Here is a 65,634-nt window from a genome sequence, read left to right as displayed (position 1 = left end):
AATTTCTATGGAACCCACAAAAGAACCCAAATTGCCAAAGCAATCCTGAGGGGGGAAAAAAAAACAAAGCTGGAGGCATAATGCCCAGACTTCAGACTATACTACAAAGCTAGAACAATCAAAACAGCATGATATTGGCATAAAAACAGACACACAGATCATTGGAACAGAATGGAGAGCCCATAAATATATCCATGCATTTACAGTCAATTAATCTATGATAAAGGGGGCAAGAATATACAGTGGAGAAAAGACAGTTTCTTGAATAAGTCATGCTGGGAAAACTGGACAGCTACATGTAAAACAATGAGATTAGAATATTTCCTCACACCATATACAAAAATAAGCTCAAAATGGTTTAAAGTCCTAAATTTAAGATGTGAAACCATAAAACTCCTAGAAGAGAGCATAGGTGGAACATTCTTTGACATACATTGTAGCAAACTTTTCTTGGATCAGTCTCCTAAGGCATAAGAAATAAAAGCAAAAACAAACAAATAGGTTGTGTTTGGATTCCTTTTTCTTTTTTTGGTGTGTATAAATTGTAGATTTTCAGTTTGCAGTTACCATGAGATTTTGATATAGCAGTCTATATATATACAAGATTATTTTAAGTTGCTGGTCTTTTAATTTCAAATGAATTTCTAATATTCTGCATTTGTACCCTCCTCTTCTCACAATTGCTAGGTTTGATATCATATTTGTGTGTGGATGATTTCCTACCTTTACTGTATGGTTGCTTTTACTGGTGAGCTTTCACATTTGTAATTTTTTTGTTTCTAGTTGTGGGCTTTTCTTTTCTGCCTAGAGAAGTTTCCTTAGCGTTTGTTGTAAAGCTGGTTTGGTGGTGAATTCTCTTAGCTTTTGCTTGTCTTTAAAGCTTTTGATTTCTCTGTTGAACCTGAACAAGAGCCTTGCTGGGTAGAGTATTCTTGGTTGTAGGTTTTTCCGTTTCATCACTTTAAATATATTGTGCCACTCCCTTCTGGTCTACAGAGTTTCTGCTGAAAAATCAGCTGATAACGTTATGGGGATTTCCTTTTATGTTATTTGTTGCTTTTCCCTTGTTGCTTTTAATATTTTCTCTTTGTCTTTTTTTTTTAATATTTTGATTGGCATTTAAAAATTTTATTCATTTATTTATTTATTTTTTGGCTGCACTGGGTCTTTGTTGCTGTGTGTGGGCTTTCTCTAGTTGCAGTGAGCAGAGGCTACTCTTTGCTGCGGTGTGTGGGCTTCTTATTGCAGTGGCTTCTCTTGTTGTGGAGCATGGGCTATAGGCGTGCAAGTTTCAGTAGTTGTGGCATTCAGGCTCAGTAGTTATGGCTTGTGGGCTCTAGAGCGCAAGCTCAGTAGCTGTGGTGCATGGGCTTAGTTGCTCTGCGGCATTGTGGGATTTTCTTGGACCGGGATCGAACCCATGTCCCCTTCATTGGCAGGCAGACTCTTAACCACTGCACCACCAGGGAAGTCCTTTCTCTTTGTCTTTAATTTTTGTCAGTTTGATTACTTTGTGTCTCACCGTGTTCCTCCTTGGGTTTATCCTGTATGGGACTCTCTGCACTTCCTGGACTTGAGTGACTGTTTCCTTTCCCATGTTAGGGAGGTTTTCAGCTATTTTCTCTTTGAATATTTTCTCAGGCCCTTTCTCTCTCTCTTCTCCTTCTGGAACCCTTATAATGCGAATGTTGGTGCGTTTAATATTGTCCCAGAGGTCTGTTAAACGGTCCTCATTTCTTTTTATTCTGTTTTCTTTATTCTGTTCCACAGCAGTCATTTCTACCATTCTGTCTTCCAGCTCACTTATCCGTTCTTCTTCCTCATTTATTCTGCTTTTAATTCCTTTTACTGTATTTTTTCATTTTAATTATTATATTGTTCATCTCTGTTTGTTCTTTATATGTTCTAGCTCGTTGTTAAACATTTCTTGTATTTTCTTGGTCCATGACTCCATTCTTTTTCTGAGATCTTTGATCATTTACTATTATTACTCTGAATTATTTTTCAGGTAGATTGCCTATTTCTACTTCACTTACTTGTTCATTTGGGGTTTTATCTTGTTCCTTTATCTGGAACATATTCCTCTGCCATCTCATTTTGTCTAACCTTCTGTGATTGTGGTTTCCATTTCGGAGGTTATAGCTCCTCTTGCTTCTGGTATCTGTCCCCTTATGGGTGGAGCTGGGTCTTATCCCTCTGGTGGGCAGGGCTGTGTCAAGGGGTGTGTATAGAGATGGCTGTGGACTCAGGAAGATTTTAGGCAGCCTGTCTGCTGAAGAGTGGGGCTCTTTTCCCACCCTATTGGTTGTTTGGCCTGAAGTGTCCCAGCACTGGAGCCTACAGGCTATTGGGTGGGGCCAGGTCTTAGTGTCAAAATCGTGGCCCCCAGGAGAGCTCACGCCAAAGTGTACTCCCTGGTACCTCCACCACCAGTGTCCTTGTCCCCACAGTGAGCCATAGCTGCCCCTGCCTCCCCAGGAGACCCTCCAAGAGCAGCAGGTGGGTCTGGCCCAGGCTTCTATGAAGTCACTGCTTTTTCTCTGGGTCCCAGTGCACACAAGTCCTTGTGTGCACACTCCAAGCATGGAGTTTCTGTTTCCCCCAGTCCTGTGGAGTTCCTGTGATCAAGCCCCACTTGCCTTCAAAGCCCAATGCTCAGGATTCTCCTCCTCCTTCCAATGCCAGACACCCAGGCTGGGGAGCCTGATGTGGGGCTCAGAACTCTTACTCCTGTGGGAGAACCTCTGCAATACAATTATTTTCCAGTTTGTGCGTTGCCCACCCAGCAGGTATGGGATTTGATTTTATTGCAAATGGGCCTCTCCTACTGTCTCGTTGTAGCTTCTTCTTTGTCTTTGGATGTAGAACATCTTTTCTGGCAGGTTCCAGTCATTTTTATTGGTGGTTGTTCAGCAGTTAGTTGTGATTTTGTTGTTTTCATGGAAGGAGGTGAGCTCAAGTCCTTTTACTCCAACATCTTACATTAAAAGAAAACTTGACAAATACATGTTGAACAAAAAGCAAATGCTCTCAAAGGAAAGTTTTTTACTCCAACAAAATAAAATTCAATTCATCAATCCAAAAAAGCCAAGAACAAACAAACAAATGTGACCCAACTAAACTTAAAAGCTTTTGCATGGCAAAGAAAACTACTGACTGAACGAAAAGACAACCTAAGGAATGGGAGAAAATATTTGCAAATGATATGACTAACAAGGGGTTAATATCCAAATATGTAAACAGCTCATACAACTCAGTATCAACAAAACAATAATCCAATCAGAAAATCTGCAGAAGACTTGAATAGACATTTTTTTCCAAAGAAGACATACGGATGGATAACAGGCACATGAAAAGATGCTCAACATTGCTAATTATTAGCGAAATACAAATCAAAATCACAATTAGGTATCACCTCAGACCTTTCAGAATGGCTGTCATCAAAAAGTCTACAAACAACAAATGTTGGAGAGGATGTGGAGAAAAGGGAACACTTGTACACTTGGTGGAATGTAAATTGGTGCTGCCACTATGGAAGAGATTCCTTAAAAAACTAAAAATAGAACTACCATATGATCCAGCAATCCCACTCCTAGGTATATATCCAGAAAAAATTAAAACACTAATTTGAAAAGATACATGCTTCCCAATGTTCAGACTAGCACTATGTACAATAGCTAAGACATGGAAGCAGTCTAAGTGCCCATCAACAGATGACTGGATAAGAGGTGGTATGTGTGTGTGTGTGTGTGTGTGTGTGTGTGTGTGTGTGTGTGTGTGTGTGTGTCTGTATATATATGTGTATATATATATATACATATATATATATGTAATGCAATATTACTCAGCCATAAAAAAGAATGAAATACTGCCATTTGCAGCAATGTGGATGGACCTAGAGAATATTATGCTTAGTGAAATAAGTTAGATAGAGAAGAGAAATACTACATGATATCACTTATATGTGGAATCTAAAAACTAATAAAATGAATATATATACAAAATAGAAACAGACTCACAGATATAGAAAACAAACTGTGGTGACCAAAGTGGGGAGGAAGCAGGGAGGGACAAATTAGGGATGTGGGATTAACAAATACAAATTATTATATATAAAATAGATAAGCAACAAGGTTATACTTGGGAGTTATACCCATTATCTTGTAATAATCTATAATGGAATAGCACAGGGAATTATACTCATTATCTTATAACAACCTATTCTGGAATATAATCTGCAAAAATATTGAATCACTATGCTGTACATCTGAAACTAACACAATATTATAAATCAACTATACTTCAATAAAAGGGGGAATTTGGTAGTACTTATATATTTCTTGATGAAAAAAAAAAACCCCAGTAAAACCACTATAAATGTGGCATAGCTCATAGCATTGTAAGGATATTTTATTTCATTTCCTATACAAGAAACCTCCTTTAAGGAATAAAGTAAAAAAGAAAACCACCATCTGGATTTTCCTATAGGTTTGTGGTGATTATTAGTGCAAGAAAATGTAAAAATACCTGGAAAGAATCCCTGTATGTTACATGTCATCAAGTGAAATGTTTGAAAATAGTGACTCAGGGCATGGAAAATCTATTTCCTTAATTAAAAACAATTATTTTAATTAGTGTAAAGTCATATGTGAAAGTTCTAAAAATTATTTATAATTCATAACATACTGAACATACTCATTAAGATACCTAATTCTTTAAGTCTTATAAGGAATGAGGCCATTTCCTTTAGCTGTAGGTCATTATTCATAGACAAGTAGGCAAAATAACAACAGAGAATATTTGTCCAGAGTATATAGTATTTTTATGTTCTACAAAAAAAAATTTTATGTTCAATATTCAAATATTTTCTGATTTTAATAAAATACATTTTTATAACTGAACTCCTTCCAATATTAAAGATAGCTCAGTACTTTTTGTACTTAAAGGGTGAGATATAGGCCTTCTGGATAAATCATTACATTTTGGTCTAATTTTCCCCATACACTTATTATACCTCTTAGACAAACTAAGCTTAGCTGTACCCCAACTGACAATAAGATTTAAATCTTCTGGAAGCAAAGTATTTGGTCTCGTGTTGTCCTCTCTTACTTTATTACCAAGAGTCTTCTTTGAATTGTGGTTAACACGTTTACAGTCTTTGTTTATCTTCTGGCTTTGACTGGCATGGTGTTTTTTACTGATACATGGCTTTTCCGCTCCAGTTGGATATATAATATTCTTGTGATCAATAGAAGGAAAAAACGTTTGAGATGATATTTTTCCAAAGGATCCAGTGGGTAAATCTTGGAGATAGCTGGGGAAATGTTGGCTAATTTTATATTCATAGATTGATTTTCTTGAATTTGAATCATCTACTTTGACAGAATACAGATCATCTATTGTTATATTCTGATAAGTATCTATTGGACTTTGAGGTGCATTCAACTTTTCAGAATTACGCTGAGGTATGATAGGTAAAATTCCAAGTCCATTTTGTTTTAATACTAATCCAGTACCAGGAATAAAAAGTTCTGGTTCTTCCTGTTTTGACAGATGAATGATGTTTGTGTTTGAAACAGATTGATGTGCATGTCCATTCACTGCTCTATCTTTCCAGATTAAAGGGTTATATATAACTTGTCCATCAACAGGGCATGAATTGCACTTGTGGAGTAACCAACTGTCAATACATTTCCTATGAAACTTAAAAAAAAGTTATAAGTTAATCAGAGATATATTATCTTGTTTATAATGTATATTATCTATGTAAAATTTCCCCACTTTCATTATTGTGTTACTTTTAACACTGTTTCATAATATTGGAAGGTAATAAAATTCATCAAGTTTTATGGAAATATTTTGAAGTTCTCTTAAAAATGTAATTGGTTAGAGACTGATCTTCATTTTCCACATTAAAATGAAAAGCCTTCTATGGATGTCATTTTTTCAATTTCATTAAAAACTCACTACTTATTCAAGCCATTAATTTCACTGTTGCTTTCTAATGAATGAAAATTATTAATAAAAACGTCATAGCCAACTAGAGTTGAAAATTGATATGATGATGGTAAGACATAATGTGACAAATCACCTTCTAGGGAAGAAAACAAATTATCAGTCATTATAAGTAAGGGTGACTCTAAAGCTATAAAAGTTTATTTATTAAAACAACTTTATCTCAGAAAAAACCTGGTTACCACTACATAGTGATTCAGCAACTTTAGACTGATTCCAGTAAGTTCATTTGAAATAATAATAAACTATGTCAAATTAAGCATTTCTGTTTCATCTAAAAAATCATAAAAATAACATTAAAAAGTTAGTATTCTATAAGCCTTTTCCTTTTACAGGTAACTAAAGTAGATAAAAGAATCTAACTTAAAGTGCCATTTTATCTTTCCTCAATAGTTTATACAGAAATGAATCCTAATTAATAGGAATCCATCCTTGGGGGGCAGAGCTGCCTTCTCAATAGTCTCTGCTCTAGCTTTCTGCACACACTGTTCAATTTGAACATCTCTGCTCATAATTCAACTAAAAAGTAAAAGGAGAGACTTAAATTGCCACTTCATTTGTGAAAACTGGCCCTACAGGGAAAGTCAAACTAAAATGATGTGACTTCTACCTTGTGAGTACATGGTAGCAATCTTGTATGCTGACCAGGACAAAATGCCTTCAAACAAAGTCGACACTGGTAGCCTGGAGCAAGCAGCTTACTATTTTTTGTGATCAGTAAGAGAGGCAGTGACCTTACCACGTGTTTTGGTGTGTAAACTTGGCTAAATGAGAATAAACAGAGAGACATGAATGGTCATATGTGATCGTAGATAAGGAAGTAATCAATAGTACAGGTAATAACCTCCAAATAAGTAATGCAAATGAACCCAGTGCTTTCTAGAACTGAAGATAATAAATCTCGTACATTATAAAGTTACAAAATCTATTGTATTGATCTTGAACAAGATGGATCCAACTTCAACATCAACTTCATAAGGAACAAAATTTAATTTAGTCATTTCAAATAAAAATACTAACCTGAATTTTTTTGATTTGCACTTTTTAACATCAGTGAAACCAGAACATAATTTTGAGAACAATATACTCAAATTATTTGCACTTTTTAACATCAATGAACCATATACTCAAATTATTTGCACTTTTTAGCATCAATGAAACCAGAACATAATTTTGAGAACCATATACTCAAATTATTTCAGACTGAGCCAACACACAGGCTTGTGTTTAGAAAAATACAACCCAATTTACTCTGTCATCTGGTAGGAAGTAAGATGTGTGGTAAACCATATTAAATATTCCAGCTACTATTATAAACTGGTAGGTCATAATCTATGAGGAGACTTATTTCACTTGGGGTATATGCTTATTACTTCTGTATTGTTAGACCATGTTAATGAACTCTAAAGATACAAACCCCATTTTTGTACCAAAAGTACCAACAAACATAACTAAGATTACACAATGTAAATTTGATGCCACTAGCAACTGATAAAACACGTAAAACAAATATTTAAAAACAAAATCTTGGTTAAAAGGTTAGATGCATTCCTATTATTCAAAAGTCATTCAGAATAAAGTTCAAATATATTCTTTAGACAACTTTATACTTCTCATTACTCTTCAGATAAACTGTCATAATGCTACAAAAATTGCTTTTACCAAGGTCATTTAATTGTCAACTAAAAAAAATCTGCGTGTTTCTATTATTTCAGGTTGTTAATCACTTTTTAAAAAAAATCTTGAAACTCTCTCCTTTTATTTATTCCATTTTCTCTGCCTAGAATGTCCTTCTACCCCTAATATTCTCTTGTCTCCCCCTACAATATCTCCTAAACAATTAGTTATACAATTTATCATTCTAATAGGTTGAAGTGTGATACCCAGCCAGGGCCAAGGGAAATGGAGATGGAGAGCCTTTGTATAGGCTCCTTTCATACCCACAAAGCATTTTATGCTCCACAAGAGTTGTGGTCTCTGAAGTGTGTGGAGCATCCACAGGGCATGGGCTAGATATCCACTGGGTTGGATAGAAATCTATCTATCTATCTACTATATATATGTGGGATAGAAATACATATATACACACATATGTATGTATAAACAAGCACAATTTTTGTTTGGTTAATTCATTGAAATGGTCCTTTAAAAAATATTTCAATTTTATCCCATCCTATTAAAATGAGCTTTGTATATATTTTATAGTGTACCTAATATGTTAATTATACACGGTGCGTTTAATTTTCTTTAATTGATACGAAGTATGGCAAAAGGTCTGGACGACTGTCCACTAGTCAGGGTTTTGAAATACAACCAATCCCCTTAGCACTCTCCTTCCCTGGGGGTGGAATAGAGGGCAATAAGGAAAGAAAGACTTCCTTCCCATAGAGGTCATTTACTTCAAAGCAAATCTCAAAGCTCCCTGTATTTTTTCTTTACATAACATGTATCAGTTTTAATTTTACATTTATTTAGATGATCACTTAATTGATGAGGAAACTAGATATCCTTAATACCTAGTACAATCTCTGGTAGAATTAATAATAATAATAGACAGCATTATTTGAATATTTACTGTGTGTATTAATTCATCTCATATGCACAACATTACTATGAGACTGGTTTTATAATTATCCCCATTTTAAAGATAAAAATGTGGCAAGGAGATGTGAAGTAACTAGCCCAAAAGTTGCATAGCCAACTTATGGTTGTACTAGGATTGGATTTAAGCATTCTGACTCCAGAGGCTTGCTCTTCACTTGAATACTATGTCACCTAGTATATATCATAAGTACTCAATACATATTTATTGAATAAAGAAATGAATAAAACTTATCTGAACTGAAAAATTGTTTAAATATCCTAAGAAATATAAATTTCACTGAGAATCTCACCCTTGCTTTTCTTGAAAATGTGGCATCTTTTCTATCTCATCTTTAATATCTATATATTTTACAGTTTCATCTGATCTTTTTTCCAACGATCTCCATTTTTGATTTCTCTTCTGTAATAGGTAAAAGGTGAATGTTACTTTGTAAATTGTGGAAGCTTTTATCTTGTGCATTAAATCAGTAGGCTGTGTATCAATAACATAATAATGTAAATAAAGACTAATCATTTTAAAAGATAGCTTTTTAACACATTAAAGAATTTGCAAATTATTAGTGAGTCTAATATACTGTTGCACAGCTACTATAACAGTTACTTTTTAAGGTAAAAATATTTATCTATTAATCAATAATGGTAATTGTGGATGTTTTATCTTGTGTAGTAAATAGAAGGTAGCATTATTATTCAACATCAGGAGATACTTATTTACTTGTTAGATTCAAATGATAGCAATAAAATTCCATGATGTAAGAAATTTTAAAACTGTAAATGGTTGTCAGTAGCATTATAAGTCATTTTGTAGTGTTGAGATCTTTTTTTAAAATGAATTTTCAAGCTTGATGGCTGTAATTTCTGTCCTTAAGATTTATGTATGATATCATTACATATTTGTTATTGTGTTGGATTTTATAAATTACCAATGTAAGAATTGATTGCTTATAAATCCTTATGAAAAAGAGTTCTCCAAAAATTATGGTCTTTGGTTTTTATTCAAACACAGTCAGCTCTATTCCAGAGAGTTACCTATTCTTAGATTTTACTTAGATTTACAATAGGAAAATACAAACACTATATGAAATTCAAGATGGATACTGTACCTCACGAAATGTAAATGAGTGAGAAAGATGGCAGCAGCTATCAAAACAATTCTGGCATAAGTGATATTCTATACATTTGGTACACCTAAAAATGCAAAACACCAAAACATACAAGAAAAAATCCAATTATTTTGATTGTTTTTGGTGAAAAATTCTGGCCAAGATTTCCTGGGAACTATGCAGATATGACAAGGCCCATCTTAAATCTCACCCCATATTAGCTTCCTGTTGCTACTGAAACAAATTACAACAAATTTAGCAGCTTAAACAACACTTTATTATCTTACGGTTTTGTACGTCAGAAGTCTGACATGGGTCTCAATGGGTTTAAAATCAAGGGGTCCACAGAATGGCATTTCTTTTTGGAGGCTATAGAGATCTGTTTCTTTGCCCTTTCTTCTAGAGGCTGCCCACATTCCTTAGCTTAGCTTGTGGCACTTTCCTCCATCTTCAAAGCAAGCAATGCAGCATCTCTCTGTGCCTTTCTTCCATATTCACATATCCCTTTGACTCTCTTCTTTGCTGCCCTCTCCCACTTTTAAGAACTCTTGTGATTATACACTGAGCCCAGGCAATCCAAGATAACCTCCTCATTTCAAGGTCAGGTGATTAGCAACCTGAATTTCATATGCAACCTTAATCCCCCTACAACATGTAACCTAAAATACAGGTTCTGGGCATGGGGATGTGGATATATTTGGGAGGGCATTATTTTGCCTACCACATATCCCTACCATGATGTCTTCCTGGAATGCTTTATCTTTCATTTGTCTCTTTTTCTAAGTTCCTTTAGGATGTACAGCCTATTGGACATTCTATCATTTGATTACCCGGTGTTTTCCTATTATTTCATGAATGCTAGAGTTATACTTAGCAGAATACTTCTTGAAAACAGGAATTGCACTATATTCCTTCTCTGTCCTCACAAAATAGAAAAAGGTATATGTATAAAAAGTTTGCAATAAAAATCATTGATATACTAAAAAACTTAATTTTCCACAAAGCTCAATCTAAACATGTATCACTTATAAAAATTTTGCCACAAGCAGAGAATTTTAATTTACTTTCAGCAATATTCACCAAAAATAACATTTCAAGCAAAGTTATTTTCTTACTCAAGTTATCAAAGAATTAGAAGACTATTTCTAAGAGAACTCTGGGAAAATATATCCTTCAGACATCTTAGAAGCAGCAAGTATTAATTTATTCATTATTATTGTTTATACAAACAGGGAAGATTCTTAATAATTAACATCAACCAATCAAAGCAATGGTGCAGTTTATTCAATACATCAAATTGTGCTGGGCTTCAAAAAGTTAAGTATCTCTATATTTTAATATATATATATATGATAGTTTTGGAATTAACTTCTTAAAAGGTAAGTAGCTATATTATGAAACTTTAATGAAGAGGAACTGAAAAACTTTCTAGTTTACCTTATCTCCTACTCAAACCATTACTAAAACTACCAGAAATAGTTTTTTCAGGCTAACGGCTGAAATGCTAGCATTTGAGGGAGTGGCAGGAGATATGGATGTGAATAATTGTGAGCCAAATGCGTAGAGAAGTTATTCTGAAAGGAGAGTGCAGAGCAGCAGGCAGGAAGCAGAACAGTGGAGAATGCCTGTATTGAGGGGTAGTAGGAAGAATCACCCTTGGGGACAGAAAGCAGTCAGAGGGACAGAGGAGAGCACTGTCATTAACAAAATACTTAAAACCAAGATTTGAGATAATTTACCAAAGCCAACCACGCATTAACAATTTGAGGAATACATCACTATAAAAACTGAAAATTTTACACCGTGGCTTTCACCTATCCTTGTCATCCCCAGCTGTTCCTCCCAACCCACCTTTCCACACGTTACCTTAGCCCCTTATTGTTCTTACCCACCCCTTTTGAAAAAATTCAGATTGCCCCAAAAATGGCTGCTAATGCCAAATATCAAGTCTTTCCTTTTTCTAGAACTCTCTTTAACCAACATTCCTGAAACTAGCTGAACACCTCCTGCTAAACTTTATAAAAATTCTGCCCTTCTTCCTCAAGTGAGCTTTCTCAGGCTTGCTGTTTTCAATAAAGACTTTTGCTAATGGTGCTCTAGTTGATTTACTTCTATGTGACACATTGAGAAAACAAAGGACTAAAACAGTTTAAAGGAGAAAGGTATCATTCACCTTTGGGGGTGATTAAAAACAGTTTTATGGTTTTATGAGAGGGTTTTAAAAATATTAATTAGACTCATCATAATGTAATTCCAGGAAGACTGAAAAGTAAACTGATGCATTTTAGAAAAAATTTTAACAAAGACTGAAGCAAAATATTTTCTTCTTAACATACAGTTAAGATTTCAATTAAGAAAGCACAATATCCCAAGCATAGCAATTAATTGATGTTTTATTGTGGAATTGTGGGAAAGTTTGAGAAATACACAAAAAGTAATGAAAATTTCTTTCTCTAATAAGTATCTTGTTGTTGTTAAGGTATAAGATGTGAAAGAAAACAAAACACGCATCATTGCAGTTTGGAGTTGGGGAACTCAAGTTCAGTTGATCTAGTCAATATCCCTCTGGCTCAGTCCTAGGAGTTTTTGGCAATGACCTCATTGGTGGTTCAAAGAAAGTTACAGGGGGTGAGAGGTCTATCTAGCAGGGCTCTGAGCTTGGAAACTCATTTAGGCCAAACTACCAAGCCTGTGTTCAGAGCTTCCAAGAAAGGATGCTACTTCAGACTCTCAATCTAGACTGGAATACAAAGCCAATACTCTGTGTGAGTAAAGAAAATAAAACTACTGAAATTCTTAAGGTACTGGGCTGACACAGATCACTAGTCTGAAAATCCTAAATACGTAGCCATCTTTAAGGCTAACACACTATATAAAGGAGGAAAAGAAGAAGGCTAAATGACTAGTACTCTAATGTTCAAAGTTTCCTAAAATTAAAAAAAAAGTTAGACTACAAATTTATAATATTACTGATTGATACTTACTTATAACACTTCCCCTCAACTGGAAACTGTCGACAGTTATTACAGGGAATTCCAAGGTGTTTGTCTAGTCGCTCTTTCTCAGCTGTAGCCACAAGTTTGCTAGAGTTTTTGAATTCCTCTAAAATAAGTTTTAATGGTGCAAAGTCTTTCCTACACAAGGGACATTTCAACATGGAAGTGTGTGATACCTTATCCTGATAATTAGCTAAGATCTTCATGCATTTTATATGAACACTATTGCCACAGCCAAACCTGTTAGAAATAAAATCCAAGTTTACCATTTGTGTACAGCAAAGTTATACATATATATATATATATATAAAATGTTTTCTGTGCTACCATCTTTATTTCCTATAAAAATAGATTCTGAACTGATTATCCAGATATAGCTTGATTACACACATAAACACTATTTTATCTATCTAATCTAATCTATCATATTTAATTTAGTACATCAGAATTCCAAACAAAATCTTTCCCATTTCAATGAAATGATGGTAAAAGATTTTGCATCATTATAATATTTTTCATTTTTAAAGTGAGAATGCATATAGTCTTAACAAAAAGGAAAAGTATAACAATAATTATTATTTTTAAATAAAAAGCATCACTGAGAGCAGGGGTGTCACCTTATTTTTCTAGAAATCACACAATATGAATGTGGTTGTATCCAATAAATATCTGCTGAGAGAAATAATATTTTGGGAAATAGTAACTTTAAAATATGCAAAAGAAGCAGCTATGTGAAAAAAATACAATGTGGATGAAAATTTTGGTAAATAATCAGGAAAAAAAAAGAACTGAAAAGTTCAATACCAAATGGTTGCCCAAATTTTCCAAGTCCAAATTTACAGTGCCTTTGAAGCATAGTTAAGTACAATACTCTCAATAAACATTTATGTATAAGTGATATTTTGAATTATTTAGTTTTAAAGATAAAATTTAGAAAAGCTGAAGAGAATTTTTATCATTTTAAAATAAAATAATCTTCACTTTCAGAAAAACTGTTTGTAACTACTCTAAGCCGTGGCATTTATTCATGTGTATAAAACAGAAACATGAAAATTATCTACTTTAATAACTTAAAGTGAAAAAGTAAATAAAGTGGAGTTATTTTTTAACTTTCACCCTTTAAAATGTAGCCCAGAAATATTTAGAGTTAGAACAGGACCTCTCACAACATGTTAGGAAATAAAAGGTGGCCAATTAAGTATAATTGTTTAAATATGTATTATTTTTCTATCAACGTTTCATAACATATTACAAATATATTAAATTAGAATTTTTTCCTAAGTTTCTAGAATCCAAAGAAAAATCATGTCACCTGCAAAAGGTGACAGGAACCTTTTTCTCTAAAAGTACTTCTTGACAAATAGAGCATATATCATCTGAACTAATTTCCTTCTGTTTAATGTAACCATCTTCTTCAATTTGTGCATTTTCATTGTTCCTTCCTTGTTGGGGAGTTTGAACTCGATGTATCCCTCGAAGCAAGTCGCTGATTTCTCTTTCCACAAGACCTAATTGCAAAGCAGCTAATGATAAATTCCAAAGTATTAAAATTCAGTGGCAAATTGGAGACAAAGAAACAACTTAGGCAGAAAATTAGCATTTTTTTCCCGAATATCAGAAAGTTTGGTTGAATTATTACACTGACATTTACCACTTATCGTATTCCTTTCAGAGCCAAAAGGTCAGAAAAGAGTCATTTATAAAAAGAATAGAAGTTATCTCTTGTTTTCCTGTTACTGAAAAGAGTCAGTGTAACCAGTGCATTATAAAGGTTTCAGATTAATTATAAGACAGTGTTCCTCCTTGGATTGGTGCTATAATCATCTCTTACATTTTGATCTGTTCTCTTGTTCATAAACAAATACTTATCATCATACAGGAGTATTAAAAGAAATGGGCATAAATACAGAAAGGAGAAGAGAGATTCGAGTGGTTAGTGTAATTAACATTTGTTAGATGAATAAATTAGTAAATAGATAATGAGAGAGCAAGACACAGTTGTGCCTATTTTCCTTAGTTTTACGTCTCTACAAGTGTCTCGGTAGCCACATTCTTCATAGATTTGGTCAGTATTCCTCAGGACAATCTGTTAGGAACTATATTGCCTATACATTTGGGATACACAGTCTTTGAATTCTGAATTTTCTCCATCCTGCTGTCCTTCTAAGAAATGGTGTACTAAGTGCATATAGTTTTGATCCAGGCATCTTAGATTCCCTTTTTCTCTGGCCCATTCCCATGCCCCTCCTCTTTCCCTCTTCTTAACATAATTTAAATGCCAGGTGTTATTGGTCCCCTTAAGTTCTATTCATTTTATATATTCTTTAATACATAGAGATTAAAAAATCATTTGTAAGATAATGAAAAGCTCCATTTCCCCTAAAAAGATTACCAAATAAACATTAACAATACTGAAAACATCACAGTTACATTTCAATACAGAAATCTCTGTTCCTTGTCTGAGGTGGCATGGCACGTGGAATGTGGGAGGATATCATACTTTAATTAACCATTACTTTGGAGGATGAGGGCTATTTGTCACAGAGACACAGCAAAATCTGCTCCCTAAAAAAATGAGGAGGAAAATGAAGAACAAAAGATTGTGCTTTGGGGGATAAAGATTCTCTAGAGCAGCAGAAATACTGAAACATAAAATTTCATAAGAGGAGTTGGCTACAAACTGTTCTTTGTGGTATAACATGAATTGGAGAATAAAAGGGAGAAACAAACTCTTCTGAAATTAATTTGGAAAAATTAATGTATGAGACTATAAAAGAATATTCTTTCATAAAGGAGAGCAAGACAGCTAACCTTATCAGATATCATAATGTATTATAAAAAAACAAAACTCACTATAAAAATTATGAAACAAGGATGAAAAGCACTATTTAATAGCTGTTATTGAGATCACTAGGTAGAAATATGGAGAAAATTTAATTACTTCAAACCAAATACCAACCTCCAATTTATATCAATACAACTACACATGGATGCTATAAAGAAGAATAAAAATAAAATAGAAAAGCTAGCAGAAAAAAAGAATCTCTAAAATACTATGGAAGATAGACAACTTTCAAAGTATCAAAACAATACATATAAAAAGTAAAAATGGTCAGATTTAGCAACACACAAAAATCCATATACATATATATAAAAAAATTTAATGAAACCATATAAAAAAGAATTATGACATTAGAAAAACATTTGCAAAGAGGGGTAATCCCTATATTTAGGAAGAGTGTGTAGTTTTATCCCAATAAATAAATAGCCGAAGTTTAATTTACACATGTAGTACAAATATTAAAGTCAACAGATGTTCAATTTCATTAATATCAAAAGAAAATGAGTTAAAATCAAAATGAGGTGCAGACACAGAATAAATCTAAATAAAAGGTAATAAATAAATAGAATGTTACATCTTGTTTGCCTTATGTTATTTTCTCTTTTTATTTGAAAAAGTTACTTAATTTACTAGGAATGAATAGATTACTATGAACTTTGTATCTGTTATTTTTTCCCACTTTGTGTGACTTAGTCTTTTTTTCTAATATTATAGAAATATTATTAGCTTTTCAAAATATTTCCATGTATCTTTATTTTCTTTGGAGACTTAAATATGCTGTTAATGTCTTCCATTTTATGCTTAAGTAATATGGTTAAATATGCCTAAAACATGAATCCAAAAAGCAAAGCTAAAATTGCTGAAATCATAAATCAGCAAAAGTATTGCTATAAAGCAATACCTATGGGTGACAGACATAAAAATATTAATACTTAAAAAAAGGAAAAAAAACTCGAACTCACAGATACAGAGAACAGATTGATGGTTGCCAGATGTTGGGCCAGGGGACGGCTAGGAGGTAGGAGAAATGGCTGAAGGTGGTCAAAAGGAACAGACTTCCACTTATAAAATAAGTAAGTCATGGGGACATAATGTACAGTATGGTGACTATAGTTAATAGCACTCTGCTGCATATTTGAAGGTTGCTAAAAGAATAAATCTTAAAAATTCTCATCTCAAGAAAAAAAAATTGTAACTATGTGTGGTAGTGGATGTTAACTGGATTAATTGTGTTGATCATTTTGCAATATATACTTACACTGAATCATTATGTTGTACACCCAAAACTAATATAATGTTATATGTCAATTATATCTCAGTAAAAAAATAATAGTTTTACTGCAAGATCCAGTTAATGAGACTTCAGGCTACAGAAATAATTGAGAGGAGAAAAAGTTTCATTTACAAAGAATATAACAGGTAGTCAGAAGTAAATTAAATGCCTCAAATGGAAGAATGTTAAATAAATTATGATATACCATACACTAACATGGTATATCATAGTTTATTTAACATTCACTGATGACTTGAATGAGAGAGACTACATAGCACTGAAATAAAGTAACAGTGTGTGACAAAAGCAGAACACAGAATTCCTACAGACTATTAGGTATACATAAATACAAGGTCAAAAAAGAAAATAGAAAATAAAAAGTTTATTATATCTTTGTGGTGGGGATTTTAAAAATTTTCCTAAAATGCAGTTTTTATTTTATCCATAAATATTTAATTGAGAAAAGGACAAGATGGCATTTACTAGACATTGTATTTAGGAAAAAACATTAGGTAATAAAGCTAGGTTTTACTGGGAAGCATTTGTTGGGTGATGGAAAATAATATTCAGTGTTCAAAAACTGATATCTTTATAAAAAATTCCTATGTAATCATCTTTATAGGTCTTCAAAAATAAAAGAGAGTCTCAGGTTTCTTGTATGCAACACTAGGGCACAAATAATTGTTTCCAGATTTGTTTTAGAAAAGAATCTATGAATGATGTTCAAAATGCTTCTGCTTCAATACCTTCTTCTCCACACTTATGTACACACTTTACATAATATTATTGAATAATTGTTTATAGCTTTCTTTGAATTACTTTATTTTCAAACTTTCATTTAAATGATAAATTTCAACATTATTGAGACTTATACTTTCTTTGAATATTTGTGCACAAAGGATTTTCTCAATGTTGAGTAGCTAAAACGTCTTTTAAATATGAGGTATAAAAAATATTTTATTTTAGTAGGAAATATAATTTTTCAAAATTACTATATAGGATCAAATTTAAACAAAGAATTTCCTACTAAATTTCCTAATAAAATAGGGATATTTATAATAAGAATAAGATGTGGTTTCTGCCTTCAAGAGCACAAAGGATAATATGATATAAAGTATTAGATTGATCCATATGAAATTGCTATTTTTGTAGATGAAAAAATATTGGCAATTCATATGATTCAATTTATTAAAAAAATCACCTAGTAGAATTCCTGACTAATATGCAGTACAATAAATATTTGTTGAATGTAATTGGGTAGAGCTGCACTGTTCAATATGGTAACCATCAGCCATATGTGGCTGCTGAGCACCTGAAATGTGGATAGTGTGACTGAAAATTGAATTTTAAATTTTGTCTTATTTAAATTTAAATGGAAAACAGATAATCTATAGTTTCTGGAAAATTTACGTTTATAACAATTTGGGTATTATATGAATTTATTTTTCAACTGAATATTTTACGATGTCTAAATGCAGATCAAGCATTTCCAATGAAAATATAGTGTCTGAGGTGAGATGCATTGTAAATGTAAAATACACACTAGATTTTGAAGGCAGTATGAAAAAACATTAAAATATCATAATTTTTATATTGATTACATGCTGACATGATATTTTGATGTATTGGGTTAAATTAAAATATGTTATTAAAACTAATTTTCCTGTTTATTTTTACTTTCTATAATATGTTAGCAGAAAATTACATATGTGGTTCACATTATATTTCTGTTGGGTAGCCCTAGTATAGAAGCTTGTGAAAATGATATGGAAAATAGTGTAGATAATAACTAAGACTTTGAAGAGATATGACCATTTAACTTCAGGTGTATACAATGGAGAAATAGAGAAGAAAACAATATCCATGAACTCATCCAACCTAATTATTGTGTATGAAGGGATTGGGAGAGAGGATGAAGTACAGAGTAGGTGACATTTCAGAAAGAACCTTTTGTCTACAATGTGAAGGAGAAAGCAACAAAGTGCAGATGCTGGAAATGGAGGCTACAAAGAACAGTACTAAGGGCTGATGAAGGTTGAACAAAGGTAAGAATGAGGATGGGGAAGAAAAATCACTGTTGAGAAGTAGGTAGGATGTAACATAAACAGGATTTGTTTATGAGAGAAGAGGATGAGAAAGGAAAAAGCCAAGGTTTCTAGCTTTGGAGACTAAAGTAAAAGGAAAGCCAATATGTGAGATAGGGAATACAACAGGAGAGCACATATCGGGGGGAATTTACTATTCCAAATGCCTGCGGGACCTCCAAAATTGTGGTGCTCAGAAGGCAGCTGGAAATACTGGTCTGCTGATGAGATGTGGAAATCACTGTTACAGAGGTAACAGGTGGAGACAGAAAATATGAGATGTTTCTAAGAAAATGGGTAGAGAGAAGAATACAAAAGAAAAATCCCTATGAAACACTAATATTAATTTATTATCTAGTAGGACTTTTAAATGTCAACTGTGCTTGTACTTATATAATAGTTGCCTAAACAGAACCAATAACCTGAATTGAATTGAAAAAAAATTGAAGACTGATTATCACTTTAATTCTTTATGAATATTATAAACATTTATTAATAAATGTTAAATGCCTTTGCAGTTCTTAGATGAATCTAGTATAGGTTAAATAAATCTTTGCAGGAAACATTTCCATAATGATAGCATCTTTATTATAAAATGTATAAATCGAAATAACCTGTGATAGAATTATTTTTCTTTCTCTTTTATTTTTGAGGACTCTAGAATTTAATTTTAAATTAAATTTCAAATTGAAAATTATAAAAAATGTCATATGCCTGACTTTAAACTCAATGTAGGTACTGACATAAAAACTATTTAACTGTAAAATACATATATTTTTTGCATTAAAAACTTGTCAGTAAACATTTTTAAATGAAATTATATATCATGTCAACTATTTCTGGGACCTGAAAAATTACATTTGTCATTTTTCTCATAATTAAAATAAATTTAGATACAGAAACTACTGTAAATTCTTGCTTAGAATTCATAAGGGAAAGTTTTTCTACTGAAAACCTGGCCATTATTTCACCTCATTTTTTATTAAGTGCTTTTTAATGTGAAATGGCATATAAAGTTACATTTTTTTGGTAAATAGGAAGAAAAATGTTCCAACTGTCTTAAATGTAACAAACTGTGTTACAGTTTTCAGACTGTCTGGACAATAATTGTCTAAATTTAGAATATGTCTAAATAAACAATTATTAAATTCGTTAGCTTCAAAGTAGTAAAAACACGCAAATGCAACTTACATTCATGATTCCTTGGAAGCCTGAATTTTTTCAACAAGACCCTAATATTCAGAAGTAGAAAAACAAAATAAAACATTTATTTCTGACATAATCTCAAAAGGTATTATTAATTTTAGAATAGGAATGGCATTACAGAATTTATATTGCTGAAAGTATTAGGTATAAACTTAAAATTCTCATCAGTTTTCTGTTACAAGAGTCGTTAAATTTTTGTTTTAAAATAAGCATATGTGCAAAAAGTATGATACATGGAAACCAAAGACATTTGCAGTAAAGAGATTTGTCGGAGAGAGTCCATTTATTTCTTTATGACATAGAGTAGCTCACAAAGAGAGGTTAGTGAGGGAATCTAAGTATTCACAGCACTCTTTTTAAACTTCCCTGGAAGTTTCTTACTCCTGGACATGGAGGAATTTTCTGGATAGAGTAACAAATGACTGTTTTCCTATACATACCACTTTAACGTATGACAGAAAAATACTTTCAAATATCACCAATTAAAATGGAATATGACTTTTTTTTAAAAAGTGGGAAATATATATTAAATTCTTACTTAAATATATTAAATATACTTTAGTATGTTAAATACTTGGATTATATTTCCATTAAGTTTATGGTAAATATACTGTAAAAAATAAGTTACATTACATAAACATCAGAACAGAATGCCCTTGCTCTGAGGAAGCTGGCATAAAATAAAAATGGAAAAAACCTATTTTATGTATAATAATAAAACCAAATTGCAAATTCTGAAGGGACCATATTTTATATTTTTATGCTAACTAGAGCAAATAACTTGTGTTAGTAGATGCTCAATAAAAACTGATCAAGACAACGAAAAACTTGGTAAATAAAAGCATTAAAAAGAACAGCTATATGTATATATACTGTTTTCTAACCTATAAAGAAAAGCATTAGAAATATGATACACACTTTTCTTAATTTCTTGTTTGATTTTTTTCTCTTAAAATATTAATTACAAACTTTCTATAATAATATAATTAGTGATTTGTTGGTATAAGTATAGTAGGTAAACAAATGAGTTGATGTGGGTTTAAATTACATGGAAGGAATTTTTTTGTTTTTCATTTCTGGGATCACCTACAAACAGGATCTGACTCTAGAGGAAAAATTTTAGATTTGACAGAAGTAATCTTCAGCAGAGTTCTATTTTAATCTTAAAAGATTCAGAGTCAAATGCTTATTGAAAAGGAAAATAGTAAAATTTAAAAATATCATAATGAACCATGCAATTATCATCAGTGGTGTGAACAGGGGAGATTTTTTGTTTTATTGTTACATTTCACCTTTGTACATAATGAAAATCTAAACATTGACTTTTTTCTTATTAAAAACAATAACATTCCAAACATATAGAGGTGGTAGTATGCTTTCCTCACTTTAATTTTTAAACCTCACTTAATTTTTAAACCTCACTTAATTTTGGGGATGAAATAAAATATCCAAAACGATATTGACAAGCTACAACCATTTTACCTTTAAGTTCTCCCAACACCAAATTTCTTTAATCTTGCAGTACTCAAGCCATGAAAAAGGCAAAACATGTAATATGCCAAGATGTTCCTTTGTGGAAGATCTTCATTATAATGTCACTTACCAGCATATATGCTTACAAAGTTCCCCTCCTTTCAGAAATATGGAACAATTACAAACATGAGGATTTCCTAGAGAAACCTTCAAAAGAAAAATGGAAAAATGCATACTTAAAAAAAAGTTCCAGTCAGTTTTTAGAGTTATAGAGTAAAATTAATAGATAACTGGATTAAAAGAGATTTCAAGAGATATTTTAGTTTAGGTGACTCCAAAAGGTTGAACATAGTCTACTGGAACATCTTAATTCTTGACACAAGTCTAATTTTTCACTTCCTTATTCTTTGCCTTGTTCAACAAATTGCATTGTCAGCTAAGACTGTTTTTAAGAGACCTACATTCAGGCAAGTGAAAAGAAATCTAATTTTAAAAACTTGAAAAAAAATCTATAAATTTTTAACTGAAAGGAAATTCTACTTTGCAATAGAGCTAAAGACCCTTTGTAAAGTAGTTCTTCTGGGGTTTTTGTTTTGTGCGTTTCAATTGGTGAGTTTACTTTATTTAATTTTATTCAAGAAAACGAATTTTATTCACCAAGTCTATACTGGTTTAAACTATTTATTAAATGCCCTAAGGGTTATAAAGTGAAAAAAGGACGTCTGACATAAGCAGCATGACACTAAATTAAAAATTTTCAAGTCAACTCCAGGGAGGTAGAGTGGTGGCTGACTTTTGAGTGGTGAGAGTAGGATATACGAATATGAAATATCTGTGGTCTTTCAGCAAAATTAAAAAGAATTTTTATTCATTAAGACATTTCCAAGGAATCACCATTTAAGCCATACTTCAAAAGGGTCTTGTTATAGCTTCAGACTGACTAAAAAGTAAAGAAAACCTGATTTTATTTATTTAGCAAATATATACGGCTTGTAAACAGATTGTACAATTTTCATTTCGTTTGAATTACAGGGTTAGTGACTGCTAACGGATCTGAGAACGCACGTAAATGCAAACCATATATTCAGATAAAATGTCTCCCGTTTTTAAGTCCAGAGATCAAAGGCCATAATCTTAGGAGAGTTGGATGCACTTTGGAGTCCTAACCCCCAATAATGGAACTTTTCTAACAAATACTGTTTCAATCTGCAGTGTGCACATATTTAGAGTCTGGAACACTCGCGGGTGGGGTTCGGCAGCAAGTGGCTACATACAAGGTGGGCCTGGGGGTACCGCGCGGGTCGGCCTGGCAGGGAGCCAAGGCGGGTTTGGGGGGGTAGTTACTCGGAAATCCCTGTTTTCCGGCTCTTCCTCTCTCAGTAGAAAGGAGGTGGGGCCCATCTCTCGTAGGAGGTAGATGCTGCTGCTCAGCGCCTGGTCTTGTTGCCAGTTGAGGCGGTCGCTAAAGTGTCTTCGCCTTTCAGAGGCCTTACAGCCTCCGCGAAGCATCTTGTCTGGGTAGGGGCGAAGGCAGCCCCTCCGCTTTCTGAGTCGCCCGCCGGTCTCCATGACAACCGCGTGCCCGCCGGTTGCCTTGGAGACGGCGGTTGAGTCGCAGTGTCCCAGAGTGCCTTGCGCGGAGGTTTGTTTCCGCAGCTCGCCCCCGCCTCCACTCCTTCCTGAAGCGACAATCCTGACTGTAGAGTGTTTCTAATACCCAACTGGCTGATTTAAAAGCTGGTGGCCAAAGTCGTCGCTGTCAAATCTCTCGCGTTCCTTCTGCTGGTTCCTCGCAGGCGGGGGCTTGTGAATTCTGTGTTAGGATAGTCGCACAACCCCCCGGTTACAGTTTGGGCTCTGGATGCTGAAATGATCCTGTGATGATTCATCATTTTTATCCGAAAGCCCAGAGTGACTGTTGACATTCAACAGTGTTCCAAAAACATTTTCCGATTGCATACTAGGTGCATAATCTGAATGAAGCGCTGGGGGAAGATCAATGATGTGGAAGACAGGATTTTAACCTGGGAAGTTAGACTCTTAAGTAGGGATGTGTGTGTTGGTGGGGGGATGGTCTTTAAACGAGGGGAGCATCTTTAAGTTGCATGTTTGTGTAGGGATGGGTGTTTGGGGTGGGGTGCGGAATCCATTGCCTCTATGCCCTCTAAATTTACAAATCCCAATTTAAGGAATAAGCTGTGCAATGTTGACTCAATAGTTCAAATTGTCTATGAGCTTTGTTACTACGTTCTAGGGGGAGAGCTGTAATACAGTATGAGTCAAGTAAAGAAGCCATATTACTGGAATATCTCTTTCAGAAATTGAAATCAGGAAATAGCCAGTTGGTGGCGAAAATATAAAGCTGGGGGATATTTGTCCCATTTTATCATGGGAGGAACTCACAACTAGATTATGTCAAGCGCAGGAAGGAGAAAATGGCCAAAGGCCCCAGTATGAAAGAAGATGATGGAAATGGCAGCTTTCACATGTGAGACATCTGGATAAACAGCATCTAATCCTAGGTCTAAGATTTTAACTTAACTAAATTTTATCTCTACTCTCCTATTTTTACTAATAACAACTAATGTACGTACTACCATACTGCCACTTTACCATCAATTTAATGGTGCTAGATGTTAAACTTTATGCATTAAGAAAAAACTTCATATTGAAACCAAAAGAACTTATAAATTGAATTAACTTAGTTTATTTATTAATACTTATAATTTAAAAAACTCCAAATAAATGACAATCTACACTTTCTAAATGAGAAGGTGAGTAAGGTTTCAGAGTGAAGCCACTTTATTCAACCACCATTTCCCTCTTTCTCCATATACACACATACATACATAATATATCTCCATATATATTACATATATTATGTATATAGTTATTTAAGAATTACCTTGAAGGGAACTTTAAGAAACAAACAATAGCAAATAATTGTTCAAATTATTTTTGTAAATAAGTAAATTGTTTTACTTATTATAATTAGGTAATAATACTTGATACACGTGTAACTGGTAAACAGCATTCTCAAAAGATCGCATCTTTAAGACACAATTGTCATTATGTCAACTGAATATAGGTTCATAAATTCTATTTTGGGGAATGATAAAAGTAACAGTATTCATACTTTTATGGAAATTAAAAAGAGAAAGCACAGGTTGCTAGACAGAACTTTAGCTATAAGACATTTGTTTTTGTATCTCTGTTAAGACTTTAAAAACATTTTTTTAGCCAGGTGACTATCCCATATGTTTGCTTCATCTCTTAAGAGTGTGTGACAGGGGTAATATTTTGCAAATATTTAAGGGAATTGTTCCCCTCCAAGTTCTATTTTGAAGCATAATGCCCTCGGAAAGAGGGAAGTGGTTAGTGCTAGAAAGTCATTGATAAGCTTTGAATTACATGAACTAAGTTTTAGGCCCTTTAGCAATACAATTTGGTTATAAAGGCAGGAATTAAAAATTATTATAGCTACAGATTAAGATATAAAAAACTGGGCTTAGAGTATTAGGCCTGGGAATTATATGAAAGAGAATGCCCTGAGGGGTTGGGAAGAAGAGTAACAGAAGTCAGTGGAAAAAGTCAGCTGCCACTCTCAACATGGGTGGGTATGTGTGTGTTGGGGTAAGAGTGGGAGTAGGTGGAGGGATGGATTGAAACTATGAGCTGGGTTTGGGAAGACTGAGAACATCTAGGGGGTGTGTGTGTGTATGTGTGTGTGTGTGTGTGTGTGTGTGTGAGGAGGAGGAGGAGGAGGAGGAGGAGGAGGAGTAGTAGTAGTAGTATGCTTACTTCTGAAATAGTGTTAGGGAGGTACAGGCTAGTAGGAAACTTGAGTTTCTAGTTTAGTGCCCTAAAACACGATAAGCAATATGCAGAGGTGCCAGTGGAAGACAGGTAAATGAACTGGAGGTAATGCCCTGGTTCTCAAGGGGTAAAGATATATAATGAATATAGGAATTTGTGTTTACCCCTAGAGAATGGTCACAAAAGAAGGGCAGAATACTAGTGGATACAAAGAGGGTGCAGAACTCAATGACTTCAAGACTGGAAGCAAATAGAACCAAGGACTCTAGTGGGAGGAACCAACATGATACCTTCCATTAAAAAAAAAATCCAATAGGTCCAGAACAACTCAGTGATTACTAACAGGTGATCAACAGTGGCCACACTGCAGAAGTGACCAGCAAGAATCCAGGGGACATTGTATGGATTCAAGGTCTCCATCTTTCATCATCAGACACAAGGTTACATAAGCTTCACTTTCCTCAAACACTCATATACATTTGTGGAGAGAAATAGGTGATGGGTAGAAAACTGAAATGCTAAACATTTTATCCTTAATAGTGACCAAAGTAGCCTTAACATTCCTCTCACCTTGACTAAACTTCAGACAGATTTCTTCTGGACTTTAAGTCCCTGACCTCCCTTTTCTTAGAGCATTTCCTTTAGAAAACTTTCAATTGTAAATTCTTTCACTGCCCCTTTGAGATGCAGATTTTCTCACAGAATCTTGCCAGTTTTACAACCTAGTAATATCTTTCTCAAGAACCTGCTAGCCATCCCTTTGAAATAGAATCAAAAAAGATACTGTTCCTATCTCCCAGTTTTTGTGGCAGCGTGGAGCCTAACTTTGATAATCACCAAATAGCAAACATAAATGGTCTAATCGCAGTGACCAATCTTATCCTTAAGGTCCTCCAGTACTTTCCAACTAGCTCACCAAAGGATTCAAAACTCCCACCTTTTGTTCCAGTATAGTTGAGCTCAATCTCTCTCCCCTGCTGTAATGTCTTGAATAGACTTCTTTGCCTGTTTACTCTGCCAGTGCAATTTTTCTTTGGCAATATATACCATTTATCTAAAAAGACTTTATTAAATCAGACTAAATGAGTTTATGAAGTTATGCTTCCCCCCCCCCCCGTTAGGGGAGTAGTGGCTAGCAAGTGATTGGATCATTTATAGAGAGAACATACTTCAATATTTTGCACATCCAAGTCTAATATAAATTTGTAACCAACTATGAGTGTGATTGATACTATTAAGATGCAAAACTGAGTAGTTAATGTCAGATCCTTTTCAATCTGAAGAGCTTATGAAAATAATAAAAAAATAAAAAAGGTTTCAACCTCTGATATTAAAGTGAACTAGAGAGGGCTGAGATAGGCAGAGTTTTAAGAATGACCCCAATGACCTTTGTCCTTGCATAATTCCCTCTCTTGTGAATATGTCATGTTATATGGCAAAAGAGATTTTGCACATGTAATTAAGGTTACTAATCAGTTGACTGGGTTAATAAAAAGGAGATAATTTGGGTCATCCTAATCTAATCTCACAAATCCTTTAAAAGCAGAATTTTCTTTGTCTGGTGGCAGAAGGAGAGGCCAGGATTAAAACATGATTCTCTTGTTGGCCTTGAAGATGGAGGGGCCCATGTGATAAAGCAGTGGTGATGGTGGTGGTGGTGGGGGCTCTGGAAGAAAACAGCAACCTCTGACTAACAGCCAGAAAGGAAATGGTGACCTTAGACTTATAGCAACAAAGAACTGGGTTTTGCCAGCAAGCTTAATGAGGTTGAAATCAGATTCTTCCCCAGAGCTTCCAGATAAGACTACAGCCTAGCTGATACCTTGATTTTGGCCTTGTAATATCCTGAGCAGAGAACGTAGTCAGGCCTGCCTCAACTTCTGACCTATAGACCTGTAAACTAATAAATGGGTGGCCACTAAGTTTGTGGTCATTTTTAACACAGTAATAGAAAATGAACTGGCAAATTTCAACAAACTACCAGGATATATATGGATGGAAGGTACTGACTGGTGAAAAGGGGGATAAGTGAAGGTATGAACATGGAACAGTTTACTCCTTGTTATCTGCCAGCGTTGGGTTTGACAATAGAATCACTCTGGCTGATTCTAAGTATAAAGAAATTTATTATAGCATATAAGTTAGCTTACAGAATATTTAGAAAGGCCACAGAATCAAGGTATGATCCCACTCTAAAGTGAGGCACTCAGGAAAACTGTTCACTCCATGAGATTTTTCCTTTGGAAATCCCTCCCAGACACTCTAGAAGTTAAGGATTAGATATCAGTATTTCCACTATTATTGCTACAGAAAAACCAAAGGACTTTTTAACTGTGATTGCTAGTTGGGCTGGGTGGTCTCAAAAGCTTCTCTTCTGCCTTTCAAGTCTTGGCAGAAGCTAGTCATGTCTTTACAATCTAGAGGCCAAAAGAAAAAAAAAATCTCAGAAATATGGAAAGGGGGTATTAACAAATTGGAGAGCTACCAGAATGGGTAAGAGGAGAGAGATAAAAATGGTTTAGCCAGTCAAAAGTAACACTCAGAGAATAAGAAAGAGCTTTTCAGTATTAAAAATGATTGTCAAATAAAAAGTTCAATAGAAGTTTTGAAAGATGAAGTCAATAATCCAGAATATAAAGCAGAAAGGAAGCAAGATGATAAATATTAAAAAGAAAGAAAGAAAGAGGATTAATGTAAGATGGACAAATTCAGACTATTAAGATTTCCAAAGGGCAGAATGAAGGTGAGGAAATTATCAAAGATTTACTAAAAGGTATTTCCTAAAACAAAGGGGGAGAACTTACCTTCAAATGGAAAGACCTTATCAAGTGCTGAGTAAAGATGAATGAATAATGATTTATATCATACCTAGATATTTGGCTAATAAATTTCAGAACATTGAAGAGAATGAGAAAAACCTAACTGTTTACACTATGGGAAAAATAGGTACAAAAAGGCAAAAATTAGATAAGCATCCAATTTTTCATTTACATCAGGGGATGCTAAAAGACTGGGAGGAGTTCTGAGGGAAAATGACACCAACACTAGAATTTTATATCTAGCTAAGTTATCAAAAAAATATAAGGACACATAGGATTTAGAAAGCTTATCTCCCATGCATGATTAATGAATAAGGCACTAGAGGATGTCTACCAGATAAACCAGGGTTGTTTAAATTTGTATTTATGTATTATTATTTTTTATTGTTTAATTTTATGCTTAAATGGTTTCTATTAATCAACACCTGTCCTTTTATATCCCAGCTTATTGTGTGATTCACCAATTACTCGGTACAATAAACCCTCTTGCCTTAATTAGCTTGAGTGAGTCTCTGCTTTTTTGTTACCAAATGAGGTAACTTTTTTGTACGTAAAATGAGGCTCTTCATTAACTTAGTGGTTGTCGAGATATAGAAGAAAGAATGGGTCTCAAGCATAGAATCAAAATGCCTTAGAAACCAATGAGATATGGATGATAGCAAGAGGGAAGAGTCAAAGATGAGTCTCAAACCCTTGGGAGAGATAACACAGAAGAAAGAGTTGATCAGAAAGTTGAACAGAAAGATCTTGAGTCCAGATTTAAACATGTCAAGTACAGGTTTAAACATGTTAAGATTGTAGTGCCTGTGGGACATTCAATGAAGATGCATATTAAAAAGTTGGATACATTAGTTTGGACTCATCTTAATGCAATATTCTTTTTTCCCCCAGAAATAAGACTTAATTGTCATGAAACATTTTTATGTTGAATTATTTATAACTAAGGATTTTGACAATGATTTGATCTGCAAATTGACATAGTAAGAGTACATCAAACTAATATAGTAACATACCATTATTAATTAAGCTTTCATTCTTTTAAAATAATCATATTATTTTAATACATACTATTTGACCTTCTGTACTTTGAGCACAGAATTGTAATTCATAAAACTTGAATATTTTATTCACTTGATAGTATCCTTCTTACTATAAGTCAATAAATTGTAACGCTTTTTTATACAGGAGTCCTTTGTGAAATTTTTTGTTAGTGTGAGCTAGTTGCCAAAGGACTGACCAATTCTGAGCCACCAATAAAATTATGTTTCTAGAGGCACAAACTTGAGGAATCAGTCATGAGCTTATGATGCCTCCAAGGTGATTCAGGTGTGGACGTGGACAGCTGGACTCTGTAAATATCATCTTTAGTTCTGTTGCACTGAAACACGTATAAACTGATATCTGTAATATATTTTGGTTTCCCTTCTCAGGGCCCTAAGTGGCAAAAAAAAAAAAAAAAAAAAAAAAAAAAAATCTACTAGCTGAATAGAATGCAAGGTTGCTGCTTGATAAATGAAACATATGACTCTCACTAAGCTACCTTCCAAAACCCCAGTGACGTTATAGTAAAGGAATGTTTTAAAAGGAATGAACCCACAAGTACAAAAGGATGAGAGTGGACACAGCAGCAACATAATTTTGGAAAATGGTAGCTGCCATAGCCAGCTGGTGATAGCTGTGTATTGAACCTGTGTTGCAAAAGGTGAGAACCAGTCCAGTTTACCTTGAAGAATTCCAAAAGAGCCTAAGGATTAATGGGATCAACTACCCCTGGCAGTTGGAAGATGCAGTGGGATGATATTCTAAAATAAGAAAAATTGATTAAAAGCTGCTTAGGAAGGAGTTATATCCCCAGTTCCCCTTCCTTATTCTGAACATTCAGACAACTTCCTCCACCCAGGTAAATCAGCTGAGGTTTATTCTCTGCAGGAGGTAAAACAGAAGAGATCTACATTGGGGGACCCCAAGAATAATCAAGGGTGGTAGTATCATACTGAAAAGAGAGGTATTAAGTAAGCATATATGTATTAGAGGATGAATCCCAGCCCATTACTCTACCCACAACTAGATCACTGTTGTCAGATATTTACTTTCCAAGAAGAAGGAAGGAAGAGTCTTCTCTAGGGAAACTTCCCCAAGATGAAAGACCTAAACATTGACCACAGGGGCTCCCCAGTGACAATGACATGGCCCAGCCAGATCACTTGCAGTGCTGATTACAGTCAGCAAAAAGCCCCACCGGCACACTCAGAGTTTCAAACTGGGATTTTCCATCACCCATTCTTAAATATGAGCTGGTAACTAAGGATTAGAAACCTAAGGGAGACCTTTAACATAAGAGATAGAGATCAAATAGCTAAAAGCAAAAAACTTTGAGAAAGAAACCGAGACTCAGCAGGGAGAAGAAAACATGAAAAGTTTTGCATCATCTTTTCAGAGAGATAAGTCTATCAAAACCTTAAAAAAAAGAACAAAATGCTATCATGAAGAAAATTGAAGAAAACAAAAAAATAGCTTTTAGCAATTTAAAATATGACACAAGAAAGCACAAGAGGATTGTAAGAACTGAGGAAATTTACCCCCCAGAGAAAACAAACATAACAAAGCAACAACAACAACAACTCCCAACTAACCACCACCGCCACCACCAAAAAACGGAAGAGAATTTAAGTGAGAAAATAATACTGTAAGACAGTACAAGAGATGTAATACCTCATAAATAGAAATTCCAGAAAAAGACCAAAGAAAAGAAAGAAGAAAACATTAAACAAACGATACAAAATATTTGCTGGAACTGAAAGGCATGAATTAACTGATTGAAAAGGGCTTATAAAGTGTAAAAGCACATCTGTTGAGGTGGGTGTATAGGTTGGGCATTGAATCACCCTAAGGGGGCACCCTATATACATAAGTGGAGTTGTGCAATGCTGATATGTATGCTGCATATGGTGGCCCTGATGCCTAGTACCAAGGCCCATGAATGTAAAATTTCATAATCATGGAATCAGAGAGAAGATTTTACACTGTGTGTGTGTGTGTGTGTGTGTGTGTGTGTGTGTGAGAGAGAGAGAGAGAGAGAGAGAGAGAGGAAGGACTGAGAGAGAGAGAGCGCATCTGACTAAATGATCTGGAATCAGAATTTTACTTTTCATCAACACTGAAACTATAAGACATGGACTTCAAAATTCTAAAGAAAAGTCATTTCAAACCTAGAGATCTATAACTAACCATATCTAGTATTGTGCGGATAGGATAAAAACATTTTCAGACATGCAAGATTTTGGAATGTTTACCTTCCATCAATTTTTTTCCCCCTAAGGAAGATACTGGAGCATATGCTCCAGCAAAACACAGAAGTAAACTAATAAAGAGAAAGACAAACACTATTGGACATAGGAATTCTAACAGAAGATATACATAGAGGGAATATCCAGGATAATAACTGCACAAGGAGTAGAAGAAAAACAGTCTAGACTGGAGCAGTTGAGGAAACATCAGGAGATTTTTTTCAAAAAGATAAAATTGATAGAATATGTCATAGAATATGTGATGTGTCTAAAAGTTTTGAGAGGGGTTTTTGATATTATTTTCAGAGTTTCTGGTTAAATCAGTGATAGGAACAGAAAATTAAGGAGTAAACTTTATCAGAACACCTTATGTGTCACCTCAGGTTATCTTGGTTACAATTCTTTTGGTGGTTTTTGGGTAACTGTTTCCTTATGTGGGTCCAATCTGACAGCACCTCTTCTCCAGCCTTGGATTCCTCAGTCTGACCTATTGCTCTTAGGTATGAGATGTCCTTCAGGTGACCAACTGTCCTGGTTTGCCCAGATCTGAGAGGGGTGCCCAGGAAGCAGAACTTTCAACTCTCAACTGGGTAAAACCATGGGCAAGCCAGTATGACTGGGGCTTGGAAATGTTGGGAATTTAACATCCATGGGGAGACTAATGGGAGACAGGAACTGGTGGATAAGTTGTTTCCCTGCCCTGGCTCCATACTCTCCTGAAATACAGACTCTGAAGATGGTCCTGCAAGATGGAGCAATCAGCTGTGCTTGATATCAAGCAGAGATCAGTTTCAATAATTCATTCCCTCATATTTGCTTATACTATTTTCCTGCCCCTCTCTCCTTTCCTTTATTCCTGTGTTTCTGGGTTTTCACCCCCCAGTAAAATACTGGCATACAAGTTTCACCTTAGGCTTGGTTTTCTAGGGAACCAGGCTTAGAGGCAAACCAACCAACCAACAAACCAACCAACCAACACTTCTTCAACAAATACTAGTTCTAAGAGTAAAAATAATGTACAGAAATGCAAAACATATTTGTAGTTTACTACATGGCTTTACTCTGATTAGCATTTACACATTCATGACACAGTATTTTAACACATTGAATAATGACCTAAATAAAAGTATGCTGGAACTCTTCTGTGAGAATGAGAGGATGGTAAGGGTAACTGTGTGTTGGTAGTATAGGGGTGAGAAAAAGCTAAACCTTTAACTTCCATTAGTTAAAGTTAAAGCTTTACCTTTAACTTCCATTGTGGGAAGTAAATGGAAAAATTAAAAAGTCATTTGAAGATACAGACATAAAAATAAAAAGAATCAACTAGTAAAATAACTTAAAATATTTGCCTCTGGGGAAGGAGAAATGGGATGTAGAGGGGGCAGAGGCTAATTTTTGTCTTAATAAACATTGATCTTATAAATATATTCATTTAAACTTTGGTTAAAATAAAAATAAAGAAAAATTCATGGCTACTTTTAAATACATATAATTTTCACAGGATTTGGTAAGGTATTATTATTTGAGATCCAATAGCATCTGTTTTTAATTGCTTTCTTATTAAATTGGCCCCAAGACCATATTGTCTTTCAGCATATATTATATGTGTATCGTGTGTGTGTGTGTGTGTGTGTGTGTGTTGTTTACTGCGTAGGTTAAAGCGTGAAAAGCTTAAAAACAGGTTTCTTGGCAGCCCTGGACTCCTGTTTTTATTCCACTAGGTGTCAGCATAGCACTGTGAATCTGAATGTTGCTGGGTGAACAATTATTAAATCATTGCTTGTTCATAAACATGTTTTTATTCATCTTTCTGAGAATGATGATATGAAATGTAGATTTAATAATGTAATCAGTTTGTGTGGTTATAATAATTATTGTCTACCCAAATGTTCATTTTTGTTTTTCCTATTCAAATTAATGTCAGCTGCTGGGGTGGTAATCTACATGAAGGGAATAGAAAAAGAAAGCAATCACACACAGGAATGACAGTCATGAGTATGCTTCCTGCATCTGTATTTTGGGTCTTGTCAGTGGCTTTTTCCTTCAGTAGGTTATAAAAGACATTTGACCAATAGAGAAGATCAAAAATATGACATTTCTCCCTTCTGTTATCTAGTTTTTAAATATGCTTTAAAGGATATGAGCAATAATTGACTAGCTTAGTGTCATGCTGACTGGTAAACTTTCTTGTTAAGAGGATGTGTTGGGTAATTTATGAGTTAGATATTTTTAACTTATTTTTTCCACCTATGACTACCCAATGTAGCATCTCTGGTTTTGGCTTTATGTTGACTTTACCGTAATTCATCTGAACATCAGTTTCATCTTACATTAAATAGTGAAGATGTGCCTTAGGTCATATCTTCAAAGGCCAGAAATAGCTTTATATTTGTGAAAGTTATTTCATATTGAGTTGTTTTCCTTAGTATGCAAAAACTGTCATTTTGCTTAATACAATTGTTACTATATTTTAGAGGAAAAAAATGACATGCTGAATTATTTTTCAAATAACAGTACATAGAAATGCATTAAAGTGCACCATTTTGGGCACTTGTTTTTAATGCGGTCAACATTGTAATAAGTTTTCAGCCACAGAAGGTAGGGGGGGATCCTGTGGCAATGTATTCTGATTTTAATAAAGTATTATAAATCTCAATTAGTTAATTTTGGGTTATAATCTTGTCATTTTTCTTTGAAAATTTTCCTTGAAATTCACAGGAATTTCCATTCCTTCATGCTAGTTTTTCATAGTAAAAGACATATTTTCAGTGTTAATTTACTCACAATATTGGTCAATTACATAATAAAAAGCCAATATCAAATGATGTAAACTATATAAATTTTAGGATATTAACTTATTCTATACCGTAGGGAAAGAGTATAGAGAAATATTAGGTAAACTGATATCTCTAAACGCCTTCCTTTTTTGGCAAAACAATCTTTTAAAAGTTTAAGTTGAATAAATATTATGATACAACTCTAAGATGAAGGGTATATATACACACATACATATGCATATCCATATACACATTTAGAAATACAAGGAACACATCTATATTTATCTTCTGTTAATTATGATTAGACTAGTACCTGGAACATAACAGGTATGTAATAAATATTTGTTAAAAGGATAAATTAACAGACATGAATAGAGAAGATACATGTGTGATTTAATCAATAAAACTTGGTCACGTATGGAAGCAGAAGGTTGAGAAATTGAGAAAGACTATTGGGGTTTTCTAACTTAGAAGGCTTCGTAGTGGCATTCATTAAAAATTGAGACTCTAGGAAAAAGCACAAGTTTTCAGGAAAGATGATGAGTTCAGATTTTGCCATTTTGAGGCAGTCATACTGTTTACAGTATGACTGAGGAATATGTGAAAAGTGAGTAAGTGAAGATAGTGAATATATACTGTAGACTACATTTTGATGGAATACAGATATTCAAAGAAAGGGAGAGAGAAAACATGGCACTTAATGTTGCTAAAGCCAGCTGACCTACAGGTGGGATTTAATGGGGTAGTGGACCAGCAGTCTTCAAATTGAGATATGTGTACTTCTTAAAGTTCACGAAGACTTTACAGAGTACATGGGCTTAGAATAATTTTAAGAGATTCAATGTCCTGATCCCATATCCCATATCTACTCTTTCCTAATATTAATCGGCCTAAAAACTTGAGTTAAAACATCACACTTTGTCTTCCTTTTCCACTTCCTTTGCAATCATACTTCTCTCACTTTAGAAAACAAAATCATATCTTAGATCCAATCTGATGTTCATCACCCCAGGGTGTGAAAATCACTGGGACACCAAACAAAAGGAAAATTTGTATTGATGGTAAGAAAATGAATGTCTTTAATGGCTCAGAAACAAATCTTTTTGAAAGTTAAGGCATTTCTAGCTTTCACTTTCAAAACAATTAAAGGAGCTAATTGATCATTAAAATACACTTTTTGATAATAAATCACAGTGATAGTTGGCAAATAACTTGAAAGGAGTTCAATAGTTGAGTTATATTGCTAATACCAAAATTTTCATTCCCATCTGTCTCATCCCACGTTGTTACGCTAACAATTTTGCTCAGTATTTATAAAAATAACAAAATAGGAATTAAATCCGTATTTAACACTGCCTTCTACATAAGTGATATTTATTCATTGTTACAAAAACTAATTAGAAAACAACAAAACAATGAAAAATAATTCTAGGACATATTATAGAAAGGAAAGTGTTGGGAAAGAGAAGAGCATTGGCAGTGAGGATTGAAGAAGCATTGAGTGGTCCAGGAATGAGAGCATATGAAAGGAAAGCTCAGTAAGGGGTCTGAATTTTGTGCTGAACAGGATAAACAGCCATAGAATGGGATTAATCCTGCCAGGTTTGAAGGTTCTAAGTAGATGTAGACAGAAGCCTTAGGTGATGTCAGCTGTCCAATGAGGCCAACTATCTGTGACTTTAGTTTCTCCTCAGGATTCATGACTTTTAGAAACGTATTCAAGACAACAATGACTGTGATTGGATGGATCCTGAAGAGAACCTCCGATCAGGTGGTATGAGGGGATTCAAAACCTCTAAGAAAACTCACCTCTTATGGAATAAGAGCTTGACTGTTTTCTTCAATACAGTATTCTCAATGCTTAGGACCCTGCTTGCCATAGGGTGCTCAAGTATTTTGTGTTGAATGAGTTGGCAGTGATTGGAAGTACCCAAGACTCCTGAGTCTTAACTTAGTGGAACTAATTTGAATTGCCAATCTGTAATAATGCCTATTTGAATTTATGAATTCTTTGTTCACTCCATATAGAATGGAACAAAAATAGGTTCCAGTTATATACTTATGCTTATATAATTCAGTTTGAAAGATCTCTTGCAAATAAATCTTATCTCTTTCATCACCTAAAATAAAGGATGGTGATGCTACAAAATAGCAGAAAAAAGTTTAATTCAAATGATAATGTTATTAAATTACATTCTATATACCATACTTGAATTATTTGTTTATGGCATCATGTGTTTGGATTATGGTAGAGAAGTAATAGCCTAAAACTGCTGATCAGACTTGGTGTCATGGAGTTAAACATGTCACAGATTTAGTTTTTAATAAGCCAGAATGATCATGTAAAATAAGAATCTCCAACTGACATTCTTGGGAACATGGGGATGACTTTGAAGTTAAGAAGTATTTTTAGATTAAAAGTCTTGACATTTTCTGTCAATTAAAATGACTAATTAACAGCTATTTTAGTCAAGAGTTATTGCAAATTATAGAAATCCAACTTTAATTAGTTTTAAGAGAAGTGGGAAATTATTGGCTCAGAAAAGTGGGAAGCCCAGGATGCATGTGGCTTTACCACAGCTGGATGCAGGCGCTTAAATAATATCATCAAGACCTTTTCTTTCTTCTTCTCTCGGCTATGTTTTCTTTTGTGCTGCATTTGAACTTCTAGGTGGATGTTCCCCACTTGGTGGCCAAGAGAGCCTCAAGAATCCAAGCTTGCTTGCCTTTAAGTTCTGAAGGAGATGGATCTTGTTGCTGACATTTTAAACGAAAAAAAGCTGGGAAGGCTTTTATGGGCCTGGCACGGGCCATGTTTCCAGCCATAAAACATTCATGATGGTCAGCATGTTGCAATACTGTGAGTGACCAGATCTGGGTTCTCTGTATCCTTGTTGAAAAGGCTGGTGATAGAGGCATCCCTACCTGAATTACATGGATTGAAAATACCCCCAAATAGATTATCAGACAAAGTAATATGATATTGTTCATATATTATATTTGTACTGATTAAAAACTGATGCATCGAATAGGCTAAGCAGCTGTAACAAAGAAAATTAAATATACAGTGGTTCAGTCCCTCTAAGAACAACATTCCAGAGATAAGTAAGAAGTTTAGGTAATGTAAGTGGCTCTTCTTCTTAAGGTCAATCAGAATTTGAGGTTCCTTCTATTATATTGTTTCTTGTTTCCTAGTGCCAAAGCTAGCTCATTGGCAACAGCCCACAGAGGGGAAAAGAGGACACAGAAGAAGAAGGAAAAAAAAAAAAAAGAAAAAGCAACTTCTGTTTAAGGAAATGATCCAGAAGTAGCATACATCACTTCTGTTCATAAGCTATTGGCCAAAATATAGTCATATGACCATCTCTGGTGGCAAAGGAAGCTGGGAAGTATGGCATCTACCTGGGTTATGATGTGTTCAGGAGGATTGTATTACTAAAAGGAAAAAGGTGAGAATGCATAATGGGAAAAGTAGTTGTCTTTGCAATACTTACTTCTTTTAATTTTTAGATGTACAAACTTAAATAGAGTAAATTTTTAAAATTACTCTTACTATGGAAAGCATTGCTAAAATACGTCTTTATTTATATGGAAAAAGAGAAAGGGGGATTTCTGCTTCTATATTAAAAGAAAAAGTTGCAGTGTAAGTGTTTAGAACATTTTAAAGTCCTTCACACATGGTAGTACTCCTGAGGGATGCTTTAATTTCTGATATTACTATGCACATTTTAGAAATAATAATTGCACATATTTTTCATTAGAAATGGATATTGATACTCTCAAAAGGGTTATAAATATTCTGGTCTTGAACTTTTATGTCATCAGCCAGTATATCTACATTTTTAGAAAGCATGGAGTTTACTATCTTGCTTTTGTGAAGAATCAAATTGCTGTAGTATTTACTGTAAAAGAGTAGATTATGATTCAAATCAAATGGAATTGCAAGATTTTATCTCTTTCTAATGCTAAAAACTTACTGAGCTGGAAAAAGTATAATTTAGCATCTCACCCACTTGCCAAAAAAAAAAAAAAGATGCCTGGCTTGGATTTCATCCAGGAAGACATCTGTTTGCCTGGAACTAATAATAGTACAACCCTAATTATGTGCCAAACAAGTGATTTTAATAAAAATGCTTTGTTTTGAGAGGTTAACTTTGGTTACTCAGCAGAAGTGATGTGTTTATAAGGGGATTATGCGTGAATCTTCAACTAACAAGCTTGGGAAGTTTGGTGGTGCTGCTGCACATTGAAAAGCTAACCCAACAGAGTACTCTTGACCTCTAACTGACCTCTCAAGTTAACCACATTAAGATAATGAGCTCAAGGTAGTAGCAAATCACCACTCAAATTTTAGAACAGATATTGGAGACTGTCGATTGTTTCAAAGAGCACAAATATTTATTCAAATGCCTATCAACTGTTTCACAAAATTTACTTGAAAATAAAAATTTTACTTGGTTCATTTTGGTTCCACAATTTCTCACTCCGTATTTTCCTCTACATTATCAAAACTTTTTTTTTTTTCTGAGACTCACCCTCTTTAAATACTAATGGAATCTCAAATTTACTTGTGCAGACTCAAAAGTGGTATGAGCCAGTCATGGCAATCACATTTTCCTCGGCCAAGTAGTTCCTTTCCCATAATTCTTTGCACCCAAGAATGAGCATATGAAACTGTTCAGACAAATGAGAAGAAAGGAGAAGTCTGTTAGAGAACATTTAGGTAAGATTTTTCCCTCTCATAAAAAGGAGGGAGGAATACAAATTTATCCTACTCTAGTCCCATTGCTTTCTCCCTTCCAGAATCCTGCTTTAGACAAATGATGTCTGGAACTATAGCAGCTACCTTGCAAGCATGAAGGAAAGGTCAAAAGAACTGTAGACATAAAATTCCAGAACGTTGTCATCATTAGCTTGTCAACAAACCTTGAAATTGTCCACCTTCAAATTTCTTATTATGTGAGATAACAATGTCTGTTATTTAAGCCATTTTATTATGTTATCTGCAGTCACTGACATTCCTTACTCAGAAAGTACCATCTAGTCTAGAAATCAGTTCAAGGTGGAATTGGGGCTCATGGTTTCAGAATTCTGATTACTACAGTTTGAAAATGTCCACTACTAATTTCTACGGTAACTTCATGCTGTACATAAAATGGATTGGCACCTAAACACTTTCCTGGAGAATTCTTAAACCTATCAATTCACTTAAACAATTACAATTGTACACCACTATGATTTGTCATGAGATCTTACTAGGCTTGCTCCAATATCTTCTGGATTGGTTGCAGAATTGTGAAAAATATATTGATTATGATACTACAATTCTCTTCTAGAGTCAAATTTAAGCATAATTTTCAGATTATTCTCTAAAAAGAGGAGAGAATTAACCAGAAAATATAACGAGTCTTGATAGGAATATACTGGCCATGCTACCCATTATTATAGTCTCATAATGGTTAATATAAAGTTGCTCAAATGATACATTTTGTTATCTTGAATTAGGCATATATAATATTAAAATAAAGAATAGAATATATCTTTTTTTGTTTTTTTAGTTAATTTTTATAGGAGTATGGTTGCTAGAATGTATCATTTACTTTGGAGAACTGAAGGAATATAAGTTGTCTTTAAGGCAAAAATAGAAAATGAATAAAAATTATTTTAGTAGGTAGATCACATTTTTGTCTGGGGTCTGTCAAATATATGCTATTATTACTTACTATTAAATACTTGTTTCAAAGTTATTCCAAACCAAGATCCTTGCAATTTTGTAGCCACTGAACAGGAAATCCTGTGCTTAAAGAACTGTTCTCTCTGCCATGAATGTAGGGATGTGCCCACTGGGAATAGCCTGACAGGGCAATTGGTCCTGTAGAAATATTGGAATAAGATAATATAAAACTATGAAATGCTCTTGTTAATAAAACAGCCTAATACTTTAGAAGGAAGATAATTTTAGATTTGTCTATTTTCTGTCAAACTCTTTTGCAAAGAGGGCCAAAGTTTTTGACTGAAGTGTCCATATTCAACAATGACCCCAAAATATACTTGAAAGATATTAGAAATGAATTCTTTTGTATATAAGATACTCAATGAATTATTTCTTTTTTAAAAATATTTATTTATTTATTTTTGGCTGTGTCGGGTCTTCATTGCTGCATGCGGGCTTTCTCTAGTTGCAGTGAGCAGGGGCTACTCTTTGTTGCGGTGCACGGGCTTCTCATTGCGGTGGCTTCTCTTGTTGCAGAGCACAGGCTGTAGGCGCACAGGCTTCAGTAGTTGTGGTTCACAGACTCTAGAGCGCAGGTTCAGTAGTTGTGGCGCACGGGCTTAGCTGCTCCACGGCATGTGGGATCTTCCCGGACCAGGGCTCGAACCCATGTCCCCTGCAATGGCAGGTGGATTCTTAACCACTGCACCACCAGGGAAGCCCCATGAATTATTTCTTGAGATAGTGCTAAGAATAATAAAGTCACCTGTGTTTGGGATTGAATAGTAAACTCCATATATCTTTGTCAATATTTCATAAAATAATTCTGCAAATGTTAATAGATAAGAATAATTTTGTGATTTTATTAGCCATTCAACAGTCTAAGGAACAACCACTTTCCTTTGTTTCCAGTACATATAAAACACTTATTCTTGAGAATGCTTACCCAAATCTTTGTTCATTTAAAATAATAAGGCTACTAGATTACTGGAGAAATGCAGCAAATTTATGCTACTTTAGATTACTGAAAGGAACTTCTTTGAATTTTTCTTGAGCTGTCTCAGAACTCTTAGAATGGAAGAGGTTTTAGAGATTATCTAGTTATGTTATTTTAAGTGCCCTGATTTACCTACCAATATGCATATATTTTTTGAGTTGTAGGAAAAGGGGTAAAGTTATAGAGAAAGTACCAGGAATTTCTCCTAATCTGTTGTCCATCTCATCTGTTCAAGAGCGTTGTGCCTGTGAGCTGCCATCTGCCATGCCTGCACAGAGATAGTTTGAGAAACACTGATCTATATAAATTACTATATATGGGAATTCCCTGGCGGTCCAATGGTTAGGACTTGGCACTTTCACTGCCATGGCCCGGGTTCAGTCCCTGGTTGGGGAACTAGCATCCTGCCAGCCATGTGGCGTGGCCAAAAAAAAAAAAAAAAAATCACATTATATAGTTGAGAAATTCAGTGATCAAAGAAGTGAAATAACCTGCTTAGTATAAAATAGCTATCTAGAGGCATAGGGTAGAGGAAAAAATCCTCAGGTAGAAATCAGTACACTTTGGATCTGGCCCTATAAGTGCCACCAATTTGTTGGAAACGGCAACAGAAAAATGACTGTAACTATGACCAATAACTTACCTAGAGTATGTAGTTTACAGACTCAGGACACAGTGTCCAAGACCGATTGCCATGTGAATTCAGCATGTTCACATCTCCTAGACAGGGCTACCCTTCATGCCTCAAAAGCCTAGCTGTGGGCAACAATTATTTAAGCAATAGAGGACAGTTGACCCAATATTAGCCATATCATTGTGTCGTATTGCTCAAATAGGATGATGAATCAGTTGGGGAGAAGGACCAGGTGGCTGTGATTGTAGAGTTTGGGCAGCAGCCATGTTGAACTTGAGTGATTCAGTGTACACAAAGAAAGAAGCAGAGATAATATGAGAACTTACACTTATTACATAACTACAAGTATTATTCTAAGAACTTTACATCTCTAATGTTACCATATCTTTATTAGAGAGGTACTTTTTTGTTCCCATTTTTTAGATGGGGAAAATAAGCCTTAGATATAATAAATAGTTAATCTAAAGTCTTATAGCTAGCAAATGGTGGAACAAGATTTTAGACTTAGGTAGTATGACTCAAGGCCCACATTCCTAAGCAATGAGAAAAGCAGAGATATGGAGAACAACCTTATGTTAATAACTTTCCAGTTTCTAGGTTTGGCTTTCCATAAATCTATGTATTCTTCATGCTTTGGGGATATGTGAGAATTATCACATACCTTCTTTTCTACCTTTTTTTTTTTTTTTGCGGTACGCAGGCCTCTCACTGTTGTGGCCTCTCCCGTTGCGGAGCACAGGCTCCAGATGCACAGGCTCAGAGGCCATGGTTCACGGGCCCAGCTACTCCGCGCCATGTGGGATCTTCCCGGACCGGGGCACGAACCCACGTCCCCTGCATCGGCAGGCGGACTCTCAACCACTGCGCCACCAGGGTAGCCCTTCTACCTTTTTTTTAAGATGAGTTTATTTTTAAATTAATTAATTAATCAATTAAGTTTTGGCTGCATTGGGTCTTCATTGCTGCGAGTGGACTTTCTCTAGTTGCGGGGGGTAGGGGTTACTCTTCGTTGCGGTGCGTAGGCTTCTCATTGTGGTGGCTTCTCTTGTTGCAGAGCACAGGCTCTAGGCGCATGGGCTTCAGCAGTTGTGGTTCGCAGGCTCTAGAGCACAGGGTCAGTAGTTGTGGTGCATGGGCTTAGTTCTTCTGCGGCATGTGGGATCTTCCCAGACCATGGATCAAACCCGTGTCCCCTGTCTTGGCAGGCAGATTCTTAACCACTGCACCATCAGGGAAGTCCTTTTTCTACCTTTTCGCATGAGCTGTTTGTTCATTAAACAAACAAACAAAGAAACAAACAAAACCCTTTACTAAATGTTGGGAAAACAGAGGTTGAGAGTAGAGATTACAGAGAGTTTTACGAACAGGACATTGAAGTTATTTATATAAAATGTAAAATACAGACAGGGTAACATTTTAACAAAGCCATCTCTACCTGGAGGTAAGAGATCTGGATTACAGAAACAATGCAAGGATGGACAGAATAGGATCTATAAATAACCAGATCATGTTGAAAATCTAGAAATTCTTAGAATGGATGTGTGCCAGATTTATGCTCAGAATTTTAAAGTGTTCTGGAATTTAAGAGCAGGGGGTGGAGTGATGTGTCAATTGGAGGAGCTTTCCAATAAAAAAGGGCTGTGCTATTATTTGACACTCGTAAGATGTTCAAAATTTGTTGAGTACTATACATTACATGACACAGAGGATATTTTACCTGAGTAATTCTTATGAAAAAATTGAACAAACGGATACAAATGCTATTCCGATTATTATTTCTTGAATAACATCTTTGGATTGCAAACACATCATTAAGCAAAATGATCTGTGTGCTACCCAAGTACAGTATTTTTTTTACCCTCTTAAAAATTTAAGTCTACAGTACAGTAATGCTAACTATAAGCACAATATTGTACAGATCTCTAAAACTTTTTCATCTTGTAAAACTGAAAATTTATACCCATCAAATAGCAACTCCACAGTTCTCCCTCCCCCCAGCTCCTGGAAACCACCATTCTACTCTGTGCTTTGATGAGTTTGACTACTTAGATACTTCATGTAAGTCGAATTATACAGTATTTGTTCTTCTGTGACTGGCTTATTTCACTTAGCATAATGTCCTTAAAGTTTATCCGTGTTGTAGCATATGACAGGATTGCCTTCTTTTTTTATGGCTGAATAATTTTCCATTGTATGCATATACTACATTTTCTTAATCCATTAATCTACTGATGGGCATTTAGGTTGTTTCCACTTTAGGTACTGTGAGCAATGCTGTAATGAATACAGACGTACAGATGCCTCTTTGAGATCCTGATTTCAGATCTTTTGGATAAATACTGTACACAGAAGTAGGATTGCTGGAGCATATGGTAATTCTATTTTTAATTTTTTGAGGAACTTTCAAATTGTCCTCCATAGGCTACACAATTTTACATTTCTAACAACAGTGCACAAGTCTTTCACTCTCCACATCATTATTTATTATTTTCTGCTTTCTGGGTTTCTTTTCTTTTCTTTCCTTTTTTTTTTGGTAATAGACATTTTGTCAGATGTGAGGTGATATCTCATTGTGGTTTTGACTTGCATTTCCATGATGATAAGTGATATTGAGCATCTTTTCATATACTTGTTGACCATTTGTATGTCTTCTTTGGAGAAATATCTATTCAAATCTTTTGCCCACTTTTAAAATCAGGTTACTAATTTTATTGTATTTTTTGCTGTCAGCTTCTAGAAGTTCCTTATGTAGTTTAGCAATTAACCCTTTATAAGATAGATGGTTTGCAAACATTTTCTCCCATTTCACAGGTTGTATTTTCACTTTGTTGATTGTTTCCTTTGTTGTGAAGAAGCTTTATAGTTTGATGTAGTCCCACTTGTGTATTTTTGCTTTTGTTGCCTGTGCTTTTGGTGTCATATTCAAGAAATCATTGCCAAGACCAATGTCACAAAGATTTTTCTTCTAGGAGTTTTACAGTTTTAGGTCTTATGTTTAAGTCTTTAATCCATTTGGAGTTGATTTTTGTGTATTGTGTAAGATAAAGGTTCAATTTTATTTTTTCACATATGGATATCTAATTTTCCCAACACCTACTGTTGAAAACAATTTTTTCCTCATTGTGTATTCTTGGCACCTTTGTTGAAGATCAGTTGACTGTATATGCATGGGTTTATTTCTGGGCTCTCTATTCTGTTCTGTTGATCTATATGTCTGTTTTTATGCCAGTACCATGCTATTTGATTACTGTAGCTTTGCAATATGTTTTGAAATCAGGAAGGTAGAAGCATCTGATCTGTTCTTTCTCAAGATTATTCTGGTTACTTGGGGTCCTTTGTGGTTCCATATGAGTTTGAGAATTGTTTTTTCTATTTCTATAAAAATGCCATTGGGATTTCGATGGGTATTGAATTGATTCTGTAGATAATTTTGGGTAGGATGGAAATTTTAGCAATGTATGTCTTCTGATCCATGAACATGGGATCTTTTTCTATTTATCTGCATCTACTTTAATTTCTTTCGGCAATGTTCTGTAGTTTTAAGTATATAGGTTTTTTGCCTCCTTGGTTAAGTTTATTCCTAAGTGCTTCATTCTTTTTTGATACTATTATAAATAGGATTGTTTTCTTAATTGCCTTTCAGACTGCTTGTTGTTAGTAGAAAGAAACACAATTGATTTTTGTATGTTGATTTTCTGTCTTGCAAATTTACTGACTTTGTTTATTAGGACTAACAATTTTCTTGTGTATGTGAAGATGGAAATGGGGAGGGGGCAAGGAGATTTGAATGTGCAACCATCAATATTCTGCCTAACAGAATATCCTGAGAGACTAAATAAACTTAGTTGGGAATAAACAAACTGCAACTTAAATATAAGTAAAATTATACATTTGTACTTTATAAACAAGTTTATAAAAATTTGCCTTAGTTCTTACTTTTTAAACACAATGGATTTCAGACTTAATTTCCAATAGTCAAAGTGAGTTAGTTCTTTTGGTAAAGAGCATTTGCCATAGTGATTGCAAGAGGAAAATTTATTGCCTGTTATGCTTTTCTTGTTACTTTCTTCAGTTTATCTTGGTATGGTTTCGTTGTCTACAAGGACTGAAATTTGTAGAAGTAATTTTCTAGTGCCCAAACAAAAAAGATTAGCAGTGACAGTTTTCTAAAATATATGTTTCCTAACAGAGGCAACCTTCATAGCCCATTTCCTTTAATGATATCTGGGGAGGATCTGATAAGCCTTATTCTACTTTGCACAGGTTAAAGGGCATTGTCTTCCCTTTCACTCCAGCAGCCAACAACAAAGCCAGGCATATGTTATCACCATCACACAGGAAGCTTCAGGCTTGCTTGTGTTAAACAGAGCACAAATACAGGAAAAGTGTCAGGCAGGTTACAATCTGGTAAAGCTGTGCTAAGAGAATATTATGCTAATAATATTACAGACAGAACTGGAGATATCTAATAATATTATAGACAGAACTGGAGATATGGGATTAGCCTTCAGCATAAAATGCTTAGAAATCCTTAAACATTAAAAACTCTATAAAAGTAGCCATTTTATCTTCTTCACTTTGGACTGATGACCTCCATTTTTTAAAAATGGGAAAATAATGGTTAAATTAAAAAGTTATGTCAGGAAATAACACAATTTTTCAAAACATACAATTAAACATTTCTTAATAATTTAAAAATTGTTTTCATCTGCAATGTATGTTAAAAATTCCAATTGTATTCTCTTATTTCAGAAGAAAAGGGAATTTCCATTTCATGGCTAAACTTTTGTCGTAAATAAAGACTTTGTGCCTTTTGTAAACTAAAAAACTCATTTCATTTAGGGATTTTTATTTTGTATATTTTAATTGGGGTATACATCTGTTGTTAAAGAGTTACCTGAGTGATTTGAGAAGATGGCAGAAGAGTAAGATGCGCAGACACCTTCCTCTCCAAGATACATCAGAAATACATCTACACGTGGAACTTCTCCTATAGAACACCTACTGAATGCTGTTAGAAGACCTCAGACCTCCCAAAAGGCAAGAAATTCCCCACGTACCTGGGTAGGGCAAAAGAAAAAAGAAAAAACAGAGACAAAAGAATAGGGATGGGATCTGCACCAGTGGGAGGGAGCTGTGAAGGAGGAAAGGTTTCCACACACTAGGAAGCCCCTTCGTGGGAGGAGACTGCGGGTGGTGGAGGGGGAAAGCTTCGGAGCCACGGAGGAGAGCGCAGCAACAGGGGTGCTGAGGGCAAAGCAGAGAGATTCCCGCACAGAGGATCGGTGCCGACTAGCACTCACCAGCCTGAGGGGCTTGTCTGCTCACCCCCCGGGGCGGGCGTGGGCTGAGAGTTGAGGTTCGGGCTTCGGAGCTTAGATCCCAGGGAGAGGACTGAGGTTGAAGGCGTGAACACAGCCTGAAGGGGTTAGTGCTCCACGGCTAGCTGGGAGGGAGTCCGGGAAAAGTCTGGACCTGCCGAAGAGGCAAGAGACTATTTCTTGCCTCTTTGTTTCCTGGTGCACAAGGAGAGGAGATTAAGAGCCCTGCTTAAAGGAGCTCCAGAGACTGGCAAGAGCCACGGTTATCAGTGCAGACCCCAGAGATGGGCATGAGACGCTAAGGCTGCTATTGCAGCCACCAAGAAGCCCGTGTGCGAGCACAGGTCACTATCCCCACCTCCCCTCCCGGGAGCCTGTGCAGCCCGCCACTGCCAGGGTCCCGTGATCCAGGGACAACTTCCCCGGGAGAACGCACGGCGCGCCTCAGGCTGGTGCAACGTTATAGAGGTCTCTGCCGCCGCAGGCATGCCCCGCATCCGTACCTATCCCTCTCCCCAGCCTGAGTGAGCCAGAGCCCCCGAATCAGCTGCTCCTTCAACCCAGTCCTGTCTGAGCGAAGAACAGATGCCCTCAGGCGACCTACACGCAGAGGCTGGGACAAATACAAAGCTGAACCCCGGGAGCTGTGCGAACAAAGAAGAGAAATGGAAATTTCTCCCAGTAGCCTCAGAAGCAGCGGATTAAATCTCCACAGTCAACTTGATGTACCCTGCATCGGTGGAATACCTGAATAGACAATGAATCATCCCAAATTGAGGAGGTGGACTTTGGGAGCAAGATATATTATTTTTTCCCCTTTTCCTCTTTTTGTGAGTGTGTATGTGTGTGCTTCTGTGTGAGATTTTGTCTGTATAGGTTTGCTTTCACCATTTGTCCTAGGGTTCTGTCCGTCCGTTTCTTCTTTTTTTCTTAAAAAAATTTTTTTCTTAATAATTATTTTTTTATTTTAATTATTTTATTTTATCTTACTTTATTTTATTTTATCCTCTTTCTTTCTTTCTTTCTTTCTTTCTTTCTTTCTTTCTTTCTTTCTTTCCTTCCTTCCTTCTTCCTTCCTTCCTTCCTTCCTATTTTTTCTCCCTTTTACTCTGAGCCGTGTGGATGAAAGGCTCTTAGTGCTCCAGCCAGGAGCCAGTGCTGTGCCTCTGAGGTGGGAGAGCCAACTTCAGAACACTGGTCCACAGGAGACCTCCCAGCTCCATGTAATATCAAGCAGTGAAAATCTCCCAGAGATCTCCATTTCAACACCAAGACCCAGCTTCACTCAATGACCAGCAAGCTACAGTGCTGGACACCCTATCCCAAACAACTAGCAAGACAGGAACACAGCCCCATCCATTAGCAGAGAGGCTGCCTAAAACCATAATAAGGCCACAGATACCCCAAAACACACCACCAGACGTGGACCTGCCCACCAGAAGACAAGGTCCAGCCTCATCCACCAGAACACAGGCACTAGTCCTCTCCACCAGGAAGCCTACACAACCCACTGAACCAACCTTAGCCACTGGGGACAGACACCAAAAACAACGGGAACTACAAACCTGCAGCCTGCGAAAAGGAGACCCCAAACACAGTAAGATAAGTAAAATGAGAAGACAGAAAAACGGACAGCAGATGAAGGAGCAAGGTAAAAACCCACCAGACCTAGCAAATAAAGAGGAAATAGGCAGTCTACCTGAAAAAGAATTCAGAATAATGATAGTAAAAATGATCCAAAATCTTGGAAATAGAATAGAGAAAATGCAAGAAACATTTACCAAGGACCTAGAAGAACTAAAGAGGAAACAAGCAATGATGAACAACACAATAAATGCAATTAAAAATACTCTAGAAGGGATCAATAGCAGAATAACTGAGGCAGAAGAACGGATAAGTTACCTGGAAGATAAAACAGTGGAAATAACTACTGCAGAGCAGAATAAAGAAAAAAGAATGAAAAGAGCTGAGGACAGTCTCAGAGACCTCTGGGACAACATTAAGTGCACCAACATTCAAATTATAGGGATTCCAGAAGAAGAAGAGAAAAAGAAAGGGACTGAGAATATATTTGAAGAGATTATAGTTGAAAACTTCCCTAATACGGGAAATGAAATAGTTAATCAAGTCCAGGAAGCACAGAGAGTCCCACACAGGATTAATCCAAGGAGAAACATGCCAAGACACATATTAATCAAACTATCAAAAATTAAATACAAAGAAAAAATATTGAAAGCAGCAAGGGAAAACCAACAAATAACACACAAGGGAATCCCCATAAGGTTAACAGCTATTCTTTCAGCAGAAACTCTGCAAGCCAGAAGGGACTGGCAGGACATATTTAAAGTGATGAAGGAGAAAACCTACAACCAAGATTACTCTACCCAGCAAGGATCTCATTCAGATTTGAGGGAGAAATTAAAACCTTTACAAACAAGCAAAAGCTGAGAGTGTTCAGCACCACCAAACCAGCTTTACAACAAATGATAAAGGAACCTCTCTAGGCAAGAAACACAAGAGAAGGAAAGACCTACAATAACAAACCCAAAACAATTAAGAAAATGAGAATAGGAACATACATATCGATAATTACCTTAAATGTAGATGGATTAAATGCTCCCACCAAAAGACACAGACTGGCTGAATGGATACAAAAACAAGACCCATATATATGCTGTCTACAAGAGACCCACTTCAGACCTAGGGACACATGCAGACTGAAAGTGAGGGGTTGGAAAAAGATATTCCATGCAAATGGAAATCAAAAGAAAGCTGGAGTAGCAATTCTCATATCAGACAAAATAGACTTTAAAATAAAGACTATCACAAGAGACAAAGAAGGACACTACATAATGATCAAGGAATTGATCCAAGAAGAAGATATAACAATTGTAAATATTTATGCAACCAACACAGGAACACCTCAATACATAAGGCAAGTAGTAACAGCCATAAAAGGGGAAATTGACAGTAACACAATCATAGTAGCGGACTTTAACACCCCACTTTCAACAATGGACAGATCATTCATAATGAAAATAAATAAGGAAACACAAGCTTTAAATGATACATTAAACAAGATGGGCTTAACTGATATTTATAGGACATTCCATCCAAAACCAACAGAACACACATTTTTCTCAAGGGCTCATGCAACATTCTCCAGGATAGATCATATCTTGGGTCACAAATCAAGCCTTGGTAAATTTAAGAAAATTGAAATCGTATCAAGTATCTTTTCCGACCACAATGCTATGAGACTAGGTATTAATTACAGGAAAAGATCTGTAAAAAATACAAACACATGGAGGCTAAACAATACACTACTTAATAACGAAGTGATCACTGAAGAAATCAAAGAGGAAATCAAAAAATATCTAGAAACAAATGGCAATGGAAACACGACGACACAAAACCTATGGGATGCAGCAAAAGTAGTTCTAAGAGGGAAGTTTATAGCCATACAATCCTACCTTAAGAAAGAGGAAATATCTCAAATAAACAACCTAACATTGCACCTAAAGCATTTAGAGAAAGAAGAACAAAAATTCCCCAAAGTTAGCAGAAGGAAAGAAATCATAAAGATCAGATCAGAAATAAATGAAAAAGAAATGAAGGAAACTATAGCGAAGGTCAATAAAACTAAAATCTTGTTCTTTGAGAAGATAAACAAAATTGATAAAACATTAGCCAGACTCATCAAGAAAAAAAGGGAGAAAACTCAAGTCAATAGAATTAGAAATGAAAAAGGAGAAGTAACAACTGACACTGCAGAAATACAAAGGATCATGAGAGATTACTACAAGCAACTCTATGCCAATAAAATGGACAACCTGGAAGAAATGGACAAATTCTTAGAAATGCACAACCTCCAAGACTGAACCAGGAAGAAATAGAAAATATGAACAGACAAATCACAAGCACTGAAATTGAGACTTTGATTAAAAATCTTCCAACAAACAAAAGCCCAGGACCAGATGGCTTCACAGGTGAATTCTATCAAACATTTAGAGAAGAGCTAACACCTATCCTTCTCAAACTCTTCCAAAATACAGCAGAGGGAGGAACACTCCCAAACTCATTCTACGAGGCCACCATCACCCTGATACCAAAACCAGACAAAGATGTCACAAAGAAAGAAAACTACAGGCCAATGTCACTGATGAACAGAGATGCAAAAATTCTCAACAAAATACTAGCAAACAGAATCCAACAGCACATTAAAAGGATCATACACCATGATCAAGTGGGGTTTATTCTAGGAATGCAAGGATTCTTCAATATATGCAAATCAATCAATGTGATCCACCATATTAACAAACTGAAAGAGAAAAACCATATGATCATCTCAATAGATGCAGAGAAAGCTTTCGACAAAATTCAACACCCCATTATGATAAAAACCCTGCAGAAAGTAGGCATAGAGGGAACTTTCCTCAACATAATAAAGGCCATATATGACAAACCCACAGCCAACATCGTCCTCAATGGTGAAAAACTGAAACCATTTCCACCAAGATCAGGAACAAGACAAATTTGCCCACTCTCACCACTATTATTCAACATGGTTTTGGAATTTTTAGCCACAGCAATCAGAGAAGAAAAAGAAATAAAAGGAATCCAAATTGGAAAAGAAGAAGTAAAGCTGTCACTGTTTGCAGATGACATGATATTATACATAGAGAATCCTAAAGATGCTACCAGAAAACTACTAGAGCTAATCAATGAATTTGGTAAAGTAGCAGGATACAAAATTAATGCACAGAAATCTCTGGCATTCCTATATACTAATGATGAAAAATCTGAAAGTGAAATCAAGAAAACACTCCCATTTACCATTGCAACAAAAAGAATAAAATATCTAGGAACAAACCTACCTAAGGAGACAAAAGACCTGTATGCAGAAAATTATAAGACACTGATGAAAGAAATTAAAGATGATACAAATAGATGGAGAGATATACCATGTTCTTGGATTGGAAGAATCAACATTGTGAAAATGACTCTACTACCCAAAGCAATCTACAGATTCAATGCAATCCCTATCAAACTACCACTGGCATTTTTCACACAACTAGAACCAAAAAATTCACAATTTGTATGGAAACATAAAAGACCCCAAATAGCCAAAGCAATCTTGAGAACGAAAAATGGAGCTGGAGGAATCAGGCTCCCTGACTTCAGACTATACTACAAAGCTATAGTAATCAAGACAGTACGGTACTGGCACAAAAACAGAAATATAGATCAATGGAACAGGATAGAAAGCCCAGAGATAAACCCACACACATATGGTCACCTTATCTTTGATAAAGGAGGCAAGAATATACAGTGGAGAAAAGACAGCCTCTTCAATAAGTGGTGCTGGGACAACTGGATAGGTACATGTAAAAGTATGAAAGTAGAACACTCCCTAACACCATACACAAAAATAAACTCAAAATGGATTAAAGACCTAAATGTGAGGCCAGACACTATCAAACTCTTAGAGGAAAACCTAGGCAGAACACTCTAGGACATAAATCACAGGAAGATCCTTTTTGACCCACCTCCTACAGAAATGGAAATAAAAACAAAATTAAACAAATGGGACCTAATGAAACTTCAAAGCTTTTGCACAAGAAAGGAAACCATAAATAAGACCAAAAGACAACCCTCAGAATGGGAGAAAATATTTGCAAATGAAGCAACTGACAAAGGATTAATCTCCAAAGTTTACAAGCAGCTCATGCAACTCAATAACAAAAAAACAAACAATCCAATCCAGAAGACCTAAATAGACATTTCTCCACAGAAGATATACACATTGTCTGCAAACACATGAAAGAATGCTCAACATCACTAATCATGAGAGAAATGCAAATCAAAAGTACAATGAAGTTTCAGCTCACACCAGTCAGAATGCCCATCATCAAAAAATCTACAAATGATAAATGCTGGAGATGGTGTGGAGAAAAGGGAACACTCTTGCACTGTTGGTGGGAATGTAAATTGATACAGCCACTATGGAGAACAGTATGGAGGTTCCTTAAAAAACTAAAAATAGAACTACCATACGACCCAGCAATCCCACTACTGGGCATATACCCTGAGAAAACCATAATTCAAGAAGAGTCATGTACCAAAATGTTCATTGCAGCTCTATTTACAATAGCCAGGACATGGAAGCAACCTAAGTGTCCATCAACAGATGAATGGATAAAGAAGATGTGGCACATATATACAATGGAATATTGCTCAGACATAAAAAGGAACGAAATTGAGTTATTTGTAGTGAGGTGGATGGACCTAGAGTCTGTCATACAGAGTGAAGTAAGTCAGAAAGAGAAAAACAAATACCGTAGGCTAACACATATATATGGAATCTAAGAAAAAAAAAAGGTCATGAAGAACATAGGGGTAAGACGGGAATAAAGACACAGACCTACTAGAGAATGGACTAGAGGATATGGGGAGGGGGAAGGGTAAGCTGTGACAAAGTGAGAGAGTGGCATGGACATATATACACTATCAAATGTAAAATAGACAGCTAGTGGGAAGCAGCCACATAGTACAAGGAGATCAGCTCGGTGGTTTTTGACCACCTAGAGTGGTGGGATAGGGAGGGTGGGAGGGAGGGAGACTCAAGAGGGAAGAGATATGGGAACATATGTATAACTGATTCACTTTGTTATAAAGCAGAAACTAACACACCATTGTAAAGGAATTATATATATTCCAATAAAGGTGTTTTTTTAAAAAAAAGTGTTACGTGAATCATGGTGGGTATATTCTAGAGTTATCTACCAATGTGATAAAAGCTATTGTTTGAGCCATATTGGATTTGTTAAAAAATAATTTGAGAAGTTTTTCACAATGGTTTCCACATTCCTTCTTTTCAAAAAGGTTAAAAAAATGAATTATCAAAACTTCTGGAGAGAACAAAAATAATAGTATATAGTCTTCACTATTGACATAGCCACTGTGAACATTTTGATTCGTTTTCTCTCCCTGTATGTTTTTCAATATATTTTCAAGACTGCAATCAAATGTGTGTATACACACACATACCCAATGCACATATATATGTACTTTTAATTTTGAATATAACTTTTTCTTAAAAATTAATATTATAGAATACACATTTTCATGGTTTTTGTATATTTTATAATCTTCAGTGACTGCATAAGGTTTCATTGATTGAACAAGTCATTATTTATTAGTGAACAACTGTATGGGATGCACAAATATCTTTATTGGACTCCTTTAAATCTTCTGGTTACCTTAGAGACAGTGTCTCCCTATATTTGTATCTTCTTATGGCCATGATCAGGAAGACCCATGTCACGTGGATCAACTACTGGATTTAGTGAATCTATTATAAAGCACATGCCCTTAGCATAAAGTAATTAAATGTTAAAATATTAAGCTGTCTCCAGGGGAAAGTTAATTGTGTTCACAGGAAGTGTCGTGGTTCTATACAAATACAAGAGCCATTTCCAGTTTGGATTCAAGCAGGCAGAGGCTGTAGATTGCTGAAGAAGCTTAAAATATCTATCATCCAGGCATCCATTAGAGGAGAAATAAGCTGGTTCCCTGCCAAAGTGCAGACAGAGAAAACTCATGTTTAAGATAATACCAGGGTTAATAAGTAAAAATGGTACTGGAAAATCAGTGTCTTAAAGTGCATTTTTGTATTTTAAACAAAATACACTATGGCCATATGTGACATCTTTTTTTTTTTTTAACTCTTTATTTATTTTTGGCCAAGCCATGTGACTTGTAGGATCTTAGTTCCCTGATCAGGGATTGAACCCGGGCCCTTGGCAGTGAAAGCACTGAGTCCTAACCACTGGACCACCAGGAAATTCCCATATGTGATATTTACATACCTATTTGTGCTGGAAAAAACTATGTTGGTTGTGAATTTTTGCTCTTAGGACCCAAGGACAATTCTGATAGTCATACACTGATTGTCTTCTCTATTGCTTATGGAGAACCAAACACAAAAGTCCTAAAGCACACCATAGTTTATCAAAGCGCTTGTCATCATCCCCAGGAGCTTCTCTGCAAGCCCTCTGATACTAAAGAAAGGAAATCTTATTATGGCCTTACACCTTCTTTCTTCATTTTCTTTTTCTTCCTTTTTTCTTTTTTTGGGTTCTTTTCTCTCCCCCATGGCCACTCTCTTTGTTTAGAGAAGAGGACTTGACAACCAGATTAAAAAAGAAAAAATCAAATATATTGAAGCTATTAAGTATCTTTTGCTATGGAGAGTATAACATAGAATAAAGGGTCATTTCTATCTTCATGAGAACAATGATGTTTTTAATAATTCTGTTTCTGCCTCTAACTTTCTGTTGATCTTATCAGGTTTTACCATTGAAGAATTCCATTTTTTAAATTTATGGCCATTTTTTCAACTAGTTTACCACTGAATAAGTATATTTAATGTTTTATTGTGAGAAATTTTTCTTAAAAATTTTTTCTTAAGAAAAGCACAATATAAAGCAAAGGCAGCCTAGTACTACAACTTGATTAAAAAACAAACTCTGCCTTATTTTTATTTAGGATAATCACACATGGAAGTATCAAAAGGCAGACAGAATATTATTTAGCTAGTTTAGTTTTGTTCTGTGCTGATGTTGGACACAACAAAAAAGAGAAGAATCTTTCTCTGCTGTAGCCCAGATGTTACGAGGCTGTTGAACTTGGGTCTGAGTGACCCAGGAGAATCAGTTGGCTGCTACAGCGGCCTTGCTTCTGGCTTTGTGGAGATCAAGGAAAGCCCTTTCAGCATGTCTGAGAGCCAGATCCAGGGTGTCTCAGGCAAGCTGGGGAGCACTTTGGCAAAAATCTCCTGAATTGTGCAATCTTTGACTCTGTTTTTTCCCAACGTTTCCCTCTCAAAATCACATGCTTAAATTGGGCCATGCAGCTGTTTGTGGGTGGAGTGCTTATACTCAGAGCTCTTAGGTCTGATGGTGCCTAGTCAGTGGTACACTATTTCTTACTCCGCCCCTACCCTGAGAAACTTCAAAAGTAATCCCTCAAGGTAAGTTGGTAACCTGATCTGTTCACCCTAAATGTTAAAATAGGGCTTGCCTCTCCTTGGTATTATACATGTGTAGTTTGTAGTTGTCAGGCAGTTTCAACATGTTTCACTTGCTTTTAGAAATCTATTAACAAATAATATATATCAGTAGTTTTATATCAAAGAGGAATCTCAAACTTAGTATCAGTTTAAAGAAGTCTACATTTCTGCAATATTAATTTTTAAATTTAAAGTTTTACAGATGCTATATTATAGTACTGACTATTGTAATTGTAAAAAAAAACCCTCATATTTTATATAAAAATACATTTTTTTTTTTTTTTTTGCTGTACACAGGCCTCTCACTGTTGTGGCCTCTCCCGTTGCGGAGCACAGGCTCCAGACGTGCAGGCTCAGCGGCCATGGCTCACAGGCCCAGCTGCTCCGCAGCATGTGGGATCTTCCCGGACTGGGGCACGAACCCGTGTCCCCTGCATCGGCAGGCGGACTCTCAACCACTGCGCCACCAGGGAAGCCCCTAAAAATACATTTTGAAACACTCCTAATTTTACTTGCCACTGACTTTCTTTGAATTATGGAGCAGATATTTCAGCATACATAAAGAAGGACTTGGTCCTAAGGACAAAGTTAATCTTGCAAGTTCAAAGAATAATTTGTTAGTGAGTAGTTATCATGGTCCCTAGGAATGTTACTCTGTGTCCTCTTGGATCCAAAGACATTACATTTTATTACTGCTGAGTCTACTAGCTGCCTCTACCTTCACCTCCTCTTTCTGCTCCTCATCTTTCTCATCCTCTGGCCCCCTTCCCAGTTAAGGAAGAGACTTGATAATTAGATTAAAAATTTCACGTGCAATGATGCTATTGAATTTCCAAGGTCTTTTGCCAGGAAGAATAGAATATAGCAATAAGAATAATAAAAAATGTTAAAGGAATATCACTGATCTTTATGAAACTATTGTAGTGGATATGAGTTAATCTAATAGAATTCTAATTTTATAGATACAAGACAAGCTTTAGGAGAGTGATTTCACCAAGATGACGACATAGGTTGTTTCTGACTTTGCTCCCCTCACAAGAGGAACAACTAACAATTTTTCAGGGACAAGACACTTCTGAGAGAATCCTAGAAAACAGAGGTGAGACTGAAGCACCCCCTGCACCACAGAGATGAAGACAGACTGCATTAGAAGGATAAGAGAAGCAGCCATAAGTTGACCACATTGCCCTTTCTCCAGGCCAGCACAGCACCATAAGCAGAGGTCTCCCTGAGCCTCTGTTCCTCCAGTGGGAAAAGAGAACCCAGAGGAACAACTAGTCACCTCCCCACAGCATTGTGGGCCTTTTTGTGGGAACCCCTACTCTGATCTCATCCCACAGGGGTTGTATCAAATCTGCAGGGGCTCAACCACTGGTAATCTGACTGTGATGGAGAAGAGAGGAGGGGCATGCTACTATCAGCACACGAATCTTGGCAGACTGAGTTCATACCTGCAGTGCCCAAGCAGTAATCCCAACCAGTGGCTTTGCTCATCTGCAGAATGGTGCACTCTGACCAGAGAATTTGGCAGGGTGTAGACCTACCTGACTTGGATTCTCAAAAGAGTTTTGCCAGGCCCAGAGCCTGATTTGCTTAAGCCCAGGTAAGGAGCTAAGTCATAGCCTCACCTGCTCTGGAGAGGGTCTCCTGGCCTCACATGACCAGAGGGACTGTTGAGAACCCTTGGAAGCTGTATAGCCCAGCAACCAGAAGCACCCAGTACTGAAGTAGGATCTCCAGGACTGAGAGGAGGGAGGATATCGGGAAAGAGGCAGATAAGAATATAAAAAAGCATTAAAGGGACAAGGTTCTTGCTGACTGTATGAGGACTTCAGTCACCCTGTGGCTTCTTGTCATGCTCCTGAGTGCAGTGGTAAAAGCAAGTCTGGTAAATGGAATGCTGTTAGAAGAAAAGAACAGGATCTGGGGGTAAGGACGAAACTACAAATATGAGCTATGTATAGTCTTACCTTATTGAAAGTCCAGAAGGCAGAGAAAACCTCAGATATAACAGCACCAATGAATAGTCTGAAGACACGACCCAATCTGAAGGCAATTAGTAAAGATTTAAGGAGGTGTCTGCTGCTTTAAATGCAAAAGCAACACTGAAAAACTATAATGAAAATGAAAAATCAAGGAAATATGTCATCACAAAAAGATAGTAATTCCCCATTAACTGAACCCAAAGGCACAGAATTTTGAGATCTAACTGATAAAGAATTCAAAATAGCTGTTTTGAAGAAATTCAGTGAGCTACAAGGAAACTTGGAAGGACAATTCAATAAAATCAGGGGAAAAATACATGAACAAAATGAGATATTTACCAAAGAGATAGAGATAATAAACCAAGCAGAAATTCTGGAGATGAAGAGTTCAATGAATGAAATGAAAAATTCAATAGAGAGCACCTGCATCAGAGTACAGCAAATGGAAGACAGAATAAGTGAGCTGGAGGGCAGGAATTTTGAAATAACTCAGAGCAGAACAAAGTAAAAAGATGAAGAAACCTAATAGCCCACATGATGTATAGGACTCCATTAACAAAATATTAGAATAATTGGAGTTCCAGAAAGAGAAGAGAGGGAGAAAGGGTCTGAAATTTTATTTAAAGAAATAATAGCTGAAACCATTTAAAATCTGGGGAAAGATCTGGAGATCCCGGTTCACGAAGCTAACAGATCACCCTATTATCTCAACGCAAAAAGACCTTCTCCAAGACACATTATAATGAAAACATCAAAAATAAAAAATAGAGAATCCTAAAAGCAGCCAGAGAAAAATTATTAAAATCTATAAAGGATCTCCCATTAGGCTATCTGTGGATTTCTCAGCAGAAACCCTGTATGCTAGGAGAGAGCAGAATGACATATTCAAAGTGCTGAAAGAAAAACTGCCAGCCAAGAATATCATTCTGGCAAAATTTTTTTTCAGATATAAAGGAGAAATAAGGATTTCCCCAGACTGAAAAAAAAAAAAGAAAAGAAAAAATGCTGAGGGAGTTCATCACCCCTAGACCTGCCTTGCAAGAATTGTTGAAGGGCGTTCTTCAAGCTGAAATGAAAAGATGCTAACCAGTGTCATGAAAACATGCAAAAGTATACAACATGCTCATAAAGGTAAATATACAGTCAGACTTAGAAAACTCTAATTCTGTAATAGGATGGTGTGTTAACCATAGTTAAATATGTACAGTCTATGTCAATACACTGTAAAAAGTGCAGATTCTGATTCAGTAGATTTGGGGTGGGGCCAAGAGTCTGCATTTTTAATGAGCTCCCAGGTGCTGCTGCTGTTTCCATACCATATCTTGAGTGGGAAAGCTCTGAGTCTTAATTTTGTCACATATATATCATTTGAGTATGCAATAGATTCATATGGCTGGTACCATATTGGATAGCACAGACAGAATATTTCCATCATTGAAGAAAGTTCTATTGGGTGTCAGTAGTCAAGATTCTTGAATACACTGGTAACCATTAATCTTGTCATACCTATTAATTATCTCCCAACCATGACTTGTCTTAGTGTCCACTCTCTCAGGCTGAATGCCTTCCCCTCATAAAGTGTTGCTGGAATCCCATTCTGATTATTGATTACATTTCATTTCATCATATTCTTCACTTTGACTTGCGTTAGAGTTGGAATAAAGTTAAAAGACTAGAAAGTTCAACTGGAGGCAGATATTAGTTCAATTTAAGGAGGAGCTTCCTAACAATTTAGACCTATCTAAAAATCTCACTTTCCAGCAGACTCCTTCACCATCCAGAACATTCATGTCTCAGGGTTCCTGTGGCTGTACTCAGGACTGTGCACAGGTTTGAGGAAGTTCCAGTGTGGCTTCTACCACTAAGAGGCGTGGCCTGAGGTAAATCAGAACTTCTCTAGGAATAACTTTCTTCTCTAAAGTAAGGGGGTTGAACGAGGTTATTATTTCTTCTGATTCTCACATTCCATATTCTTCTGCTTATTTCAGAGTAAACATAGCATGAAGCCAGAAAGAACTTTAGCTTCTTAGCACTGGATAAGGAGTGGGTCTGACTATGTGTCCAAAGTGATTAAGAAAGTTTTTGGCCCTTTACAGAAAGCTTGACAATCCCTGGTATAAACTGTACAAAGGTTGGCACTGACTAACATAAGAGGCTACTTTGAACAATTATATGTGAACAAATTGGACAACTGAGAAGAAATGGATAAATTCCTAGATACATACAACATAACAAGACTGAATTAGGAAGAAATAGAATATCTGAACAGATAAATAATGTGTAAGGTTAGATTAAAACAGTAATGAAACACCTCCCAACACAGAAAACCCCAGGACCAAATGGCTTCAGAGGTGAATTCTACCAAACATTTAAAGAAGAATCAATGCCAATTCTTCTCAAAATCTTCCAAAAAACTGAAGAGGACACAATACTCTCAAACTCATTTTATGAGGCCATTGTTACCTTGGTACCAAAGCCAGATAAAGACACAATAAGAAAAGAAAACTACAGACCAATATCCCTGAAGAATATAGCTATAAAAACTCTCAACAAAATATTAGAAAACTGAATTCAAAAATATAGTAAAAGAATTATACACTTTAATCATTTGGGATTTATCCCTGGGACCCAAGAATGGTTCAACACATGCAAATCAATGAATGTGATATACCACATTAATAGAATAGAAGATGAATTTTATACGATCATCTCAATAGAAGCAGAAAAAGTATTTGACAAAGTTCTTGCAAACATTCTTTGATGAATAAAAACCCTCAACAAATTAAGCACAGACGGAACATACCTCAGTATAATAAAGGCAATATAGGACAAACAGACAACTAACATTACACTCAAGGATGAAAAATTGAAAGCTTTACTTCTAAGTTTCGAAACAAGGCAAGGGTCTCAATCTCACCACTCTTACTCATTATAATACTGGAAATCCTCGCTAGAGTAATTAGTCAATATAAAGAAGTAAAAAGGATCCAAATCAGAAAGGAAGATATAAAATTGTTATTTGCAGATGATATAATATTAAATATAGAAAATTTTAAAGACTCAACCAAAAAACTGTTAGAACTAATTAATGAATTCAGTAAACTTGTAAGATACAAAATCAATACACAAAATTCAGTTGCATTTCTATACACGAGCAATGAAACATCTGAAAAAGAAATGAAGAAAACTAACTCATTCACAATAGCATCAAAAATAATAGGTTCCAGGGGCTTCCCTGGTGGCACAGTGGTTGAGAGTCCGCCTGCCGATGCAGGGGACATGGGTTCGTGCCCCAGTCCAGGAGGATCCCACATGCTGCCGAGAGGCTGGGCCCGTGAGCCATGGCCGCTGAGCCTGCGCGTCTGGAGCCTGTGCTCTGCAACGCGAGAGGCCACAGCAGTGAGAGGCCCGTGTACAGAAAAAAAAGGTTCCAAATCAAGATGGCAATGTAGGATATTCCAGAACTCACCTCCTCCCATGGACACACTGAACCTGCAGTTATATTTGGAACAATTTTCTCTGAAGGAAATCCAGAAACTAGCTGAATGACACCTACACAGCAGGTGAACAAGAAAAACTCATTGTGATGGGTAGGAGAGGTTGAGAATCAATCTCACCATAAACCCCACCCCTGGTGAGGTGACATGCAACTGGGAGGAAACTCTGAGGTGTGAACGGTTTGGACCCCACATATGGCACCCCAACATTTAAGTCTTTCACCTGAGAGATGGGCCTCAAAATATCTAGATTTGAAAGCTAACAGGGCTTGCATCCATAGGCTATAGTGATCCCATAGGCTATAGTGATCTGAGAATCAGTTCTTAAAGGGCTCATAAACTCACCCACCCCAGGCACCACCACAGAGGTAGCAAACTGAAACATGCCCAGTCTTCCCATGAAGGAGATCTATTTGCTTATCTTAAAAGCTTTGGTCTGAAGGGCAGGCTTCTAATTTAACATATATCTATGGGCCAACTGCAATACTCTCCAGAGACTATGGAGGCCAGCAGTTGCCATCTTCATGTTCACCCTCTACCTCACCCCAGGTTGCTGGTATCTCCTGGAAAGAAGCTTGTGCACATCTTTGGTGCCCTGGTCTTTGTAGCTGCCACCAAGGGGACACCCCTAGATAGCCAGGTTCTGGTGACCAGTGGGGCTTGCACTCAAGGGTCACACAGAACTATAGTGACAGAAACAGTTCTTGGCTGGCTATACACTCAGGGCATAGTGCAGAGGCAACAGATAGAAATACCCAGTGTTTCCATAAAAGAGGCCTATTTGCTTATTTTAATAGCTGAGGACTTAGGGCTGCTAACTTAATATACTCTGAGCCAACTGCCAAACATTACAGAGGCTGGGAGGCCATTGGAAACCATGTTTGTGTTCTCCCTCTGTGCTGCCACCGGTCTGCAGTGTCTCTGAGAAAGAAACTTGTGTATATATCTGGAGTCCAACTTTTGTGTCTCCTGTCCAGAGGACACATCCTTTGACAGCCTGGCTCTGGTGATCAGTTGGACTTGTGTTTATGGGTTCAAGGGTATCAAACAAAGAAACAGTTCTTGACTGGCTATCATCCTGAGGCTCAGTACAGAGGGATCAGAGAGAAACACCTATCTGCCAGTCTTCCCCTGAAAGAGGTATATTTGCACACTTTAAAAACTGCTGCCTAAATCTAGGTGCTGACAGACCCACCCCTTTGGAACACTGGCAGGTCTTAGCACACCCTCAACTACTACTGGGAGTCATAAGAATAAAGGAGGCTGCTTGGACAATCACAAAGGTTTGACACACAAACTGAGATAGGACAGAGTTGAACAATAAGGCTCATCTCATACACTAGGCCACTCCTTCAAGACCGGGCATGGTGGCATAGAAACCAACACAAAGAGTAATGGGAAAAGAAGAAACAGAGGAATAAATTCCAACTGAAAGAACAAGACCTCAGAAAAAGGTCTTAATGAAACAGAGATAAGTGATTTACATGATAAAAAGTTCAAAATAATGGTCATGAAGATGCTCACCAAGCTCAGGAGAAGAATGGATAAACAAAGTAAGAATTTCAACAAAGACATAGAAAATATGAGAAAGTACCAAATCAAAGTCACAGAGCTGTAGAATATAATAATTGAACTGAAAAATATAACAGAGGGGTTCAATAGCAGACTAAATGAAGTCTTGTCTTTGAGTTCATCTAGAGACTCAAAGACAAGGTGGTGGAACTCAATCAAAGCAATGAAAGAAAAAAGAATGAAAAAGAGTGGAGATAGCTTAAGGGACTTATGGGACAATATGGGACAAGCAGACCAACATTTACATTATAGGGGTCCCAGAAGGAGAAGAAAGAGAGAAATGGGCAGGAAACTTATTTGAAGAAATAATGGCTAAAACTTTCCTAACCTAGGGAAGGAAACACATCCAGATCCAGGAAGCCCAGAGAATTCCAATAAGAGGAACCCAAAGAGACTCACATCAAGATACATTATAAATAAATTGTCAAAGTTAAAGACAAGTAGAGAATTTTAAAAGCAGCATGAGAAAAACAACTTGTTACATACAAGGCAACCTCTTTAAGACTATCAGCAGATTTTCTGCAGAAACTTTGCAGGCCAGAAGGGAATAGCATAATACATGCAAAGTGCTGAAAGAAAAGAACTGCCAACCATGAACACTCTACCTGGCAACTGTCTTTCAGAACTAAAAGAGATACAGAGTTTTCCAGATAAGCAAAAACTGAAGGAGCTTAGCACCACTAGACTGGCCTTATAAAAAATGTTAGAGGAAATTTTAAAAGTTGAAATAAGAGTGCTAAATAGTAATAAGAAAACATATGAATGTATGAGTCTCACTAATAAAGTTAAATATATAGTTAAATTCAGAATAAACTAATATTGTGATGGTGGTTGATTAATCACTTATAAGTCTAGTATGTAATTTAAAAGATAAAAGGAGTAAAAATAATTAAAACTACAATAATTTGTTAATGGATACACAGAGAAAAGGATGTAAATTGTGACATCAAAAACATAAAACATGGTGTGGGGGGGAGAGAGTAAAAATGTAGAGCTCTAGAATGCATTTGAACTTAAAATAGATGGTTATAACTATAAGATGTTTTATGTAAGCTTCACACAATCACAAAGCAAAAACCTATAGTAGATACACAAATGGTAAAGAGCAAGGAGTCTAAATATACTACTATAGAAAATCATCAAATCACAAAGGAGGAGCTAGAGAAGAAGAAAAGAACAAAAGTATTACAATACAGTAAAAGAAAAATTACCAAAATGTCAAGAAGTCCATACTTATTAATAATTACTTTAAGTGTAAATAGACTAAATTCTATAAACAAAAGACTCAAGTATATGGGTAAAAATGGGTAAAAAAACCCCACAAAACAGACTCAAGCATAAGTTTCCTATAAGATACTTCAGCTTTAAGAACCCACACAGACTCAAAGTGAAGGGATGGAAAACATATTCCTTGCAAATGGAAACCTAAGGAAAGCTGGGGTGGTTATAGTTAAATCAGACAAATTAGACTTTAGGACAAAGAATGTCATAAGAGACACAAAAGGTCATTATATAATGATAAAGGAGTTGATCTAACAAGAGCATATAACATTTGTAAATATTTATACACCCAACGTAGGAGTGCCTAAATATATAAAGCAAATACAATAATGGGAGGGAACTTTAATACCCCACTTTCATCAATGGATAGATTATCCAGACAGAAAACCCATAAGGAAGGATTGGACTTCAATTGCACATTAGGCCAGATGGACTTAACAGACATTTACAGAACCGTCCATCCAACAACAGCAGAATATATGTTCTTCTCAAGCACTCATGGCACTTTCTCCAGGATAGATCATATGTTAGGCCACAAAACAAGTTTTAATAAATTTAAGTGGATTGAAATCATACCAAGCATGACTGACTACTGTGGCATGAACCAGAAATCAACTACAAGAAGAAAACTGGAAAATTCACAGATGTGTGGAGATTTGTGTTCAGTACCATGCTACTGAACAACTGATGGCCAATAATAAATCAAAAGAGAAATTAAAAATATATTGGGACAAATGAAAGTGGAAATATAGCATACCAAAACTTATGGGATGTAGCAAAAGCAGTTTTAAGAGAGAAGTTCTTAGAAATGTGTACTTTAATAGGTGAGAAATTTCTCAAATAAGCAACCTAACTTTACACCTCAAGGAATTAGAAAAAGAAAAATAAACTAAGCCAAACATTAATACAGGGAAGGGAATAACAAAGATCAGAGTAGAGAAAAATAAAATAGAAACAAAAAGACAATAGAAAAGATCAATGAAAGAGTTGGTTTTCTGGAAAGATAAACAAAATAGACAAACTTTTAGCCAGACTCATCAAGAAAAGAGAGAGAATACAAATAAAATCAGAAATGAAAGAGGAGGTGTTACAAATGATATCACAGAAATGTAAAAGGTCATAAGAGACTACCATGAACAATTATACACAAAGAAATTGGACAACCAAGAAGAAATGGATACATTCCTAGAAACATACAACCTACCAAGACTGAATCATGAAGAAATAGAAAATCTGAACAGATTCATTACTAGTAAGGAGATTGAA

The 65,634-nt window shown here is 35.6% G+C and overlaps 1 protein-coding gene across 1 annotated transcript; it reads right to left on the bottom strand.

The window, feature by feature from the left end:
- Positions 1-4,890: 4,890 nt before the first annotated feature.
- ZSWIM2 (zinc finger SWIM-type containing 2) lies at positions 4,891-23,105 on the bottom strand (the record flags this gene model as incomplete). Its single annotated transcript, XM_082657996.1, has 9 exons — positions 4,891-5,703; positions 6,626-6,779; positions 8,910-9,019; positions 9,723-9,807; positions 12,707-12,958; positions 14,031-14,241; positions 20,109-20,149; positions 21,727-21,803; positions 22,941-23,105. The coding sequence occupies 9 exons, from the start codon at positions 23,103-23,105 to the stop codon at positions 4,891-4,893; spliced, it is 1,908 nt and encodes a 635-aa protein (XP_082514122.1).
- Between the last annotated feature and the right edge of the window lie 42,529 nt (positions 23,106-65,634).

The sequence above is a fragment of the Grampus griseus genome (genome assembly GCF_964374135.1).
Source record: "Grampus griseus genome assembly, chromosome: 7".
Taxonomy (NCBI): domain Eukaryota; kingdom Metazoa; phylum Chordata; class Mammalia; order Artiodactyla; family Delphinidae; genus Grampus; species Grampus griseus.
This window is presented reverse-complemented; position numbering and strand designations above follow the sequence as displayed.